The sequence below is a fragment of the Phocoena phocoena genome, chromosome 2, assembly GCF_963924675.1.
Source record: "Phocoena phocoena chromosome 2, mPhoPho1.1, whole genome shotgun sequence".
Taxonomy (NCBI): domain Eukaryota; kingdom Metazoa; phylum Chordata; class Mammalia; order Artiodactyla; family Phocoenidae; genus Phocoena; species Phocoena phocoena.
The window spans coordinates 63,618,392-63,682,358 of NC_089220.1; the positions used below are offsets into that span (position 1 = coordinate 63,618,392).

At 39.1% G+C, this 63,967-nt stretch overlaps 1 protein-coding gene across 1 annotated transcript; it reads left to right on the forward strand.

Moving 5' to 3' along the window:
- The first annotated feature begins 7,293 nt into the window (after nt 1–7,293).
- On the forward strand, nt 7,294–60,678 carry SNX6 (sorting nexin 6). The gene is made up of 14 exons (XM_065900989.1): nt 7,294–7,348; nt 7,502–7,549; nt 17,155–17,259; nt 18,107–18,217; nt 19,993–20,114; nt 22,071–22,194; nt 30,614–30,709; nt 33,104–33,209; nt 40,014–40,089; nt 41,612–41,651; nt 45,694–45,780; nt 54,773–54,932; nt 55,015–55,100; nt 59,991–60,678. Exons 1-14 carry the CDS (start codon nt 7,343–7,345, stop codon nt 60,042–60,044), a joined length of 1,221 nt encoding a protein of 406 aa, XP_065757061.1. The 5' UTR covers nt 7,294–7,342; the 3' UTR covers nt 60,045–60,678.
- The last annotated feature ends 3,289 nt before the right edge of the window (nt 60,679–63,967 follow it).

The window sequence follows — 63,967 nt, forward strand, 5'->3', positions numbered from 1 at the left end:
CAACTCCTGAATTCAGTCTTCAAAAGATGAAAACCTATAGTTTTGATGACAGTGCACTGTGAGTAGACAGAATATCCAAAAATGGTTTGAAGTTGTTAGGTTTTTGGTTTATGGATTAATCATTTTTCTGGAGACAACTTGAGTCATCAACATTCTTTGCAGACAAGGACTTTAAAAAATATTTCAGATTCCAAATATGGAGAAAAGGGGAAGTGAAAAAGTTTCTTACACACACACACACACACACACACACACAAATGACAAAGGGCGGGAAACCCTAGAGAAATAGAGTAGAATATCTTATTTGGTGAAAGCACATTTTTTATTTTGAGGGTAGAAGTTAACTAGAGGAATAATGGGTTACATGCTGCATAGAGTTCAATAATTTTGTAAAATCTCTTAAAATCCTTTTTTCTATGGTCTAAAAAACACAGCTCCATCTTAGGTTGTACAAAAGGTGTGTTCTTGAAAATCTGAGTAAAAATGTAATTTTTTGAAATTAAATTCTCTAGATGTCTGAAAGTTTTCTGACTTTAAAATAAAATCAGAATGATCTCTGGATAGAATTCTTCTGATAGGTAATAAACAGTAGGATTCTTAGCCTGCTCCACTGTACCTAGAATGCAAATTAAGTCATTACACCACATATTTTATTTCAAATAATTGTTTGAAAGATTTGCACTCTTGGGACTTCCCTTGGTTAAGGACTGGCCTTCCAATGTAGGGGACGCAGGTTCGATCCCTGGTTAGGGAACTAAGATCCCACACGTCATGGGGCAACTGAGCCCTCACGCCACAACTACTGAGCCCATGCGCTCTGGAATCCGCGCACCACAACTCGAGAGAAGCCCACGCACCGCAACTAAGACCCGACACAGCTAAATAAATAAATGAAGCATTTGCACTCTGGTGGTTGTTTTTCTGTAGGGCCTGAATCCTCAAGTGAAATAATGGAATATGACAAAAGATGAGAGAAAGTATATCTAAATAGGGCTTGGTTTCCCTTCTCCTAAAGCATTTTACATCTGGGCATAAGGAGTTGGGGAATCTTGAATTTGAGCTATTATATTATATTATGTTATATTATATTATATTATTTTCTGACCACTTATGAGTGTCATATTTCAGGTACTTTCTCATATTTCCTTCAGGTTTTATGTCTTGTACTTCCACTGCAGCTCTGGGATGGAGAAATGAGGGCATCAAGTCATAAATATCAAAATGTAACTTAGAAATAATTTAATGTAATATATGTGCTGCTATTGTTCTAGTCATGGAGCAAAATTAAACTGTTCTCCCCATCTGTCCCTTAAGCAACTCATGTTAAGTATAGGCAAAAGAAAGTGTGCTAGACTTTAGTTCAACAATCTTTGGCTTCCAAATGGAATTCTTCCAAATAGAATCAGAGGTACCAACATGAATCAATTAATCCACATATGCCCTAGGGTCTGGGTTCTATAGATATCATGTTGCTTCTTCACTTGGTCCTCAGACACCATGGTCAAGATCAGCTGGTTCGCTATTGGTGCTAATTCCCAGGTCTGAATCCCAGGGAAGTGGGAGTTGATTGTTTCTCTAAGGGTAATTTTCATATCTGGAACATTATCTTTTCCACCCTCAATCTACTGCGACATGACTTTTTTTTTTAATCTTCTAGATATGGTCTCTGTGTTGCTTGCCTGCGTATTGGTTTATTTAACCAAGGTGTGGTTTGCTTTTTTTTTTAACTCCTAAATTATAGGGGAGGATCAAGGAGATTTACTTTATTTATCTGATTTGGTCCATTAATTGAAGTCAATAACTTTCAATCTACAAACTTACTAGAAAAAAAAATTGTGGATATTTATGTAACCTTGGAAGAGGCAGGATCTTTCTTGGCATTATCACTAAAATAGAAGCCTAAAGGAGAAGATGGATGGATCTAAGTACACTAAATTTAAAAACTTGGGCATGTCAACAATATCGTAACCTAAAATTAAAAGGCAAACTTAACTTTAAAATGTACCTTTATCATCCTTAATAAAGGGCTTTTACCTTTAATATATAAAAAGGTTTCAAAAACAGTAGTAAAAATATAGGCTAAGAACAGATATAGGTAACTCACAGAAGAAGAAATACAAATAAATAAATGAACAAACAAATGTTCAAAGTCACTAGTCTTTCAAGAAACGCATGTTAAAACAATGAGATTTCATTCTTATCTTGTAAATAAATTGTTCCATGAATGTTTTCTTTCATGCCTGCTATGTGGCAGGCACTGTGCTAGATATAGAACACCCATGTATGGGTATGTGTATGGGTAGAAGGCAGTATGAGGGACTTTATACAATGGACTTTATATTTATTGGGTTGGCCAAAAGTTTCCTTCAGTTGTTTGGTTTTATTTTATTTTATTTTATTTTTGACTGCATTGGGTCTTCGTTGCTGCATGCAGGCTTTTCTCTGGTTGCGGCGAGCAGGGGCTACTCTCCTTTGCGGTGCGTGGGCTTCTCATTGTGGTGGCTTCTCTTGTTGCAGAGCACAGGCTCTAGGCGAGCAGGCTTCAGTAGTTGTGGCACACAGGCTCAGTAGTTGTAGCTCATGGGCTCTGGAGCGCAGGCTCAGTAGTTGTGGTGCACAGGGTTAGTTGCTCCATGGCATGTGGGATCTTCCCTGACCCGGGTTTGAACCCGTGTCCCCTGCATTGGGAGGCAGATTCTTAACCACTGAGCCACCATCTAGCTGACTGAATATTATACAGTTATTAAAATTCATGCTGAAGAATAGAAATATACTTAATAATATAACATAATATTACAAAAAAGTCTTGGTTATGTAAATTAAAATGCTATATGAGGCATACGCACGGGAAAACATTTAAAAGGATATTTGCCAGGACTTCCCTGGGGGCACAGTGGTTAAGAATCTGCCTGCCAATGCAGGGGACGGGTTCGAGCCCTGGTCCGGGAAGATCTCACTGCCGCGGAGCAACTAAGCCCGCTGGCCACAACTACTGAGCCTGTGCTCTAGAACCCACGAGCTACAACTACTGAGCTCGCATGCCACAACTACTGAAGCCTGCGTGCCTAGAGCCTGTGCCGCTCAACAAGAGAAGCCGCTGCAATGAGAAGCACGCACGCCGCAACAAAGAGTAGCCCCCGCTTGCTGCAACTAGAGAAAGCCTGTGCGCAGCCACAAAGACCCAACGCAGCCAAAAATAAATAAATAAATATTTATTTAAAAAACAAGGATATTTGCCAAAATATGAAGAGATTATCTCCAAGTAGTGGATTATAAGTGATTCATTTTTTTCAGAGCTACCTTTGAAACTAACAGATTTGAGCAGTGTCAGAGAACATGCCTTTGTTGATTGCTTTGTTGACTGCTATTATACAATATTTATTATTATACAGTAGCACTTATAGCTTTCTACCCCACATCTGCCTCTCTTCCTCTCCTTCCTGGAAGCTCCAATTTTATTCAGGTACCCACATTCTTCTAAGAAGCCTTTTGGTTTGGGGAGGCTAGTCCCAGTCCCAGCCCTAGAGGTAATTCCTGACTGGCCTAAGGGTAAGACTTAAGATAATCATAGTTATACCCGTCCCCTTTAAGGGTGGGCATGTGACCCTGTTCTAGACTGGGAGATATGAGAGGCCTACAAAAGGGAGGGGTCTGCCGAGCAAATTTTTTTCTGCTTGTAGATGTTGTTCTGTCGGTATGTAAAACCTAAAACTGCCCCAGTCATCTTGGACCATGAAGAGAACCAGTCTCAGAATGAGATTGTTACTGAAAATGTCAGAGTGGAGAATTAGAAGGCATCTAGGTCCTTGATGGCACCATTAAGCTACTGATTATACTATGCCCAGAAACTCCTTATGTCTTTTTTCTTTTACTTAACTAATTTATTAATTTGGGCTGTGCTGGGTCTTCGTTGCTGTGCGCGGGCTTTCTCTAGCTGTGGTGAGTGCGGGCTACTCTTCATTGCGGTGCACGGGTTTCTCATTGCGGTGGCTTTTGTTTCGGAGCACCAGCTCTAGGCTCGCAGGCTCAGTAGTTGTGGCGCACGGGCTTAGTTGCTCCACGGCATGTGGGATCTTTCCGGACCAGGGCTCGAACCCGTGTCCCCTGCATTGGCAGGCGGATCTCAACCACTGCGCCACCAGGGAAGCCCACTCCTTATGTCTTGATTTTTTGTTGTGAGATAATGTTTCCTTACTGCTCAAGTTTATTTGAATTGGCAGTTTCTGTTACCTTCAACTAAAAACATCCTAATGATATAACGTACCTTGGGAAAAAATAGCATAGTATAGTACAACAATCTTCGGTAGAGAATTTTGTTGTAGCATAAACTCCAGGGAGAAGGAGGGAAGAATTAGGACCTAAAGTTTATCCAAAACCAAAAATAATCTCCTAGAATTTGAGGAAGTGAGAAACTGGTAAAAATACATTTTGGTGAAGACTTCTTTGATCAGGACATGATAAAAGGAATTAGTTTTCTTCTCTATCTAATTAAATAATTATTGTTTCATGTTTTTGAAGTTTTTCTTCCAAAAAAAAAAAACTTGACTTTTGTTTGACAAATACGTTCAACATCAATCCAATTTTTGATTTCCAAAATTTTAAAGTAACTCATTCATTATTCTCTAAAATTTTACTCTTCTTTAAAATCTTCCAATGCATGTCTTTCGAAGTACACTATTGGGAAATTATTCACTATTACAACATTTTACTTTCCTATAGCTAAATCTATGAAGTAATCAAACTGTGATTCAACATAATTTGCTCATGAAATTTATATAAAGTAGGTAATTTCATAGAAATCTATCAAACAAGATGAAAAATGGATTATTTGGTTAAAAGTATTAGAGAAGTGGTTTAGCTTTAATATCTTCTTGATTTATTTTACAAGTAGTAGAAAAATCAGTTATGTGAGCTTATCTTAATTTCTTTTCTTTTCATATTCCTTAACTTCTATAACTGGCTTTTTGATAGTTGTTAGTATCAGTTACTGATCACTCCTTCTTATCATTCACACAATATATTTCGAGACCTTTGCTCAGGAAGGAAGGCTCAGATATTAATGAGCAACTTTATTATTTCAAGTTTGGGTTCTCTGCTCCTGTGAGTTTTCAGCTATTGATTTTAGCTACAGTAATTACTATATGTCTTTGTTTTTCAGAACTAGTGATCTTAAAGTTTTGGCATTTGAGAATTTTAATGTTTCTGTACAATGTTCCTGGACTTGGCTTAAATATTGAAATTTAAAACACTTGGTTAATGATCAGAAACATTTGACATTGTCCTATGTGGCACTCCTTGATCTTTGTGCACAAGGACACACCTGACCCTTGTACTGGTTGTGTACAAATCCCACTCATTAACTGTAGCTCTGCTCTTCTGTCTCCATCTAGGAAGTGTAACCTTATAGGCATTATCTTCAAATCAAAAACAAATTATTGGGAAATATTGGCACCTTTTATCAGCAACAAGTTACTGGAACATTCCTCCTGACACTTCATGACACTACACGGACACCACATGATGCCTCATGACTCCCAGTGAAAAACATTACTCTAGTAGTTACTACAATGCACTGGGAAATAAGAAACAAAAGACCAAAAAAAAGTCGTCCCCCTCATGTCGGAGAATAACCCTTGTTGGTGCAATAACTTAACCTCTCTATGCCTAAGTTCTCCTTACACACAAATGAAAGTTACAAGTTCTCATGAAAATGTCTGGAAGTTTAACATTATTATTTTGTGGGAATTCCCTGGCATCCCAATGGTTAGGACCCCACGCTTTCACTGCAGAGGGCGCAGGTTCAATCCCTAGTTGCAGGAACTAAGATCCTGCAAGCCGCACAGCATGGCCAAAACCCCCCCAAAAACACGAGCAAAAAACCCATTACTGTTTTGAGAGCTTCAATTCAATAAGATAGGATGGGAGGGCCTAGCAAAATAGGGAATCAACTGTGGAGGGCCTGGAATCACAGGCCGTGGAGTTGGACCTTCACGTAGGGGAGACTTGGGAAGATTACTGAACAGGGTAGTAGCATAATCATCAATACCTGTGTCTTAGGAGGAAAACTGGCAGCAGTGTATAGAATGGTGAGAGAAAGATGGAACTAAGAAAAGTTATGAGAGTATTGCAGAGGGCCAGACCAGGGTGGGGGGGAGATAAATTAAGAGTTTGGGATTAATATATATGCAATACTATATATAAAATAGATAAACAAGGACCTACTGTATAGCACAGGGAACTATATTCAGTATCTTGTAGTAACCTATAATGGAAAAGAATCTGAAAAAGAATATATATATGTATATACATGTATCTATATATAAAACTTAATCACTTTGCTGTACACCTGAAACTAATACAACATTGTAAATTAACTCTACTTCAGTTTTTTTTCATGGTTTTTAAAAAACGGGCCAGACAAGAGATGCTGAGGGTAATTGCTGTGGAAGGGGGTTGGGAGGAGGAATGAGACCAGTTTAAGAGGTAACAGCACATGATAAATTACAGATGTAATAGGATTTGGTTACTAAATGGTGTAACGAGTGAGGGAGAGGAAGGAAGGACTTGAATGGGACTTAGGTTTCTGGCCTGAACATCTGAAGATACTGATGCCATTAACTGAATGGGAGTACAGGATTGCTTGTTTGTGCGTGTGTGTAATAGAAAAAGTGGGGCAGGGGGTAAGGAATGACTTTTGTCTCAAGTGCCTGTGGACACCGTGTGGTGCTCTACAACTGGACAGTTAAGAGTATGCCTGGGGACATTTCTTGGTATAAAGAAAAGGAATACTCTTGTAATGTGAACAGCTCATTTAAATAGTGCTCAACCATTAGCGCCCCAAACCCTGAGATAGTTATTGCCTCGCTAGCAGTAAAAGCTTGATTACAGCCCCTGACTGATGACGGTGTAAAGGGCCTGGGTTCCCACAACTTCTACGGGCAAAATATTAATTATCGTGTGGCACTATACAAAGACTAGATGATTTACTGTGGCTTCTGGAGGGCGCTTGCTTGGTTTTTCGCCGCAGCCCTCAGAGAACGGGAACTGGACAGCTCCCCGGGTGGCCTTCGGCCCTTCTGCGATCAGAGCCGCCCAGCCGCGAGCAGTCTCCAGACACGTGAGCCTGGGCTTTCGGGCCCACTCGGCCAAGGGTGGTTCGACCTTGGGCGGAGGGCACTTCCTTCCTTCTTCCGCGCTCTCGGACCCCGGCCCCGTCGGGGCGGGCGGGGCGGGGCTGCTCCGAGGCCCCGCCGCCGGCCCCGCCCCGCTTGCCGGCCGCCGCCGGCTCCCTCCGGCCCGCGGTGCGGTGCGCGCCTGCGCCAGCCCTCGCCTCGGAGCAGCCATGATGGTGGGTGTCCGCCGCGCCGAGCCCCGGGCGTGCGGTGGGGGCGGCGGGCGCGGGGCGGGTGCGGGGGCCGCGCCGGCCTGACACTAATGTCTCCCCTTGTGTCCCCCCCACTCCATCCTTTCCCCGGCGCGGTGGGCCCCACCGACCTCGCAGGAAGGCCTGGACGACGGCCCCGACTTCCTCTCGGAGGAGGACCGCGGAGTAAGTTCTGCCTCCTTCTGGCTAGCGGGACCCTCCCTCCCCCGCCTTGGTCCAGGGGTGTGGTACGGGAGAGGGGTGTCTCCGGTCGCGCGGCACCCCCTCCCCGCCGGCCTCCTTTCGATTTCCTCGCCGCACCGCGCCCCGCCCTCCTGCAGCCCTTCCTCCCTTGGGGCCATTCGGTTCTGATTTCCCGGGGACCCGGGGCCGCTCTTGGCCCCCGCCGCGGCTCCGACTCTTCTGTGGACCTCCTTCCCCGCCCGGTCCGGCTGCAGGTGGAGGCCGGAGCTGGACACCCGCCGCCACCACGTTGGGGACTATGAAAACCCATTGTCAGACCTTCCTGCCGGCACCTTCAATTTCCCCTTGGGGGGACCTCTCGAACCCGCCCTTGCCCACCCTTCTTTTCCTCTAAAACATTATAGTACGGGGTTGTTCTAAATTACCCTTTTGCACGGGATTTTACAGTCGCCGAATCTAAACTCTTCTCCAGTATCCTATCAGATTTTGTAAAGTGCTGGTAGTCCACAGTACCTTTACTTTTCCTAATGTCCAAAAAAATACATCTTTTGCAGAGATCCCTTGGTGGTGATTTGAGGCAGTGCATTTCAGTTCAGAAAGGGCCTTCAGGGCTGTGATTCCTCCCTCCCACGCTCTACCCCCATTTACCTTGGCCGAAGGGTAGTAATCTGTATAGTGCCTTGTACAAGTGAGCACTTGAAAAATATTGATACATGATGATTGCAGCTCAGCAACGTTCCATGGTTCCTTCACATTTAACAGTTTGCACTTTAGTTTTCCATTTTGCTTTTACTTATTTATCTTAGACAATGTGAGAGACACGTCTGTTGGTCGATTTTGGGCAGGTGATAAAATATTCTTATAGGATGTTATTCCTGGTTTTTTTAAATAAGAGATAAGGTAGTTAGTATTAACTGATGACCTTTATAAAGTTTTAAAATGGTAAGAAAGATGCAGAAGGTGCTGCATATTTTTATAAACGATGAATTAATAAATTTCTCAGTTTACAGAAAAGCATCATTTAGAATTACTAGTTAGCATGAAAGCATCATGTAGGATTTCTGGTTATTTCTTAAAATTTTAGGTTCTAATGAATTTTAAGACAAAGTGTATGTGTATGAATGTGTATATGTATCTTCTGGGGTAGGTGAATCATAGTAATAGTCATATCTGGGCACTGTGTTAGCACTGTATAAGCAATGTTTCATTATATCCTCTTATCGTCCTTGTGAAGCTTTTAGTATCCCCCATTTACAGATGAGAAATCTGAACCTCAGAGAAACTAAGTAAGTAGTCCGAAGTCACACAGCCAGTGAGTGAGAGAGGTGGACTTTAAACCATGTTGCTGACATCAAAGCCAGCGCACATATTTCTCAAAGACGCCTTGAAACACTTGCATCAGAATCACCTGGGGTGTTTGAAAAACTAAAGTCAAAAGTTTCTGGGTCCACCCTCTAGTAAATCAATCTCTTGAGGTAGGGGGGACAGATAAGTACTTTGTTAACAAGCAAGAAGATTCCATTGTACACTGAAGTCTGATTATGGCTGCACAAAGTTATCCTGTTATTTCCTCATTTCAGGAACAGAAATTTCAGGCCTGTTTAAATTTCCTTATATTGTGTTTGTCCTGATAGAAATAGATTGCCATAAATAGATTAGAACTTTTAGGCATTGCACTTTTAGTTTAGATTGTCTTGTTCAGCCTTTTAAGAAAGTCTTGATAGAGAAAAAGCATGCAGTACATATTTGATACAAATTGTAGGGGGGACATCACAGATTCAAAAATAATAGTGCAAGCATTTCATTTAAAGCAGTAAGTAAGCAAAATTAAAGGCAGAATTTTTACATACATTTTTAAGCAGGCTTAAATTTTCATTATGATATTTGGAACAGAAGAGAGTCTTACAGCCTTAAGAATATACTGTTTTGTAAGAAACTTAAAAAGCAGACTTTAAGAATACACAATATTGAAAATTATTGGCCACTTTTTGATCTCTTCGGTTACACCTCTGCATAGTAGGGTATTTTTTTCTTTCCCAAAGGAAGGACAGTAACATATTATTTACTAAACAAATGAGCCCTTTGAACTGGACACATTTTGCTCTGATGTGCTTGTTAAATAGAGCAGTACATGCCAGCATGATGGCGTAATTCTCTTAGCATTTGATTTGAATTCTAAATAATATGTTTATTGTTTTCAGAATTACTTCAGGTGGAGGAAGTGCACCTCTCCTGGACTCCTAGCCTTGCTCCTCCCTCATTCCTTATCTTCATTAATGTCATCATTTGTAGTCCTTCATGCAAGAAGCTTCTGAATCATAACCTTCATCCCCATACCAGAACAGTCACTGAGGCCAGATAATTTCACCTCAGAAATGTTGTTAGCCCATCTTTCATTTATATGGCCGCAGTTAAGTTCCCTCTATCTCTTGCCTGGACTGTAGCAGTATCTGTCATTGGTCTGTCTCCAGGCTCTCTACTTTCCAGTCCAGACTGCACATGACTGGTAGTTACCTAACTGAAATGATTAGATCATATGGCACCAATAGTCACAAGGATTTATGGGGACCCAGTTCTTTTTGCAGTAAGGTCCAAACTCCTTATGCTAGCATTGAACACCGTTCATAACCCTTTCTGGCTGACTTCATTTCTCAAGATGCCCCTGCCCCATATACACACACACACACACACACACACACACACACACACACACACAATAGGCATATTCTCGTCTACTTGTCATTGCCCAACCACCTCTGCACTTTAATGTCTGCTTTATGCATGCTTCTCAGTGTTGTGGAGTGGTTTTTTTTTCCCTCACCTTTTTTTTCACATGAAATTTGACTTACCTTTTAAGACTTGGCCCAGATGTTTGCATTTTCTTTTGTACCTACTCAGCATTTAGCTTGAACATACTCCACATTTATTGATAGTTATTTCCGATAAAAACGTGACATAGACTTCGTTGGCAAAGGATAAGATGAATGTTGGCAGAGGAAGAAGAGAAAGTTCCTGCCCTGGGGCCATGGCAGTGTAGTGAGGAGCTTACCGGTGAAGTGCCCACCGTGGGAGTACAAAGGAGAGTGAAGACATAATGGTAACTACACACTGATGAAGCGTTTGCTGCATACTAGGGGCTTTCCACACATCAACTCAATTCTCAAATCCCTGTGAAGTAACTGCTACTATTATTCCTACTTTGGAAAGGAAAAGTGAGGTTCAGAGAGATTAAATAACTTGCCCTGGTTCATACAGCCAGTATGAGCTGTATTCAAACTCAGGGAGTCTAGCTATAGGTACTGGGCTGTTAACCACTGTGCTGTTGCCTACAGGAGCTAAGCCTTAAATGTTGATTGTGTAGGCTCCCAGGGATGGGGAAGGCTTGCCAGCAGAGAGGATAACATGTAGGTAGGTCATTAGGTTCCACCTGGAGCACTTTTTCTTACTGGAAGCAGGAGTAGATTATGGGTAATACAGATAAAGTGCATAATGTGGGAAGTCCTGAGGGATCACCAGCTAGGAAGGACATATGCCCAGATGAAAATAGCATTGTAGATGACTCCGATGTGGAAGGTGGATTGCTTCTTCCTTGCAGAAAGCAGAGAAACCTGTTACCAGGCTTTTGCGGCAGTCCAGATGAGAAATGTTAAAGGTAGAACTAAGGCAGTGGAAGAAGGGATGAAGGAGGGGACGTAGCAGAGAGATATTTAGGAGATAGAATGCACAGGGCATAGTGGCTGAATAAATACATGCGCTAGACAGAGGAGAAGGAGATGAGGAATATACGAGAGAATAGCAGAGTTAGAAGGTAGATAATAAGCTTGGTTTTCAGATATGTTGGATTTGAAGTGCCTGTGAAGTGTCTAATCCCTTCCCTGCCAAACTAGAACGTAAGATCTGAAAGGGTGAAGATTGTGTCCTTTCATTGCTCTATCGCAAGCACATCTGACAGTGGTTGGCACGTTGAAGGCACTCAGTTGTTTAATAAGTAAATACATCCAGGTGGATATGTCTAGTTAGTAACTTGAAATTATGATTGGGAACTTAGAATAAGAGGTGTGAGTTGAAGGTATAAATTTCAGAGTTATTAGTCAAGAATGGCCAAGTTTGCCAACGCTGGATAGTACCCAGCGGGAAACAGCATTCACAGGCCAAGGAGAAGAAATGGACTAACTGATGGGGCTGAGATGAGTGGGGAGAAAATGAAAAGAGTCCCCAGAAGTTGAGAGAATTTTAAGGACATGGTCAGAATGATCATTGAGGCAAAATACCAAAGAGAAATCAAGAAGGCTGCAAAGTATTGGATTTGGAAATTAGGTCCTCACTGTGTGGAGGTGTTGTGAGACCAGAGCTAACTTGATTAGAAGAGCAGTGTACAAGCAGGTTCTAGAGCAAACAGGCAGATTACCTGCTCAGGTAGCCGGAGAGCTCTGCTCTCCATGGGACACCACTCCATCTGAGAATGCAGAGGAGATGGTGAGTACAGATCTATTTATAGAAAAGCTTATTGATGGGTCTGAGGGAAAACAGCTGCTAGTGTTTATTTCGTGGGGATGTGGGAGACAGGGTCACTTGTTGAGCATAGGGTGGAAATGCAATCGAGGGTTGAGATAGTAAAGCTTTGGAGTGGTTGCTCAGGGAATCAGAAGGGGAGCTGAGCAGATTGGCCCTGGACTGTTGAATGGTTTTAAGAGTCTAATGCAGTTGGGAGAGCAATAATTTGTAGTGGACAAGCACAGACAGTTGTGACTTTAGCCACACTCAGCTCAAAAAAGCAAAGAAAGTTGATGATTGAATTGATCCTACATGTGGGAATTTGCAAGCCAAGTACAGCAAAAGAGCAATGGGAGTTGACAAGACCAGCAAGAAAGGCGTTGGAGTGACATCAAGCGACTCTAGTAATGTTTTGTTATTCCTAGTATGATGGATGAAAGGGAATCTAGTTTCCAGAAAGTATATGTATAATCAACCGTTGATTTGACTGCTGAGTATAAAGAATATCATAATGGAAATAATTTATTACAGGACTTCCAAAATCATAACTGGTTGTAAATCAACTACTACAATAAAAAATTTTTTTAAATCATAACTGGACTAGGAGTAAAATAGATTTAAATTTTGGCCTGAGTTAGTGAACTTAACAGAATTTCTGTCTGCTTCATGGGTTTTTTCACTGATTATACTGTAATTCCCTATAAATAGTTTCTTAGCCCTGTTACGGTTCGTGCCTTTCTTTCAGGGCTGCAGTGAGCCAGAATAGGGCCTGGGGGGCCACTGTAAGGATTAGGCTTTTCTCTAAGTGGGAACCCCTTAGGTTTTGAGCAGAGGAGTGATTTCTAGTTTAGTGGGATGGTTCCAGTGGCCCTATAAGGAGTATAGATTGAAGAGGGAAAGAGGCAGAAGCAAGAGACCAGTTGGGAGGCTGTTGCAATAATCAGTTATTTTCCTTCTTCCTTCCTCCTCCATCCATCCATCCATCCATCTCTGTACATGTACTTTTCTGGCAAAAGATTAACAGTTACGTTTTTAGGAGTGTCATAAGGTTGATACTTTAACATGTAAACACATCAGTGTAATAAACTAATAGTGAATGTCCTCTTTACTAAGTAATTATATGTGAAGAATTAATCTATCAGCAGTAGGGCAGTGTCTTTAGATTATTTTTCTAAGGATAGTGTGTTTTGCTTAATCATTTTCTCTGCCTGGGCTTTCTCTTGACCATGACACAAGTGTTTAACCTAGTCAGTCTTTGACAAAAGGAAGTACAAAGTTTATTGGCCCAGATAAGGATTAAACTGGTGAATATAGTCCAGTTAGAATTTCCTCAAACTGACCTCACTACTTGCACAGTTAATTAAATGTTGATGAATCACAAGTTGTTTACTTTGACTCTTCCCCTTAACGAAAACTGTCTAAAAGTACTGACTTTTCTGTAAACAAAGAAGAAAATCCACCTGGAAAATCTGTGTACATTTTATGTAGTTAACACTAAATTTACAGGAATTCCCTGCTGTCCAGTGGTTAGGACTCCGTGATTCCACTGCAGGGGGCCTGGGTTCCACCCCGGTTGGGGAACTAAGATCCTGCAAGCCGTGTGTCATGACCAAAAGAACAAAAACAAAAAAAAAACCACACATTAAATTTACAGTATGATATTTTATTAAATCTAAGGCACAACTGATTGGAAGACATATTTTCCAGTGCTTTAATATGCTTTAATAAGGCATACAAGAGAGAATTTATCAAAGAGTTAGAAAGTAAGAAGTAGAGGAATAAAAGCAAAGGAGGGAACTTCTGGGGCTGATGGAAATGTTCCATATCTTAATTATGGTGATGATTACAGGGGTGTAAGCTACATATTTGTTTAAACTCTTCAAACTATATACTTAAAATCTGCAGCTCATTATATGTAAACTATACCTAAAAAATAAAGGACAAGACCAAAAGTGGTAAATGTATAATACAGGAATATTTTTTATTGATAAGTTACAATTTTAAAAACCCAGGTGTTTTACTATCAGACAAAACAAAGCAAAAAAAGGGGAACAGTGTATTTGGTATAAAAGGATAACGAAATGGAAGACAGAAATATTTTAATAATTTAAAATAATCTTTAATTGGAAGAAAAAATAACAGCCCTTCATATGTAGAAATCCTGAAAGGTGTGTTTCCAAATTGATGGCGCAACGGTTAAAAAAAAAGAAAATAAACCTGAAAATTAAAATATACTTAGAGATATGAAATCTGGCAGAAATATTTTATATAATCATTGAAAAGAAAATATTAGCAGTTGAGATGAAGTTTTGACAGAATGTAAAGACAAAGACAACCTGGAAAATCTAGGCCGGTGTTCCCAAGTACAGTTTTTAAGGCTCATTCTGAAGATTCTGTTTTGATACGTCTGGGATAGGGCGTGGGATTCTGTATTTTTTAACAAGCATCCAGGTTGAGTCTTATGAGTTGTGTCTGAAAAATCCTAGACTAGGCAGTGAAAACAAGAAATGGAGAATTGCTAAGGTTATTATTCCAAAAACCATATGATAAATTTATGAGTTTCCTGTGGCTGCTATAACGAATTACTGCAAACCTGACGGGTTAACACAACAGAATTTATTCTCTCACAGTTCTGCAGGCCCGAAGTCTGAAATCACTATCACTGAGCTGAGATCAAGGTGTTGGCAGGGCCATGCTCCCTGAGGCTCTAGCGAAGAATTAGTTACTTATCTCTTCCAGCTTTCTCGTGGCTGCCTGCAATCCTTGGCTTGTGGCTTTACCACTCTAATCTCTGCCTCCGTAGTTAAGTTGCCTTCTCTTCTTTTGTCTGTGTCAAATTTCCCTCTGCCTCCTTCTTATATAAAGATACATGTAATTGTATTTAGGACCCACCTGGATAATCCAGGATAATCTCCCCACCTTTTTTACCATATAAGGTAACATTCACAGGGATTTGGATATGGATGTCTTTTGGGGAGCTGTAATTCATCCCACCACAATAAACATCTTAAGAGTGGCCTGAATGTGAGTAAAGAGAAATAAGGAAACATTTCTTAAATTAGAATTAAGGTAAGGGGTTAGAGAACAGGTAGGAAGGACAGTTTGAAGACATAAGACTAAATAAAAGCAAGAAAACCAAAGAACAAAGTACTCTCTAATGTTTCCAATACTTCAGAAGCAATGAAGATAGTTGGAAAATGAAAAAGAATACTCCTTTGTAATTCAAAACAACCTTTAAGTTCATTTCTTTTATCAGACAGTGGGCTACATGTAGCATTGAGTACAATAGCAATTTTTTAAACATTTTAAAATATTTTTATGTAAGTTTATAGTATTTTTAAAATATGATTACTGATTGAAATTTATTTTAATATAAACTTATTAAAGTTATCAATAAAGTTTTCATTAAAGGCCATGCAATTTAAATAGTTATTAATTTCTTCTGTGACTCTTAAGTTAGATTGTATGTAATGGTATTTATTTTTTAAAAACATGCCTAGTCAATATAGAACCAAAAGAGCAAAAATGAAATAGTATGTTACTTTCATTACTAATAAACAACCCTATTTAATGGAAAACTTCACAAAATTCATCTTTTAATAAATCGCAGGATTTCTTAAAGGCTTATTTTTTTCCTATTTATAAAAGTAATACATGCATATTGTGGAAAGTTGGGAGAATAAAAGAATATACAAAGAAGCAAATCCACTGCAACTCACATTTTGTTGTATTTCCTATAAGCCTTTTATGTATGCACTTTTTTAACATCTTTATTAGAGTATAATTGCTTTACAATGGTGTGTTAGTTTCTGCTTTACATCAAAGTGAATCAGCTATATGTATACATGTATCCCCATATCTCCTCCCTCTTCTCGTCTCCCTCGCACCCTCCCTATCCCACCCCTCTAGGTGGTCACAAAGCATGAGCTGATCTCCCTGTGCTATGCGGCTGCTTCCCACTAGCTATCTATTTTACATTTGGTAGTGCATATAAGTCCATGCCACTCTCTCACTTTGTCCCAGCTTACCCTTCCCCCTCCCCGTGTCCTCACGTCCAGTCTCTATGTCTGCGTCTTTATTCCTGTCCTGCCCCTAGGTTCTTCAGAACCATTTTTGCATTTTTTTTTAATATAATTGAGGTCATAGAATAAACAATTTTGCTTCCAGCATTTTTTCCATTTACATTGTAATTGAAATTTGAAAAACTAATGACTAGGTAAGATTCCAAAGTCAGTCCTGGCTTTTACAACTAGAGTATTTGAAGCAAGCTACTTAGTTACACTTTAAATATTTCATATCTTTGCAGCTGGCTGAGACTTTATCTTTTAAGTGTGTTTGCTTCTTTTGTAAATCTCCAAATTACCCAAAGATGTTAGAATGTTTATTTGTTTAAAGGGGAAGAAAAATGGATGAAATTTAAGAATTATAAGTAGAATTATGATTAGAATTATATGTGGAGAAGTTTTCTCATAAATGGGTAAACAGAAATGGGTGTATAGAGTAAAATTTAATTTAGAAGAATTAAAGAATACTGTAGAGTAAAATTTAATTCATATCATAAGAGTTAATTATTGAGTATTATATGTTATCTTTTTTTAGCATTTTACATATACATAATACATATATGTAATATATTTAATTATCATTAATAGTTTTATTGTATATTCCTGAATTAAAATAAGCAATAGAGTTTAAATGATTGGCTAATATTCTTTTTATTATTTTTCTTGTTCTTAAAGGTAGATATATTTTAGAACACTTGAACTTTTAAAGGACCATCTTCTTGGAAAATAGTTTACTTTTTGGGTGAAACTGTAATAATGTTTAGCACATTGACTCATACAAAGCAAAGTATAGTTGCATGGTGTAGAATGAAAATTGGTTAAGATAATAACATACCCAAAGCATCTCCCCCCAAATAGATAGATAGATAGATAGGTACAGATATAGATATATAGAGTAAATGAACTTGAGTACTTTTTAGATTTCAGATTCTTTAGTTTCGTTTTTGCATTGTCTTATTGTCTGGGAGAAGAATTAAATTGTGTAAAAGCCTACAGAATTTTCATTGAGTTATTATTTTCTTTTTCTAGCTTAAAGCAATAAATGTAGATCTTCAAAGTGATGCTGCTCTGCAGGTGGACATTTCTGATGCTCTTAGTGAGAGAGATAAAGTAAAATTCACTGTTCACACAAAGGTAAATGGGATTTTGTGCTTCTGTTATTTTAGTTATTGTGCTAATGTTACATATGTAATAATATATTGACTAGAATTTTGGTTTTGAACATAATTAGAAATTCTATTTTAGTTTATAATTCACTGCTGTTATTTTAACAAAACGTTTTAGGGAAGTGTACTTTTTAAAGATTAACATTTGAGAATCATAGAACTTAGACATAGTACAAATTTAATTTTCTCTAGACTTTAATATCTTTTACCATTCTTGTTATTTTCAATTTTGGTACATTCCTTCAGTTAAATTACTGTTGTTGTTGTTGTTTTGTTTTTTTTTTTTGTGGTACGCGGGCCTCTCACTGTTGTAGCCTGTCCCGTTGAGGAGCACAGGCTCTGGACGCACAGGCTCAGCGGCCATGGCTCACGGGCCCAGCCGCTCCATGGCACGTGGGATCTTCCCGGACCGGGGCATGAACCCGTGTCCTCTGCATCAGCAGGCGGACTCTCAACCACTGCGCCACCAGGGAAGCCCTAAATTACTGTTTTAACAGACTATTTTCTTTTTAGATTTCAGTTCTCAGGCACATTTTCAGATTGTGATGTATTTTTCTTTGTTTGAATAGTTGAGTTTGTTATATTTATAGGATAACTTTGTAATGGTAGAAATACAATATAATAAGAGGCTGTCAGCTTATTTTCTCAAAGATCCCAGGATAATTTTGTCTGGGTGTCTCAGGGTTTTCATAATAGAGTGTAAAAGCACTGAGAATCTTTCATAAAAGACTAATTTTTAAAAATAAGGTATAAAATGTTAAAAGTGTTTTTAGTGTAACTTCGATTTTTATTTGAGAGAATCTCTTTCTTTGCAGAGTTCATTGCCAAATTTTAAACAAAACGAGTTTTCAGTTGTTCGACAACATGAGGAATTTATCTGGCTTCACGATTCCTTCGTTGAAAATGAAGACTATGCAGGTTACATTGTAAGTGTTGAGGTTCCATTTTAATCCCATTTTCTAGGAGCTTTTTAGATACTTTATTATGTGTTGAAATCTTCTTTTGCACTTGTAGTGAACTGAGGCAATTTTTTTAAATTGCCAGCTACAAAATGTAATTGACTACCACTTTTATCCTGAGTTGTCTTGTTTGGGAGTGTGGGGATATGGATACGTTATTCCCCCTCATTTAAACTTAAATTCCTACTGTTTATTAGAATAGAAATGGGCTTTTCCTAGGGAGTAGCTAAGGGGGTATTACAAACCATACTGGTCTTGAACCCTTAGGTAGACAGATGCTTAGAGTTGGAGGGCTCCTTAAGAGAATATCGAATATAAATATGCACTGGGTGTTGTGCCTCAGCTGTTGACCACAGTCAGATTTCTGAAGTTTAGTTTCATTTGATTTCCTTGAAATCATCCTGACCTCACCTGATTCCACCTTTATCCTTGTGGCTCCTCCTTCTCAATCATTTGCTTTTTTTTTCTTTCTACAAGTTGAGTTTGGTGGACAACTGGCAGTACTTTTTCTTTCTCTTTTTTTCTTTTTGGTTAATTAACAGTTTATATAAAGGATACAACTCAGGAACAGCCAAATGGAAGAAGAGATGCATAGGATGAGGTATTGGAGTGGGGGGTTGACAGATAACTTTCATGACCTTTCCAGGATGTTGTACCACCTTCCATTTTCCCAGCATGTCGATGTGTTTAGCAGCCTGGAAGCTCCTCCTATTTCCTTTTTTCCCCTCATCTTCTTGTGTGATGACATTTTCTTACTACTTTTTTCTCCCATAGACTAAACACTCATCAAAGATCAAGACCATGTCTTATTTATCTTTATATGCCAGTTGTTCAGTATCATGCTTGGCACATAGTAGATGCTGTGTGCAGGCATCAATGAATGTGTGCTGATCTGTATTTGATGCTTCCTTCCCTATTGCTTTTCTTGGTGTAATCCTTTTCTTCAAGTCATTGTTATTTTAACTTTCCGCTACTTAACCTTTTCTTCCTCTTACTTGCTCTGTTTGCTTTCCATCATTTCCCCTTAACAGTTCTTACTTGTAGGCTCTTCCTCCTACAATAAGGTTTTTCTTATATCCTTCCCTTGAGTAATATATGTCTCTTCTAGATCTTATATTTTTATTTAAGGTAGTGCTTACTTACCCACTTACTATGGGTGAATAAGATGAGGTTAGTCATTAGTCTGTATCTTGTTCTCTTGTTGTTAAGTCAGTGCTTTCTGCCTCTGGTACACTCTAATCATACCTTTTACATACTTTTGAAAAATAGTATACATATTTGCTACACATTTATTTAGTGTGTACTCAAAGCTTAATGCACATAGACATTTGAGGACTCTAGGTTGCCACATCTAGAATCTGCAGACTAAAGTTCTGGTACTGTTCTAACACCAGAAAATAGTACTCTGCTCTTGTTTCTTCCTTGGTGTAAAGGATCTCAAGGATCTTAATTTCTAGACTTAATCAAATTCTCTAACTTTAATCGGGATATTCCTGGTATCCAGTTCATTCAGGATGACTTTAGCTCTCTCAGACAGTAGTTTTTTATGGTGGCAGTAGTGCAATTGCTGCAAGAAATTAAAGTCTTTAAAACTAGTGATTTGGGGGACTTCCCTGGCAGCCCAGTGGTTAAGACTCCGTGCTTCCACTGCAGGGGGCATGGGTTTGATCCCTGGTCAGGGAACTAAGATCCCGCATGCCATGCAGTGCGGTCAAAAAACTAGTGATTTGGTTCCATTACAGATCCCTCCAGCACCACCAAGACCTGATTTTGATGCCTCAAGGGAAAAACTACAGAAACTTGGAGAAGGAGAAGGGTCTATGACAAAGGAAGAATTCACAAAGATGAAACAGGAGCTGGAAGCGTATGTGATTTTTCTTGTTAATTGTGCTTATTTTAGTGCCTTTTTTGTTTTGTTTTTGTTTTTGTTTTTTTGCTCTGTGATATCCCATCCTTTCAATCATTTCACCACATTGACCCTTTCTGGAAGATACAGGTTTAAGCCATACAACCAGTGTTAACGGTCATGATCAGAGCCTACAGGAAAATTATAGAATAATTGTCTGCACTTTAAAATTCTTTAAATTACATTTTTAAATAAACTCTGAAAATTGAAAACAGGGGATCCAAAAGTTTATAAAAAATAGTAGAAAGGGAAATAATGACTTTTTTAAAACACAGTGTAAATCTTTTCATTTGTTATTTACAAGGCCTTAGTCACTACTCACCTGGTTCTCTTTTTTTGACAAGTGCATACTACCAAGACTTCTGTTTCTCATAGCAGTGTGCACTGAGCAACTCTGAATATATTCTGCTTTCTTTTTCAAAAAGTGTGTGTGTGTGTGTGTGTGTGTGTGTGTGTGTGTGTGTGTGTAATTTTCCCCCTCCTCTTTTCTCTGCCTGTGGCTTCTGGCTGAAGGGAAAAGAATAGGAGCAGAGAGAGAATAGAGAATAGTTTTTTAATGTTTTTTATTAAGTGATTACTAGTTTCATATATACTAGACATATTAAATCCTTGAAAAAAATTGAGATAATTTCTATTTCATTTTTAGCATATTTGCTGAAAATAGTTTTTCCTCTTTTATTAAACATTCAAAATAATTTTGGATTTGCTATATATTGTTTTTCTGTATTTTGAGAGTTATACAAGGAAATAACTCTCCTTGCATTATCATCACGTTCATCACTCTTTTTCTGGTCATTTCTCCCCTTTGTGCATTTCCTTTTCTCTTCTTGCACTGAATTTCAGTTTTTAAGCATATTTTCACAGTGCTACTAGACTCCTTCAGATGCTAAACTCTTGACAAGATAAATTAACAAAGTAGGTCTTCTTTGTTAAAGTGTAAGTGACAGATATTTTAAGAATTCTGTCCATACTGAGTGCAAGCAGTAGTCTGATAGCAGACAGATACATAATTCTATAGTTTATAAGGCTGAAAGCTGGAAATTAGCAGAGCACATTAATTTTGAAAAAATCAGTGGTTTTCCAGTGGCCCTGATCATGATTCTTTTGTGGTCTGGTTAGGGGTTGGATAACAGAGAACCTTGGGTTTATTCTCCTGCTACCTCCATCCTCTGCATCCTTCTTTTTTGTCTTCACTGAATGACTACCCTCACAGAGATCAAACTTCTCCCAACATTGGTCCTGCTGGTTTGCTGGTATGTAAAACTTATCCTCCTTGCACGTAGTTGAAGCAAGAATATTGGGCCTTTTCCTTGAGTGTTTTTTCGAAACTGACATGTATTACTATATGATCACTGTGATTCACTGATGATAGTAAAATATTTTAAACACAGTTCTTCAATTGTAATGGCAAAAATTAGTCTCTCCATGGTGTGTTTCTTTCTTGTGTGCTTGGGTCGTTAGATGAAAATAGTTATTAATGTTGAAAATATGATTAGTGATACTGAGGTTTGGTTTCTGATTTTTTTAATGAAGGTGTTCAAAAGCAGTAATTATCTAGAAATTGAATTATTAAAGTTGTACAGTATAATTTGTAGTATACTTTCTCTGAAGCTAAAAACAAAAACCCCTATAGTTACCTTTAACATCAACCTGCATAGGAAGAAAGGTTCATAAAACCTAAAAATATTAACATTTAAATGTAATAAATACTATTAACTAGCATGAAGTCTTTTCAGAGCTGGGTTTTATATATTGAATATTTCATTAACAGTTCAACTAAAGCTTTGTTTACATGGATTATATCTTTGTATCTCTAATTTTGCATTTAGAATAATTCAAAGAGTATTTGCTGAAAAAATTGTTGCAGATGTTTTTCTGCAGTATCTTACCTTTAATTTTGTGTATTGTTTCTAGTGAGTATTTGGCAATATTCAAGAAGACCGTTGCAATGCATGAAGTTTTCCTGTGTCGTGTGGCAGCACATCCTATTTTGAGGAAAGATTTAAATTTCCATGTCTTCCTGGAATATAATCAAGATGTGAGTATTGATCAAAGTAGTGATCAAGGTTTATTTTTAAAGCATCATTGGAAAGAGTAGGGAGTTGTTAGAAAAGGCTTAAGGCCTTATGAAAACATTTTATAAAATGTTCTTATTTTTCAAGCAGTTTAAAATAACTCTTTTTCATGGGACCTCCCTCATCAATATATTCTCCAATGACATTCATGATTCTGCCCAAGGTCTCAGGGCCAACAGGAATTTTGACTGGTGCACCAGAATCCAGGACTTCTGGCCTCTAACCAAGCCTTCTCTACCATCCATGGCAGTGGTCCTTGCTGTGCTCTCACCCAAATGCTGGGCCACCTCCAAAACCAGCCTGGTCTCCCTGCCTTGCACTTCCAGGGCGTTTAGGATGGGTGGCAGTCCCTCATCAAATTGGACATCCACCACTACACCGATGACCATGACAATGTGCCCAGTGGCGGCACCTGCCTTTGGCGAGGGAGATGTTTAAGCGGCATTGTCTCTGGCAGGCTGGAGCGGCTCCCAGTATGAGCTGGGCTTGGGGTAGCAGCGCTGAAGGGCTGAGTCCCTGAAAGGCCCCAGAGGCGAGGGCAACGGCCACATGACCCACAAGACCCAACATGGCGGAGCCCGGGGCGGGGCTGGAATTAAGAGCATTTGACTTTGACACCTCACCTCCCAGTCAAGTGAGAAAAATCCCTGCTGGGTTCCTCATCTCAGAAAAGAGTCTTTTAGATTCAACACAAAATGTGATGCTATTATCATCTGGAGCAGAATGCCATCCCTAAGTCCCTCACATCTCTAGGTGGAGCTGAGATGCTGGGCAAATTCAGACTCTCACTGATGTGTTCAAAGGGCTTAGATCTTGATCAGTCATCTTAAGTTATTAGTTGTAGAACAGTGTTTTTATGCTGTTGCATTATATAAATCTGATTTCTTTATTCTGGTGTGTAAATATTATTTGTTGGTATAAATAATTGGTTATATCAATTTGCTGGTTTTACTCATCTGTAAATCCTGAGTCTCTAGAAAAATATATATATACATAAAACTTATTTGATGCAAAAAAAATGATTCTTTTTCAGTGATAATGCACTGTTTCAGTAGAACTTGAGTGGATTAATTTTTTAGATGATGGTATATTATGTTATTACTGGAATATTGATTTTCATCCTGAATTGTGAACTTCTTAAGAAATAGGGTTATTGGGCTACCCTGGTTGCACAGTGATTAAGAATCTGCCTGCCAACGCAGGGGACATGGGTTCGAGCCCTGGTCTGGGAAGATCCCACATGCCGCGGAGCAACTAAGCCCGTGAGCCACAACTACTGAGCCTGCGCTCCAAAGCCCACAAGCCACAACTCCTGAAGCCAGCGTGCCACAACTGTTGAAGCCCACATGCCACAACGACTGAAGCCCATGCACCTAGAGCCCGTGTTCCTCAACAAGACAAGCCACCATAATGAGAAGCCCGCACACTGAAACAAAGAGTAGCCCCCGCTCACTGCAACTAGAGGAAGCCCGCACAGAGCCAAAAATAAATAAATAAATATTTTTTAAAAAAAGAAAAGAAATAGGGCTTCCCTGGTTGCTCAGTGGTTGAGAATCCTCCTGCCAATGCAGGGAACATGGGTTCGAGCCCTGGTCCGGGAAGATCACACATGCTGTGGGGCAACTAGGCCCATGTGCCACAACTACTGAGCCTGTGCTCTAGAGCCCACACTCTAGAGCCCGCAAGCCACAACTGCTGAGCCCGCACACCACAACTACTGAAGCCCGCGCACCTACAGCCCATGTTCCACAAGAGAGGCCACCACCATGAGAAGCCCTCACACCACAACGAAGAGTAGCCCCCACTCGCTACAACTAGAGAAAGCCTGCGTACAGCAATGAAGACCCAACGCAGTCAAAAATAAATAAATGGGGCTTCCCTGGTGGCGCAGTGGTTGAGAGTCCACCTGCCAATGCAGGGGACACGGGTTCGTGCCCCGGTCCAGGAAGATCCCATATGCCACAGAGCGGCTGGGCCCGTGAGCCGTGGCCACTGAGCCTGCGCGTCTGGAGCCTGTGCTCCGCAACGGGAGAGGCCCCAACAGTAAGAGGCCCGTGTACCGCAAAAAAAAAAAAAAGAAAAAAAAAAGAAATAAATGAAAAAAATTTTTTAATTATTTTAAAAAAACAAAATAGAGGTTACTAAATTTATTAATGTTCTTAAATTTGAGTTTGGAGGCTTCTGAAGCCTTATGGAGAATTCCAGAGAAGTACTTGAGGTAAAGAATTCAATACTACTTTTGGGTTAATCATTGACTCTTGATCTGTTTAACCTGCCTTCTTCAGTGCTGATTGCTCCTACTCTTCCTCCCTCCCTCCCGGCCTGAAAACTCTGTTATAATGCAAAAAGAGATTTGAGGTGGTTGAACTTTGAAAGTTTCTTCATTTGTGGTGCTGGAAAAACTTTTCAGTGGACGGGTGATATAGATCTTGGGATCTATATTTGGATGACAAGATTAACTCATAATTTTAGTAGAAAACAAATGTAAACATAGTGGTTTGTTTGCTTACAAGTCAACATCAAGATCAAAGAATTTTGTGTATACAAATTTTCCCTCTTGGTTTGGTTTTAGTAGCTGTGACAATAAAACGTCCTAAGTCTAGCAGTAGAGAAAACTTTTAAGAGGGAATGAAAGTATAACTCAAAATGTAGCACTTTAGCATGAGTACTCTCACAAGCATAAGTGTGGTATGTGGTACTGGCCTGTGGTCGCTTAATAACTAGGAATTGTAAAGAATGCTGGCTATATTGTGAATTATAAGAGTCTAAAAATGATTCATGAATAGGGTTGCTAACAAACACATGATAGAATGCTGTCGTCACTTTTTTACCTTTATGAATTTATGCTGGCCTTTATTATGGCCTGGGCTAAAACCTTAACAATAATTTTGTAGAGCAACATAGGTGTAAAGTGAGGCATGGTGGTACCAGCACAAGGCCACCTTAGTACTCAGGCTCCAAGTACTCTATTCTATTGCCACAGCCCTTGGTACTATCTGAAATTATATATCTGTATTTATTTACGTATTTAATTTTTTTTTTGGCTGCATTGGGTCTTCATTGCAGCGTGCATGCTTTTCTTTAGTTGTGGAGAGCAGGAGCTACTCTTCATTGCGGCGCGTCGGCCTCTCATTGCAGTGGCTTCTCTTGTTGCGGAGCACGGGCTCTAGGCTTGTGGGCTTCAGTAGTTGTGGCTCACAGACTCTAGAGTGCAGGCTCAGTAGTTGTGGCTTGCGGGCTCTAGAGCACACACTCAGTAGTTGAGGTGCACGGGCTTAGTTGCTCCGTGGCATGTGGGATCTTCCTAGACCAAGGCTCAAACCCATGTCACCTGCATCGGCAGGCGAGTCTTAACCACTGCACCACCAGGGAAGTCCCTATATCTGTATTTTAAAAATTTGTTTTATATATCCATTATCTATCTCCCCCTACTAAAAAGTAAGCTCTCTGGGAGTAAGACTTGAAATTTTCACCATTGTATCCTCACTATTTTAGAATTGTGCCTGACCATTAAGATGTAAAATTAATATTTGTTAAAATAATAAGTGAAAGATTATTAAGTGTTTAGTTCACCTTTATAAATAGCTTTCATAAATCCTAGGATTTCATAATTTTTTTCCCACCAAGGTAGATTTATTTTTTTCCTTACAGTTTTTTTAATATATTTGTTGTTGTTTTTGTTTGTTTGTTTGTTTATGGTTGCATCAGGTCTTAGTTGTGGCACATGGGATCTTTTTAGTTGCGGCATGCGAACTCTAGTTGTGACATGCATGCGGGATCTAGTTCCCTGACCGGGGTCGAACCTGGGAGCCCTGCATTGGGAGCACAGAGTCTTAACCTCTAGACCACCAGGGAAGTCCCTTTTCCTTACAAATTAATATGTGCTTAATAAAGATGATGATGATGATGCATTTTAGTAACCCTTTTAATATCAGCAAATGGTTGTTTTGGAGAAAGCCTAGAAAGATGGACTGGAAAGTGTTTTGCAAATATTTTTTAATTGATTAATAACAAGTATGTTAACAGGTTGTAGAAGATCATAGGCCCAAAATTAAAAGGTTTTTCTCAACCTTGTCTCTAATGCTGTTTCTCAGATCTTTACTCTGTTCAGTGGTGCTGGAAAAGAAATCTGTCTGTGCTGTTCTACTATCTGAGCTTCAGAGGGTCATGGGACTGATGAGCTGTTGAAATAGAGTGAAAGTGTCTTGAAGTCTGAAAAGGCTGTGGGGCATTTGGAAGGCCTAGAAAATCTTGTTCCAGCATTTAGTCTTATGAGAAATGGTCACTGCTATAAGGAAGGATTGCCTGTAGTATTGCTTTCCTTATGTAGCTCTGCCCCTTCTGTTTCCAGTACCTATAGCTTTAGTCTCCTTAGCAGTAGATTGAATATCTTACCTATTCAACACCCTAATCTTCATTCGTTTCTTCCTGCCACATCAGTGACCACACCCAGGACCTTGTCTCACCTCTGAGTTCTTTTTTTCTTTTTCTTTTTTTTAAATAAATTTATTTGTTTATTTTGAGCTGAATTGGGTCTTCCTTGCTGCACGCAAGCTTTCTCTAGTTGCGGCGAGCTGGGGCTACTTCGTTGCAGTGCGTGGGCTTCTCATTGTGGTGGCTTCTCTTGTAGTGGAGCACGGGCTCTAGGCACATGGGCTTAGCAGTTGTGGCTCGCGGACTCTAGAGCACAGGCTCAGTAGTTGTGGCGCTCGGGCTTATTTGCTCCGCGGCATGTGGGATCTTCCCAGACCAGGGCTCGAACCTGTGTCCCCTGCATTGGCAGGTGAATTCTTAACCACTGCGCCACCAGGGAAGCCCCACCTCTGAGTTCTTAAACCCTAATATTATAGACTCCAAACATAGCCTTCTGTCCTCACAGCTCCCTTTTTCCCTGTTCCCCTTATAGTAGTTCTTTGACTCACTGCTGCATCTAGACCCTTGACCTCTCCTACACTTGGACCCTGTCAGTAGCCCTTTTGTCTTTCTCATCTCACCTAGAGTGCCTGCTCTGTTCCTTATAACAAGGTTATGACTTTAGACAGGTCTCTCCCATTTTCCATTAAAGCTGATTTCAGTAATTCTTCTTGATCAGATAGTGGCCTTGTTCACAGAGTGGGGGACACCAGTCAGAAATCAAATCCTTGAGCCGCCCGCATCCCTGCAGCCTTCAACCACCTTGGTGTCCACACTCATTTAATAGCTTCTTTTCTTTTTTACTTTCTCCTTTCCAATCTCGATTCCTTTTTTTCCTTTGCTTGCCTAACTGCCCTGACTAGAACCTCCAGTACAGTATTAAATGGAAGTGACAAGAGCAGACATCCTTGATTTGTCCCTGATCTTAGGGAGAAAGCATTCACTGTTTCACTGTCAGTTATGATGTTAACGATGGGTTTTTTCATAGATGCCATTCGTCAGCTTAAAGAAGTTCTTTTCTATTCCTACTTTTTTGAGTGGTTTTATAATGAAAAAGTACATCTATTGAGGTGATCATGCAGTTTTTGTCCTTTATTCTATTAATGTGGTGAAATACATCATGCTTTTCCATGTTGACTAAGATATCTTTCCAGCTATGCTGGCTCCCATGTACTTGTGGATCTATGGGAATGTCTCTTGATGTGTTTTCATCTTAACTCTAAAGCTACTTCACAGTCTCTTTCATGGGCTTTATCCTCCATCTATCCATTCATTTAAATCTGATTCTTCCACGGTTCCTCACTGAGTTCTCTAGAAGTCTAAAAGTTCCTCTAGACTTCTAATTCTGTAAATTCTAAGTCACATCATCTACTCCTGTGGCTCCATCTACTCTAATATGCTCTTAAGTTAGAAATCGATGGGAACTCCCTGGAGGTCCAGTGGTTAGGACTCTACGCTTCCACTGCAGGGGGCACGGGTTCAATACCTGGTTGGGGAACTAAGATCCCGCAAGCTGTGTGGCACAGCAAAAGGGAGGGAGGGAGAGAGGAAGGAATCTGTATCCCCCCGAGTCCCCTTGGCATTTTACCCTCAGCTGCACTCTTCTTTACATTCCTGCCTCCTTTTGTATTCTCTATATGTCTCAAAGAAGGTGTCACTACCTCCCAGTCCCTTACACTGTGACAATTACTCAGGATTCCTACTGCCTATTCAGGAGTCACCAAGTTCTCTCTGTTTTATTTTACTATATTAGGAATGTGTCTGCATCCTTCCGTCACTAGACCTAAAGATTAGTCCTGACTTGCATAATCTTTGCCTGGGTTTTCGAAGCAGTCCCTGACTGGTCATTCAACCTCCAGTCTTATCTTTCTCAACCCCTCAGTCTGTATTAAGTTCCTTGGGTGCTCCCCTAATGCCCCATGGATATCTTTAACACTATACTCCTCACACTATATGTAATTATATGTTTACTTCTCTCTGTCCTCCTCTGCACCATAAGTTACTTTAAGAATAGGGACCACCTCACATCTTAATCGTCTTAATATTCCTAACACCCAGCAACAGTGCATGGTTATAGTATACATGCATTATGGTTTGTTAAATGAGTGAATTAGTGAAATAATTAATATCAAAAATTCAGCAAAAAAAAAAAAAAAAAAAAAGAAAAAAACCTAGAGTGCTTTGGGAGGCCTAAGACAGAGCAGTGAATTCTAACTGGGAATTTGAAAGGGTTACATGAAGAGATGCCTTTTAATTTGAATGTTAAAGTCTGAATAGAATTTTTGGTGGGGGAATTCCCTGGTGGTCCAGTGATGAGGACTCCGAGCTTCCAATGCCAGGGGCCCAGGTTCGATCCTGGTCAGGGAACTAAGATCCCACAAGCTGTTCAGCATGGCCAAAAATTTTTTTGAAAAAAATTTTTGGTGAAAGAGTTATCATTTCAGATGCAGAGGAACCTAAAAGCTCAGAGCTTCTTTTGAGAACAGTTTGGAACATAAGGCTCTCTAGGGGTAGAGTGGTAGGTGGAAAGGTAAGTTGAACCAGATTTTTCAAAGTATTGAGTACCGTGCTAAGGAGATTGGCCTTCATTCTCTGAACATTATGAAACTTTGTAAACTTATTAAGTTTCCAAAGTGTGTTGTTGGAAAGTTATCACAAGCAGCAGAATGGATTGGATGGAGGAGATGAGGGATGTTAACTAGTAGTCCAATGTAGTAGTCTAGGCAAGAGATAATGAGGACTTTTACAGGACAGTGGGAGTGGAAAGGGACACATTTCAGAAATTTGCTGGTAGAATTTGAGCTGTGAGAGAAAAATTGTAGATTACTTCAAGATTTTTAATGAAAGGTACTGGGCTTTAGGGAACATACGAGAATCTGAGAGACTCAGATGGGGCGGGGGGCGGTGCATGAATAGGGAACCAGGAAGAGGGAAAACTTGGAGATTAGACTATAATGAGTACTCTTTTAAGATTTTTCTAGGGCTTCCCTGGTGGCTCAGTGGTTGAGAGTCCGCCTGCCGATGCAGGGGACACGGGTTTGTGCCCCGGTCTGGGAAGATCCCACATGCCGCGGAGCAGCTAGGCCCATGAGCCATGGCCGCTGAGCCTGCGTGTCCGGAGCCTGTGCTCCGCAATGGGAGAGGCCACAACAGTGAGAGGCCTACATACCGCAAAAAAAAAAAAGATTTTTCTAATGTGGGGTTAGCAGAATCTCTGTGTAAGGATATGATGTAGGCAATTGGAATTAGGATCTAAGTTTCAGGAAAGAGCTTAGGGGTAGTGAGAGAGATTTGTGAGTCACTTACGTAAAGGTGGGCATTGAAGGCATGGCAGTAGATAAGGAAATTAGATGGGATGTTCCTTCATGGGGTCCCTGGTGCAGCAAGTAGTAAAGTCAAAGAGCTAGCTGCTTCTCACCTTTGCCTTTACATATACCATTCATGCCAGGCAGAGTCATCTTTTGTGTCCTTTGTGTCATGAGTTGCTGACCCCAAAACAGGTGAGGAGATAATATTTGGATGGGTTTGGAGTGAAGAATTTTCAAAATGTATTTTCAGAGCTTTTACAGAATCATATGATGGTATATTGTACTCCAGTAAATTTTGCATGTTCAAAGGAACTCCTTCCTGAGTTAATATTTAGTTGACTTTGTATGATATAGTAGTGTTTGACAAAGTATGATGAGAGGGTTACTTACAACAAAATTATCAAATATACTTATAAAATTTGGGAAAGCTAGGCCTTATTGTAGATCAGCTGAACCTGAATCTTTGGGAGTGAGGCCAGATTCCTCTTTAATGTCCCTAAATTTGAAAATCACTGATATACGTGATGAAATTGCCACTTTATTAAGTTTAAAAACGGGGTCCTTTTGAGATTGCCATTTTGATATCAGAGAATAAAGGAGGCATTAACTTCTCATTTGTAATCTTAAAAGAAATGCTAACTTAAATTAACCTTTCTTTCAGTTGAGTGTGCGAGGGAAAAATAAAAAGGAGAAACTTGAAGATTTCTTTAAAAACATGGTTAAATCAGCAGATGGAGTAATTGTTTCTGGAGTAAAGGTAAGACTATTTAATAAACAGAGGTGTTGGTTTGAGAATTTACTTCTTCTAAGAGGGAGATAGATTGAGATTTCAGATGTGCGGACGATTATATTAGAGTAAAAGAGAAGTTTGGATAGTAGACTTCTTAGGCCTGGGAAACTGGGCCCCTCACCCTGGGTTCCTCAAGAGCTCCCTTCTCTAAGGGGTAGTAGGTCTGCAGGTCCAAGTGGATTTGCCCACCCAGAGCCCATGCCCCTTTCCTCCAAACCAGACCATTCTCCAGGTATCTAGAATCCCGTATTTCCTTGCCCAAATCCCAAGCCTTCTTTCAGGTCCTGCACAGGCTTTTTCCTTGAGTTCATCTGCCAGTGGGTAGACTGGGCTGCTGGTGGCTGTCCTCCACAGGTGGTCAAGGAGTAGAGGGAAGGCACAGGGCAGAAGGTCAGTGTGCAGGGTGGAATGAACACCCAGCCACGTGCACGTGAGGTCCCTCTGGGTGCCTTACAGAGTCACAGGGTGGGGCACAGAGGGTCTGCCTCCATTTGTACACTTATCCAGTTGGCCTTACAAATGTTAGGGGCAGACCTGGATTCAGATTTGGAGTTAGAAGAGCTCAGTTGAGGTTTTGGTTTCGTCTCATAGTAGCAACATGACCTTGGAAAAAGTCACTTTCTTTCTCTGAACCTCAGTTTTCCCGTTTTCAAAATTTGGTCAGTAATGCCACCTAGCTCACAGGATTGTTAGAAAGATTGAATGAGATGATATGTGTGAATATACTTACAAAGTTAATTATTTACCAAGGTAACACCTAAATTTTTAATGATTTCTGAAAATGGTACAAAAATGGATTTTTCTGAAAACTCTAACCATTAAAATATAAGAGAAAAATGTTTATATTACATTATTAAGTAAATACTAATAAGAGATAAATAATGCTTTGTCATCATTGCCTGTTTTTATAAATACATCTATAGTAAAACTTGGGTGTAAAGTACTGTTTGATTTATACTTTAATTTTGCAGAGACAGATCATTTGATATTAATTATAATTAATGTTGAACTTTTTTCTTTTTTTTTTTCTAATTTATTTATTTAGGCTGTGCTGGGTCTTAGTTGCAGCACACAGGATCTTCATTGTGGCATGTGGGATCTTTAGTTGCAGCATGCAGACTTCTTAGTTGCGGCATGCATGCAGGATCTAGATCCCTGACCAGGGGTCAAACCCCGGCCCCAAGTCTTACCCACTGTACCACTGGGGAAGTCCCTGAATTGTTTTTCTTTGTTTTGTTTTTTTTGGGTTTTTTTTGCGGTACACGGGCCTCTCACTGTTGTGGCCTCTCCCGTTGCGGAGCACAGGCTCCGGACGCGCAGGCTCAGCGGCCACGGTTCACAGGCTCAGCCGCTCCGCGGCATGTGGGATCTTCCCGGACCGGGGCACGAACCCGTGTCCCCTGCATCGGCAGGCGGACTCTCAACCACTGAGCCACCAGGGAAGCCCACCGAATTGTTTTCTTAACATTAAGTATAAACCACTATATTGATTATGATTTTGATAATTTTATTGAAGTAATAGCTGACATTTTTTGAACATTTACAGTGTGGTGTTTGGTAGCCCACATTTCATTAATCTTCACTACAGCTCTGCAAGTTAGTTTAGCTCCATTTTTACATTTAAGAAAACTGGTACACATGAATTAGCAGATTTTAAATGACATTTTATCAGTACTAACTTCTGCTTCTGTGTACTGTTGATGTCAGTCTCAAATTACATCATTTCAGCTGGTGCTTTTTCAATAAACAATTGCTGTTTTAGAAGGAAGGAAAGTACTGTTAATAGTTTTCACTTCTAAAGTATTTCTAGTTTTGTTCCAGAAAAGATTGAGAACAGTGTTTAATATGAAAATTGCTCCCAGATAGCTAGTTTGGCCAGATTCCCTAAAGCAGTCAGAGAGGGCCCTAATGACTAAGGGATTCAGGAACAGCATTCAGGGACGGCCCATAGAATGCATAACAGACCAAGAGAAACAGATTTTCACTTGTCTGCCAGGCTTTTTTCCCTTTTTTCTCAAAAGCAAATGATCACTCCCACTGGCAGAAGTATATCTGTTGGAGAATAGGATTGTAGAGGCGGAGCACAAGTAGGAACACATTTGAGTACAACACGTGAGTCTCAACCATAATGGGGAGCTCTAAGCCTTCAGCTGCAAAACTGTAGAAGATTTCTTACTTGATAGATAGAAACACATGTTTATAAGTCTGAACTTGTTGATGAAATCAATATAATGTCTGATTATTAGAGGATAGCTATGCTGTTTTACTGATCTTTTATGATTATAAGGATAAAAAAGTGATTTATGTGTTAGACTAAAGCAAGTAAGTGAAAAAAACTCATATTTTCTTTTGATCCCATAGGATGTAGATGATTTCTTTGAGCATGAACGAACATTCCTTTTAGAATATCATAACCGAGTTAAGGATGCATCTGCTAAATCTGATAGAATGACAAGATCCCACAAAAGTAAGGTTTTTCTCTGTGGCTAAAGTTTACATTGTTTAATGGAATATTTATAAAGTTATCATGTTATTTACAGTTTGTAAAAGTCTTGATAATAGGGCAGTGGTTCTCAAACTGTGGTCTCTGAAGCTTTGATCCTAAGGCCCTTTTAAGCAAGTCTGTGAGGTCAAAACTACTTTCGTAATAAAACTATGATGCTTTTTGTCTTTTTCACCATGTTGACATTTACACCGATGTTGCAAACGCTGTGGTGGATAAACTGCTGATGCTTTAGCACAAATCACGGCAGTGGCACCAAACTAATAGTCTTTGTATTCTTTCCCACAGCGCATTTGCAATTTAAAATTTCGTTTAAGAATGTCCTTGATGGTATAGCACAGGGGAACTATTATATTCAGTATTCTGTAATAACCTACAGGGGAAAAGAATCTGAAAAAGAATGGATACATGTATATGTGTAACTAATCACTTTGCTGTATACTTGCAACTAACACAATATTGTAAATCAACTATACTCCAGTATAAAAAAAAATTAAATTTAAATTAAAAAAAAAGAATGTCCTTGATGAAGCAGTGAAACTTATTACTTCTGGAAAGTCTCCTCCCTTGAGTATACTTTTTTTAATATTCTGAGTGATGAAATGGGAGGTATGCATAAAGCACTTTGCATATGGATGTATGATGGTTCTCTCTAGAAAAGCATTTTAGTGAATGAGTTGCAACTGAACTAGCTGCTTTTTTTCATAAAATACCATTTTTACTTGAAAGAACAACTGACAAACTGTGATTATTGAAACTTGAGTATTTGGTAGACATTTTATTAAAAATTAATTAAATGGGCCTGACACTTCATGGAAAACAGCTGACAGTGTTTGTTGACAATGATAAAGGTCAGGCTTTCCAGCAATAATTAGAATTTTGGAAAACTTGTATCAGTCACCATGAGCTTGCTTTTCAATAATTAAAGACTTAATCTGAGGAAATTGATGATAATATTAATGTGATATTTTTGATATTATATACTGAAGTGTGTCAACATTTGGAAGATCTGTGTGATTCATTGAACTAGTATTTTCTTAATGATCAAAATTATGTATGTAAAAGATCTATTTAAAGTACAAGATAGATTAAAATGGGTTTTTTAAACAGCTTTATATTGAGATATAATTGATATCAATAAGCTGCAATGTTCAAAGTGTACAGTTGGATAAGTTTTGACATACGTATGATATCATCACCACAGTCAACATAATGAACATATCCATCACCACCAAAAGTTTCCTTGTGGCCCTTTGTAATCGCTCCCTCCTGCGCCTGTCCCCAGGCCACCGCTGATCTGCTTTCTGTCTGTAGATTAGCTTGCATTTTCTAGAGTTGTATATAAATGGAATCATAGAGTATGTACTCTTTATGGTCTGGCTTTGAAATTCAACAAAATTATTTTGAGATTCATCCATGTTGTATGTATCAATAGTTCATTCTTTTTATTGCTGAGTAGTATTCCATTGTATGGATATACCACAGTTGTTTATCCATTCAGCTGTTGGTGGACATTTGGGTTGTTGCTGGCTTTTGGCCATTTGAAATAAAGCTGACATAAACCATCTGTATGTAAGTCTTTGTATGGACATATGCTTTCATTTCTCTTGGGTAATACCTAGAAGTAGAATGGCTGGGTCAAGTGTAAGTGTATAATTAATTTTTTTTTTAAACTGCCAAACTTTTTTCCAAAATGATTGTATCATTTTACATTCCTACCAGCTGTGAACGAGAGTTCCAGTTGCTTCACACCCTTGCCAATAAAGATAATCAGTCTTTTAAATTTTATCCATTCTGCTAGGCCAGTGTGGTTTTAATTTGCATTTCCCAATGATTGATGATATTGAACATCTTTTCTTGTATAAGTCCTCCAACTTTATTCTTCTTTATCAAAGTCATTTTGGCCCTTCTGGTTTCTTTACATTTTCATATGGATCTTAGAATCAGTTTGTCACTTTCTACAAAAATGCCTGCTGGGATTTTGATTGGGATTGTATAGAATCTGTAGATTAATTTGGGGAGGATTGACATCTTAACACTATTGGTTCTTCTGATACATGAACATGGTATATATCTCCATTTAATTAGGTCTTCTCTCAGCAATGTTTTATAGTTTCCTTTGTACAGATCTTATACATCTTTAGTTAGATCCCTAATTATTTTTTGATGATATTGTAAATGTTGTGTTTTTTACATTTCAGTCTCCAGTTGTTTTTTGCCAATATATAGAGATACATGGTATTTTCAGTGTTGAGCTAATAGCTTGCAACCTTACTAGATCAACTCAATTTTTAGCTTTATTAACTATTTTGTAGATTCCTTAGGATTTTCTACATAGACGATCATCTGCTAATAAAAACAGTTACACTTCTTCCTTTGCAATTTGAACGCTGTTTATTTCTTTACCTTGCCCCATTATACTATAGCTATACCCTCCAGTACAGTGTTGATGGAAGTGGTGAAGGCAAGCAACTTGGCCTTGTTTCTTATGGGGAAGGCATCAGTCTTAAGCCGTTAATTATGATAATAGGTGTAGATTTTTCCTAGATGCCTTTTAAGTCAGGAATGAATGTTGGATTTTGTCAAATGCTCTTTTTGCAACAATTGAGATAACCATATGGTTTTTCTTTTTTAGTCTATTAATATGGTTAATGATGTTGATTGATTTTCAGATATTAAACCAACCTTATATTCTTGGGATAAATATCACTTATATCATTAGATTTTTTTTTATCATTAGATTTAATGTAATAGAGTACACAAAGTTCATTGATAGGATTTTAGATTCCCCACAGGAACTACCCCTTAAACTTAAACTGCTTGTTGAGTAGAGTATCCACAATTTTCTGAAAATATTAGTAAAATGCCTCCTCCTTTTCCAACGACACATCTGTTTGAGGCTAGATTTTCTCCCAATACTTGAACAAAAACAACGTATCACAGTAGAGTGAATGCAGAGCAGATAAGAGAATGGAGCTATTCTATTACTATTATTCTATTAATCCAGACGCAAAAGAGATTTGCAAAACTCTAACAGTGTCACTGTGCTCACTAATTTTAAAATATATAAATAGTTATTTTCATTTAAAATGTTATGTTAACTTATAATGCTTTATGGGACTTCCCTAGCAGTCCAGTGGTTAGGACTCCGTGCTTCCAATGCAGGGGGCATGGGTTCTATCCCTGGTCGGCGAACTAAGATCCCACATGCCCCACGGCCAAAAAAGAAAACCAAAATGTGTTAATGGTTTTAATACTGTTATTTTAAAATAGTAAATATTTAAAATTTTTGTTTTACTTTTTTAAAAATACAGTACATATTGATAGATGTAACCCGTATAAACAAAGGCTCTTTAGGGTCCTCAGTAATTTCTAAGAGTGTAAAGGAGTCCTAAAACCAAAAAGGTTCAGAGCCTCTGATATACAGACAGGTCAGTAGGTACCTAGAAGTACGAACCTCCGTTTTGGGGTATTGTTACATACTCTTAATAGAAAGGAGGAAGTAAAGAAGTCTCAGGCCTGGTAACTTCTATTCTTGTGTCATTCTTTTGAGAGAGTTAAGAGTTCTTTTTGTATTTTATTTTCCTATATCTTTGTGATTTGCAGATTCATTCTAATGAAGTAGTAGTTCTTAGTTGCCTGTTCAGTAGTTAAGAACTATATAGTCAAAGTGTGGGAAACTTGAATTCCTTCCTAAATTTATTACTGATTTGCTTTAGAGCCTTGGGCAATTCACATAATTAGTCTTGTGTTGGTTTACTTGTTTATAAAATGGCATTAAGGATAAAATATCTCATACTTTCACTCCTCTGTTAAGAAAAACTTTGTCCCAACCCATCCTCTCCTGGCCCCTCCATCAGGACCCACACTACTCCCTACTCCCCGCACACACCCAGAGTCACACAGTGCACCGTGAGGGCTCCAGCGGCACCCTGTGTGCCTTCCTAGGAAACCCCACACTCCACCCACCCCCACTAGGCCCTGGCCCCAGCCTGTAGGCACACCCCCTTCCCCAAAAAAAGAAAAACTTTGTAAATACGAAATGGTACATACTAGTGTTGATTGTAATAATTAGGAATACCTTTAAGTTTAGATTTGATGATTTAAAAATGGAAGCCTACTATATATACTTTTTAAATTTCTTAAAAAGTTATTTAATTCATAAACATTGGCATATCTATTATGTGCCAACCATCACGTCAGACATTGATGATTTCAAGATGAAGAAAATAACAGTCTTTGCCATTAAGGAATTAATAATTTTGCAGGTGAGATAAACACTAAAAGCAAAAAATTACAATATATTGTAATTAATCCTATCATAGAGGTGTATATTAGTGCCATGGAAGTATAAAGAACTATAGGAATCATCTGTTAAGAAAACAATATTAGTGATTCTTACTGATTCTGTTTATTTGACCAAGTGGAATGGTGTTTTAGGGGAGATGATAGTGATCCTGTTTTACAAAAATACGACTGTTGGGCTTCCCTGGTGGCGCAGTGGTTGAGAGTCCACCTGCCGATGCAGGGGACATGGGTTCGTGCCCCAGTCTGGGAAGATCCCACATGCTGTGGAGTGACTGGGCCCGTGAGCCATGGCCGCTGAGCCTGCGCGTCCGGAGTCTGTGCTCCGCAACGGGAGAGGCCACAACAGTGAGAGGCCTGCGTACCGCAAAAAAAAAAAAAAAAAAAAATACGACTGTTACATATAATTAATTACCTTACATATATAGTGGACCCTTGAACAACACAGGTTTGAGCTATGTGAGTCCATTTATATGCGGATTTTTCTTCAGTAAATATGTAGTATTGTAAAAGTACTACACAGTCCGAGGTTGGTTGAATCTGCAGATGCAGAACCGTGGATACAGGGGCAACTATAAAGTTAAACAGGGATTTTTCACTGCGGGGAGGGTTGGCACCCGTAACCCCTGCATTGTTCAAGGGTCAACTGTAATAAAATTTTACAAAATTATAAAGTAAAAACTATTTTTTCATAATTAATGAACTTAGCCTGGATTATGAAAAACTAAGCTTTTCAACTTAATAATTTTATAAGTCACTGTGATTTATAAAATCAGGACAGTTTGTATATTTTTCGTGATCACATAATGCTGTAATAACTAAAGAGGGTAGTGTTCTCAAAGCCTAATGTTAGTTAGAATACAGGAATTTCTTGCTCCAAAAAATAATTTCAGGGTCAGCCTAAGCATAAACTATTAATGTATTCAATATTAAACACAGAAACCATTTTTGATTCCTACCTGTCAATAAACCAACCTTTAAGTGATTTTTGAGTAGTAGTATTATTTTTTTAACTTAACCTGTTAGGGTGTAGTGAAGAGTCTTATATATAAGTTACTGTTCATAGTCTGAAGTTTGTACTTGAAGTTTCTTCATAAAAGATATCAGGATAGAAGATTTGAGTAACAATAAGTAAGTAGTCACCAAATTTCAGCCATATCAGTTGAATGTAATTTTGTGCAAAATAAGAAAGTATAATGTAAGCATTACTGTTTTGTTAGGGGATAAACACATAAAAGCCTGGTAAAAATACTACTAGTATACGTGGGAATACAAAGTAGGCATGTCTAGGATTTCATTAATGATAGCAAACATTTGTATAGTGCTGTATACACTATGTGCCAAGTTTATAGTAATGTTTACTAACTCATTTAGTTCTCTAAATAATTATGTGAATTGGGTACCATTATTATCCCTATTTCCAGATGAGGAAACTGAGGCACAGGCAGGTTAAGTGATATGCCCAAGGTCATACAGCTGGTAAATTGGGAAACTGGGATTGGACAGTTTGGTTACAGGTCCATGCTCTTAACCATTGCACTATGCTATTCCTTTTCTGAAATTATAATCTTTTCTCAACAAGGGCATTGTCCTGTGGGGCAAGCCCTAGGAGGAGTACTGTGCTGACGTTGAGTACTTTGCTTCCTAGCACCCAAGGGTAGTGGTACTACCATTCATCTAGCTTCCCAAGCTCCTGCCTCAGGTCTACTGTTTGTAAATCCTACCTGTTACATTTCCTAAATATCTTCCAGCTTTGTTAGTTCCTCTCTGCTCTTAGTGTTTCCACTACCTTGATCCTGACCCTCAGCATCTGACACAGCAGTTTCCTGGTTGGTCACTGTGCCTTCTGTGTCTCTCCACTATTAGTCTTTATTCAAGGCAGCAGAATTTTTTAATCTAAAATCCTTATCAGGTTGATTGCACCACTACTAGGATTTTAAAATGTTTAATAACAGCCATTCCCACAAGATCAGGTCCAAACTTCATCATGGCTTACAAAACCTTTCCTTCCCTCAAGATGCTTGGAAGAAAAATAAATTGATTTTTCCATCTTCAACCCTCTCCACTCCCCTCTGTACCCTGCAGTGCCATAGTCCCAGAAGGCTCTCTGAATATACTTTGCTCTTTTATGTCTCCCTGGCCTTTTTCCATGCTCTTCCCTTTATCCAGAATGCACTCTCCTCCTCTTTGCCTAGTAAAGATTTGCTCATCCTGCGAGCTCCAACTCCTATAGTGTCTGTAAATCCTTCCCTGACCTCCTCAGGTGAAATCATCTGTTTCCCCTGCTCGCGATGTAGTTTATACCTACTTCTAATATAAAATTCATCATTTTGTATTACAGTTTTTGTCATTTCTTTCACTAGACTTTGGGCATCTCATATTACATACACACTTTTTTGACATTCAGTAACTATTTTTGAATCAATGAATAAATATATTAAATTCTTAAAACTTTTTCCATAGGTGCTGCAGATGATTACAATAGAATTGGTTCTTCATTATATGCTTTAGGAACTCAGGATTCTACAGATATATGCAAGTAAGCATTCTGATTTAAAACATTAAATATAAGTAAAAGAAAATTTTTGTTGGCAGCTCAGGCACACACAATACTTCTGACCCAGCAGGCATTTTGGAATATTTTTGTCAAAACACGTTGATAATATGGAGCTTCTTTATAAACTTAGGTCAGTGTCATTTTTCTCTTCCCTTTCCCTACTTTTTTTTAAATCTGAGAAATAAAAATCGACCTTAGTATATATAATTTTAACATTTACAGTGTTTCATTTGATGAAAATTTGCTAATTTGTATGTGTGAAAGAGACAGAATTTATGTTTAAATGTTCTTAGATTTTTATAATGTTTATTATAAATAAGAAATGCTGTTTTAGAATTAGAATATATATACACACACACGTATATATATATATATACACATATACATATATATACACACACATACACACATACATATATATATATTTCGTTGGAGGCCAGATTTCAATGTACCATAAATAATCTTAGTTGCTCCTATAATGTTTAAACCCGGCTCTCTATTGGAAAATAATTCAAACACATTTTAAAAATTTTAAGTGGAAAAACTATTTTCATAGTCCATGCCTTTCTCCAAACCACATCCTTGAACTTTTCTGTAGTATATCCTGTCTCAGTAGACATGTCAGATCCAGTTTTTCAGCAAATCCAGTTTTTCAGCAAAACAGTAATTAACATGCTACCTTCCCAAAGAGTTAGTTCTTAAGTATTTGATAAGAAGGAAAAACGTCAACATTGCCGTGTGTTATCTTTCATAAACCTCTCAAAGCAAGTTCTTTTTAGTAATGTGAAGTTCATAAAATTCATTTTAGCTTTCAATAGTATTTGCCCTAATCCAAATATAATGTCATCGATAATTACATATTTTACAGGATACCATTTAATAGTTTGTCATGGGGATATTTTTTTAGTTGGTGTCAGCGTTTGAGAGATGGGCTTTTTAATTAATAGTGAAAGTGGGGGCTTCACTGATGGCCTAGTGGTGAGGACCCTGGGCTCTCACTGCAGTGGCCGGGCTCAATCCCTGGTTGCAGAAGATCCTGCAAGCTGCCTGGTGCGGCCAAAAAACAAAGTGAAAGTGAGCTATGAAGTAGAGATTGACTGTTCATTTGTGTTGTTTTCCAAAACAAAGCAGCTCCATTTGAAAGTATTTAAGACATAACTCTTTGGATGTCATTGCCCTGTACTTCTGTAATAATTTAAAGGTATGGTTTTATTTAATATTATGTGGCATATTACCAAAGGATATCGAGACAGATTTTTTAAGTTTTTAACATATGGCTTAGACCGCCACCTTGAAATGGGAAGATTTTCTGTAATCGTATGTCAAAAGGAATCTGTTACATGGGTGGACGTACAGAGATTTTTGTTGAACTAAATGAAGTCTTCAGTGAACAAGACAAATATTGTAATGAGGTAAGAATGTTCATTATTAATCTGGTTTGGGGTATATTCTCTGAACATTTGAAATAGAAAATTATTTATGATGAAATATTTTTCCCTTCCAGGTTTTTTCTTAAAGTTTCAGAACTTTTTGATAAAACAAGAGTAAGTACTAATAATTAACCTTTGGGAGTCTAAATCTCTGCAAACAGTAGTGTTTAACTTGTTGGGCTGTGTTTAACTTTATTGAGGAAGATGAGTTATACTTCAAAAGGTTGAAGAGGCAGATTTAAATTTGGAAATAATGAGAGTTTTTCAGGAAATTTAGTTTTTGTTATGGTCTTTTGGTATATGTGTAAAAGTTCATACTCTTGATCAGAAAACGTGTTCATTAGGAGGCTGGGTTTATTTTTATGAAAGATCATTTTTTTCCTGGGGCTTTGTAAGCTAGAAGAAAATCTTAGATTCACTATAACTTTACCAAGATTATTGCTTTTGATCCCCCATGACACACTGCTTTAAAAAAGAGTTGTATCAACATAAGACAAAAATATAACTGCAGAAAGTTTTCATTCATAGTAGTAATAATTTAATACTGATGTAGTCTTGGTTTTCAGGGGTCATGTTAATTTATGATCATTCTATCTATCAGTTGATAGTGAAAATGTTTACTAGATTTGTAATGGTACTTAGCTGAGAGTCGTGGTGGCTAGTCCGTTGTAGAAATCAGATTTCATCATGACCTTGGCAGTTGAGTAGTGGAGACAAGTTGAAGAAAAGGAGATACTCCTATCACAAAGGAAAAAGTTCTTAAATATGTAAGTAAATGTTATACTGGGGTCCATATAGCTCATTATTCTGCTTTGATATTTGTACCAGTGAGCATTTTCTGGGAAGATAGAGTTGTTTTTGTGTGCGTGTTCATTTATATCAAAAGTATAGGAATCTATCACAAACAGCCTTATGTGTCAATTCTTTTGGAAGCAGATGTCAAGGTGGGATTAAATGTACAAGAGATTTATTGTGAAAAACAAAGAGGAACGAGCAGGAGTAGACAGGAGGGGAGCGTTCCGATAATAGTGCAGGTCTACACCTGCAAAAGGAGAGGGAGAGGAAGGAGGACTGTGTAGGAGGAGTTTCAGACTATAGCGCAGTCCTAAGAAAGCTTTGTCCACATCAGAGGGGAGTGCCTGAGCCAGAGCTGCCCATTAGAGGAGTTCTACATCAGGCAAGAATGGGCTGGGTGGGGAGGATGGAACATAACTTTCGTATGAACATGGTTCCAGATCCAGAGATACTGCAGTTGGGGCTATCAGTCAACTGTGCTCCTTGCAGCAGGCATTTCTCTTGGAGATCTGGGTGGCACATTTCCATAGCCCCAAAATTCTTTATTTCCTTTAGCATTTGCAGGTTGTTCTGGTTATTATTGCTGTGTAACAAACCATCCTAAAATCAGTAGCTTTAAACAGCAACCATTTTAGTATGCCAGTGAACTCTTTGGTTCAGGAATTCAGAAAGGGCACAGCAGGGATGGCTTGCCTCTGCTCCATGATGTCTGGGGCCTCAACAGGGAAGATATGAAGGCCAGGGCCTGGAATCATCTGAAGGCTCTTTCACTCATATGTCTGGGGGTTGATACTGCTATCAGCAGGAACTTCTGATAGGGCTGTTGGCTGTGACACCTACATGTGGCTGCTTCCCATGGAGCTGCTTAGGCTTCTTCACAGCATGGTAAAGAGGTTCCAAAAGCGAGTATCCCAAATTATGGGAAGTAGAAGCTGCTGCTAGTTTCGTTAGGCCTGGGCTTGGAAACTGGTACAGCATCATTCCTGTATTGGGCAAGCAGTCTGAGAGCCCAGATTGAAGGGGAGAAGACACATACCCTACTTCTTAATGGAAGGAGAGAAGCCCTATTTAAAAGCACTGAACATCATCTAGCATGTCAAGAAGTTCTGTAAGTTTGTTTCTCCATAAAGAAACTTCAAGATTTTTCCAAAACTTTTTATTAAAGTGCATTATACATGTAGAAAAAAACACATAACAGAAGTGTACAGCTCAGTGAAATGTCACAGTTTAACACACTCATGTAATGAACACCCAGATCAAGAAATGGAACATTACCAGCAACTCAGATTCCCTGTTCCCCTTCAGCTGCCTTCTGAGTCACCACCTTGGCTGCAAGGCTAACCACTGTCCTAGCTTCTAACAGCAAAAATTAATTTTATTTTCATATTTTATGTAAATGGATTATGCAGTATATATTCTTATGTCTGGTTTCTTTTACTCAATATTACATACATAAGATTCATTGGTGTTGCATGTCGGTATAGCTCCTTCATTCTTATTGCTGTATAGTTTTCCATTGCAAAAACATACCTAATTTTATTATCTTTTCTACTGGTAGGCATTTGGATAGTTGCTAGTTTGGGGCTCTTTACAAAGAGTACTGCTAAGACCATTCTTATTTATCTTCAGCTGAACATAAGTATTCATTTCTGTTGAATGTATGTAACTAGGAGAGGAAGTGATGGTTCATAGGATATCCATGTGAAAAGCTTTTGTAGGTACTGCCAAACTGTTTCCCAAAGTGATTGTAACAACTTACATTCCCACCAGAATGAATGTGAGCATCTCACTGCTGCACAAGGTTGTAATATTTGGTATTTTAGCTGTTCTGGTGGATGTGTAGGGTTTTTTTATTTTAACAACAATTTCAGAGTCGCAGAAAAGTTGCAAGAATAGTACAAAGAATTCCTCTACATGTGTCACCCAGATTTTCTTAATGTTAACATTTTCTACATTACTTAAAGTTCTTTTATTCCCAGAAGTCCATGTTTATTGTTTTTTGCCCTTTGTGCACATTTCTCTCTCTCTTTTTTAAAGATAAGAATCAATTTTAACGTACCAGGACTTCCCTGGTGGTCCAATGGGTAAGACTCCACGCTCCCAATTCAAGGGGCTGGGGTTCAATCCCTGGTCTGGGAACTAGATCCCACATGCCTTAACTAAGAGTTTGCATGCCTCAAGTAAAAATCCTGCACTTGGCAAAAAAGATCCTGCATAATGCAACTAAGACCTGGCACAGCCAAATAAATAAATATTTTTTAAAAAATTTTTAATGTACCAATATGATTATCAGTGATTCTCCATACTGTCATCAATACCTAGTATAGAAATGTTCCCAGTTGTCTCATAAATGGCTTTTTACGGTGGACTTTGTTTGAATCGGGATCCAAACAAGGTTCCCACATTGTATTTGGTTGACATAATACATTCTTCTTTATTCTCTGTCTCTCCAGACTGAATGAAGAGTTCTCATCTTTTTATTTTATTTTATTTTTTTAAATCATCCTTGTTTTTATTTATTTACTTGATTTATTTTTGGCTGTGTTGGGTCTTGTTTGCGGCACACAGGATCTTTTGTTGCAGTATGTGGGCTCTTCGTAGCGCAGGCCGGCTTCTCTCTAGTTGTAGCGCATGGGCTTCTTGCTCGTTGTGGTGCTTCGGGCTCCAGGGCATGTGGGCTCTTCGTCGCGGTGCACAGGCTTCTCTCTAGTTGTGGCATGTGGGCTTCTTTCTAGTTGTGATGCACAGACTTCTCTCTAGTTGTGGCGCACGGGCTCCAGAGTGTGTGGGCTCTGTAGTTGTGGCACGCGGGCTTAGTTGCCCCGTGGCATGTGGGATCTTAGTTCCCCGCCCAGGGATTGAAGCCTTGTCCCCTGCATTGGAAGGCAGATTCTTAACTACTGGACCACCAGGGAAGTCCCGAGTTCTCATCTTTTTAGGCAGACTTAATGTTTTAAAATTGTTTTCTGGTTGTCCACAGTAGAAGGATTGGTTTGAATTACCTAGTCTACTGCTGTTGCCAGCCTCTATTACTTTATAATCATGTGTACATATCAATTGTCATTGAAATGAATAGAGAGAAAAATACAGGTGAACCTGAAAAATGATACTGAAACTCATTACAGCCAAGAACTTTAGTCAAATATAGAATCCTTCCGTAAATTCACTAATCTGTTCATTTTTTGCCAGTTACAAAAAAAAAAAAAACTAACAGACTAACAAAAGAGAAGGAAAGGAAACTTAGTTTAAATAGGAATTGATACTGTAGTTATTTATAACTAATATTTTTACAATAATAAAGAAAACACTGAGTATAGAATGTAAGTACTGATTAAATACCCAATGTTTTTCCCTTTTTCAGAAAATAGAAGCCCGAGTGTCAGCTGATGAGGACCTCAAACTTTCTGACCTTTTAAAATATTACTTAAGAGAATCTCAAGCTGCTAAGGTAACTATTCTTCTTTTTAAAATGGACTGCTTTACAAAAGCCATCATCTCCTTAGAGGTTGTTAGACTTAAGATTGTTAAAGATGACTTGTCTCTTGATTTTAAATTATATTTTTAAGTATGATTTTTTTTCTCCTTTTATAAATTGTAGGTCAGGGAACCCCACATAAATGTTTCCTCTATAAACTCCTGATAGAATTTGTCTAGAAATTTTTTTTAATTGAATTTGGTATATTTAGTCAGGTGAAATACCTGCAAAGACAAAAGTAAAACCCCCAAATAACAGTTGTACAGCTAAAGGATTCCTAATTTTGTCTATCTAAGTCCTCTGTTGAGGGTGAGAGAGCCATAAAACAGAGAAGTATGTTTTATTTTAAGGCATCTCAAGTTTCCTTTTGGAAATCTATGTGCAAAACTAAAACTCTTACTAATCAAAAAAAAGTTTAATAAAAACATCTAAAAAGCACTGAAAACTTAGTGGCTCAGATACTCCAAATTCCTTGTTAATTTATGAATTGAGATGTACAGAAAATTCCCATCTAATCATGGGATTGCTGGGTCATATGGTAGTTCTATTTTTAGTTTTTTAAGGAACCTACATACTGCTCTCCATAGTGGCTGTATCAATTACATTCCCACCAATAGTGCAAGAGGGTTCCCTTTTCCCCACACCCTCTCCAGCATTTATTGTTTGTAGATTTTTTGATGATGGCCATTCTGACCAGTATGAGGCGATACCTCATTGTGGTTTTGATTTGCTCTTCTCTAGTGATTAGTGATGTTGAGCATCCTTTCATGTGTTTGTTGGCAATCTGTATATCTTCTTTGGAGAAGTGTCTGTTTAGGTCTTCTGTCCATTTTTGGATTGGGTTTTTTGGGGTTTTTTTGATATTGAGCTGCATGAGCTGCTTGTATATTTTGGAGATTAATCCTTTGTCACTTGCTTCGTTTGCAAATATTTTCTCGCATTCCAGGTGTTGCCTTTTCATCTTGTTGATGGTTTCCTTTGCTGTGCAAAAGCTTTTAAGTTTCATTAGATCCCATTTTTGGTTTTATTTCCATTTCTCTAAGAGGTGGGTCAAAAAGGATCTTGCCGTGATTTATGTCATAGAGTGTTCTGCCTATGTTTTCCTCTAAGAGTTTTATAGTGTCTGGCCTTACATTTAGGTCTTTAATCCATTTTGAGTTTATTTTTGTGTATGGTGTTAGGAAGTGTTCTAATTTCATTGTTTTACCTGTAGCTGTCCAGTTTTCCCAGCACCATTTATTGAAGAGGCTGTCTTTTCACCATTGTATATGTTCTTGCCTTTTTTGTCGAAGATAAAGTGACCATATGTGAGTGGGTTTATCTCTGGGCTTTCTATCCTGTTCCATTGATCTGTATTTCTGTTTTTGTGCCAGTACCATACTGCCTTGATTACTGTAGCTTTGTGGTATAGTCTGAAGTCAGGGAGCCTGATTCCTCCAGCTCCGTTTTTCTTTCTCAGGATTGCCTTGGCTATTCAGGGTCTTCTGTGTTTCCATACAAATTGTAAAATTTTTTGTTCTACTTCTGTGAAAAATGCCATTGGTAGGTTGATAGGGATTGCATTGAATCTGTAGATTGCTTTGGGTAATATAGTCATTTTCATGATGTTGATTCTTCCACTCCCAAGAACGTGGTATATCTCTCCATCTGTTTGTATCGTCCTTGATTTCTTTCATCAGTGTCCTATAGTTTTCTGAGTACAAGTCTTTCACCTCCTTAGGTAGGTTTATTCCTAGGTATTTTATTCTTTTTGTTGCAGTGGTAAATGGGAGTGTTTCCTTAATTTCTCTTCCAGATTTTTCATCATTAGTGTATAGGAATGCAAGAGATTTCTGTGCATTAATTTTGTATCCTGCTACTTTACCAAATTCATTGATTAGTTCTAGTGGTTTTCTGGTAGCATCTTTAGGATTCTCTGTGTATAGTATCATGTCATCTGCAAGCAGTAACAGTTTTACTACTTCTCTTCCGATTTGGATTCCTTTTATTTCTTTTTCTTCTCTGATTGCCGTGCCTAAAACTTCCAAAACTATGTTGAATAATAGAGGTGAGAGTGGGCTCCCTTGTCTTTTTTTTTTTTTTAAGTGAAATGTGATTTATTTCAATGTTTTTTGTTCTTTTTTTATCTTTGACTGTGTTGGGTCTTCGTTTCTGTGCAAGGGCTTTCTCTAGTTGCGGCAAGCGGGGGGCCACTCTTCATCGCAGTGCACGGGCCTCTCACTATCATGGCCTCTATTGTTGCGGAGCACAGGCTCCAGACGTGCAGGCTCAGTAGTTGTGGCTCATGGGCCTAGTTGCTCCGCGGCATGTGGGATCTTCCCAAACCAGAGCTCGAACCCATGTCCCCTGCATTGGCAGGCAGACTCTGAACCACTGCGCCACCAGGGAAGCCCCAGCTCCCTTGTCTTGTTCCTGATCTTAGAGGAAATGGTTTCAGTTTTTCACCATTGAGAATGATGTTGGCTGTGGGTTTGTCACATATGGCCTTTATTATGTTGAGGTAGGTTCCCTCTATGCCCACTTTCTAGAGAGTTTTTATCGTAAATGAGTGTTGAATTTTGTCGAAAGCTTTTTCTGCATCTGTTAAGATCATATGGTCTTTATCCTTTAATTTGTTACTATGGTGTATCACATTGGTTTGCATATATTGAAGAATCCTTGCATTGCTGGGATAAACCCCACTTGATCATGGTGTATGAACCTTTTAATGTGCTGTTGGATTCTGTTTGCTAGTATTTTGTTGAGGATTTTTGCATCTATGTTCATCAGTAACATTGGCCTGTAGGTTTTTTGGTGACATCTTTGGTTTTGGTATCAGGGTGTTTGTGACCTCGTAGAATGAGTTTGGGAGTGTTCCTTTTTCTGCTGTATTTTGGAAGAGTTTGAGAAGGATAGGTGTTAGCTCTTCTCTAAATATTTGATAGAATTCACCTGTGAAGCCATCTGGTCCTGGGCTTTTGTTTGGTGGAAGATTTTTTTTTTGGGTGGAAGATTTTTAATCAGTTTCAGTTTCAGTGCTTGTGATTGTTCTGTTCATATTTTCTATTTCTTCCTGGTTCAGTCTTGGAAGCTTGTACTTTTCTAAGAATTTGTCCATTTCTTCCAGGTTGTCTGTTTTATTGGCATACAGTTGCTTGTAGTAGTCTCTCATGATCCTTTGTATTTCTGCAGTGTCTCCTTTTTCATTTCTAACTCTGTTGACTTGAGTCTTCCTTTTTTTCTTGATGAGTCTGGCTAATGGTTTATCAATTTTGTTTATCTTCTCAAAGAACCAGCTTTTAGGTTTATTGATCTTTGCTATTGTTTCCATTTCTTTTTCATTTATTTCTTATCTAATCTTTATGAATTCTTTCCTTCTGCTAACTTTGAGGTTTTTTTGTTCTTTTCTCTAATTGCTTTAAGTGTAAGTTTAGGTTGTTTATTTGAGATTTTTCTTGTTTCTTGAGGTAGGATTGTATTGCTATAAATTTCCCTCTTAGAACTGCTTTTGCTGCATCCCATAGGTTTGGGGCCATCATGTTTTCATTGTCATTTGTTTCTAGGCGTTTTTGATTTCTTCAGTGATTTCTTGGTTATTTAGTAGCGTATTGTTTAGCCTCCATGTGTTTGTATTTTTTACAGTTTTTTTCCTGTAATTGAAATCTAGTCTGATAGTGTTGTGGTCAGAAAAGATACTTGATACAATTTCAATTTTCTTTTAGCTGTTTTTCTTTTTCAATTTTCTTAAATTTACCGAGGCTTACCAAAGCTTGATTTTACAGAGTAATTTTACTGCCCCAGAAATCCTGTGTTCCATCTGTTCACTCGCCTTCCTCCTAACCCCTGTTGATTTTTTAATTGCCTTCATAGTTTTGCCTTTTCCAAAATGTCATATAGTTGGATCTTTTCATTTTGGCTTCTTCACTTAGTAATGTGCATTTAAGTTTCCTCTATGTCTTTTCATGGCTTGATAGCTCATTTCTCTTTAGCACTTAATAACATTCTGTTGCCTTGATACATCAAGTTTATTTATCCACTGACCTACTGAAGGACATCTTGGTTGCTTCTAAGTTTTGGCAATTATCAGTACAGCTGCTGTAAACATCAGTGTGCAGGTTTTTGTGTGAACATAAGTTTTCAACTCCTTTGAGTAATAAATAGCAAGGAGCACAATCACTAGATCGTATGATAAGAGTATGTTTAGTTCTGTCTTCCAAAGTGCCTATATCATTGCATTCTCACCAGCAATGAATGAGAGTTCCTGTTGCTTAACATCCTCACCAGCATTTGGTATTGTCAGAATTGTAGATTTTGGCCATTCTAACAAGGTGTGTAGAGGTATGTTGTTTTAATTTGCATTTCGGTGATGACATTTGATGTGAAGCATCTTTTCACAAGCTTCTTATATGCCACCTCTGTGTCTTCTTTGGTGAGGTGTCTGTCTTGAAAAAAAAGGTCTTTGGCCGATTCTTTACTTTGGTGGTTAAGTTTTAAGAGTTCTTTGTGTATTTTGGACAGCAGTCCTTTTTATCAAATACCTTGTAAAAAATTTTTCTTGGTCTGGTGGCTTGTCTTCTTGACACTGTCTTTTGCTGAGCAGACATATTTTATTTTATTTTCTTCTTTTAATTTTATTTATTTATTTATTTTTGGCTGCGTTGGGTCTTTGTTGCTACGCGTAGGCTTTCTCTAGTTGTGGCAAGTGGGGGCTACTCTTTTTTCTTTTTTTTTTTGTGGTACGCAGGCCTCTCACTGCCGTGGCCTCTCCCGTTGCAGAGCACAGACCCCAGATGCGCAGGCCCAGTGGCCATGGCTCATGGGCCCAGCTGCTCCGCAGCATGTGGGATCCTCCCAGACCGGGGCACGAACCCGCATCCCCTGCATCGGCAGGTGGACTCTCAACCACTGCGCCACCAGGGAAGCCCCAGGGGGCTACTCTTTGTTGCAGTGCGCAGGCTTCTCATTGCGGTGGCCTCACTTGTTGCAGAACATGAGCTCTAAGTGAGCGGGCTTCAGTAGTTGCAGCACGCAGACTCAGTAGTTGCAGCATGCGGGCCCTAGAGGGCACAGGCTTCAGTATTTGTGGCACATGGGCTCAGTAGTTGTGACACACGGGCTCTAGGGCACGTGGGCTCAGTAGTTGTGGCTCACGGGCTGTAGAGCGCAGGCTCAGCAGTTGTGGCGCACAGGCTTAGTTGCTCTGTGGCATGTGGGATCTTCCCGGACCAGGGCTCGAATCTGTGTCGCCTGCCTTGGCAGGCGGATTCTTAACCACTGTGCCACCAGGGAAGTCCCAGCAATTTTTCATTTTAAAGAAGTGCAACTTACCAATTATTTCTTTCTTGGATCATCCCTTTGGTGTTGTATCTAAAAAGTCATCACCACGTGCAAGGTCATGTGGATTTTCTCCTGTGTTTTGCATTTTACATTTAGGTCTATGATCCATTGAGTTAATTTTCATGAAGGGTGTAAGGGCTGTGTATAAATTCGTTTCTTGGCATGTGGATATCCAGGTTTCCCAGCACCATTTGTTGAAAAGATTATCTTTTCTCCATTGTATTGCTTTTGCTCCTCTGTCAAAAGATCAGTTGGCTGTATTTGTGTGAGTCTAGTGCTGGGCTCTCTATTCTGTTGTCTTGATCTATTTGTCTGTTCTTTGACCAGTACCACACTGTCTAGATTACTGTAGCTTTATAGAAAGGTTTAAAGTAGGTAGTGTCAGTCCTCTGACTTTGTTCTTCTCCTTCACTGTTGTGTTACTCTGTGTCTTTTGCATTTCCACACAAACTTTAGAATCAATTGGTTGATGTCTACAAAATAACTTGCCAGGATTTTGATTGGGATTATGTTGAATCCGTAGATCAATTTGGAAAGAACTGATTTTGACAATATTGAGTCTCCCTATCCATGAACATGGAATATCTCTCCATTTATTTAGTTCTTTGATTTCTTTTATCCGAGTTTTATAGTTTTCCTCAAAAGTTGTACATGCTTTATTAGATTAATACCTAAGTATTTCATTCTCTGGAGTGCTAATTAATGTAAATGGTATTGTGTTTTTAATTTCAAATTTCACTTGTTCATTGCTGGTATACAAGAAAGCAATCTACTTTTGTATACTGATGTTCTCTTGTAAAACTTTATTATACTCATTTATTAATTCCAGGAGTTTTTCTATATAAACAGTCTTGTTATCTGGCATCTGTAAACAAAAGACGGTTTTGTTTCTTCCTTTCCAATCTGTATACTTTTTATTTCTTTTTCTTATTGCATTAGCTAGGACCTACAGTACAATATTGAGAAAGAGTGGTGAGATGGGACATCCGTGTGTTGTTCCTGATATTAGTGGGAAAGCTTCTAGTTTTTCACTATTAAGTATGTTGTTAGCTGTAGGTTTTTTGTAGATGTTCTTTATCAAGTTGAGAGTGTTACTTCTATTCCTATTTTGCTGACGAAACAGTTAGTTGATTTTTGACAGAGTGCTAGGACAATATAGTAAGGGAAATAATAGACTTTCAATGAAAGGTACTGGGACAACTGAATGGTCACATGAAAAAGAATAAAGTTGGACCTTCCTCACACCATGGATAGAAAATTTACTCAAAATGGATCAAAGATCTAAATGTAAGAGCTAAAACTATAACATTTTTAGAAGAAAACATAAACATAAATTTTCTTGATTGCCTTAATTAGGCATTGATTTCTTAGCCATAACCAGAAGCATACCAACCAAATAAAAATAATAAATTAGACTTTATTAAAATTTTAAAAACTTTTGTTTAAAGTTTTTTGTATCAAAAACACTATCGAGGGCTTCCCTGGTGACGCAGTGGTTGACAGTCCGCCTGCCGATGCAGGGGACACGGGTTCGTGCCCCAGTCTGGGATGATCCCACATGCCGCAGAGCAGCTAGGCCCGTGAGCCATAGCTGCTGAGCCTGCGCGTCCAGAGCCTGTGCTCCACAATGGGAGAGGCCACAACAGTGAGAGGCCCACATACCGCAAAAAAATAAAAAACACTATCGAGAAAAATATAAAAACCCACAGACCAGGAGAAAATATCGGGTTGACCAGAAAGTTCATTCTGGCTTTTGCATAAGATGTTACAAACAAACTTTCTGACCAACCCAATATTTGGAAATTATGTAAGTCCCTAATAAGCGACTGGTATTCAGAATATATAAAGAACTCTTATAACAGTAAAAAGACAGAGAGTCCAATTTAAAAAGTGGGCAAAAGACAAAAAAGATATACAAATGGCCAATAAATACATAAAAAGATGCTCAACATCTTTAGCCCTCAGGGAAATGCACATTAAAACCACAGTGCTATATCACTTCACACCTACCAGGTGGCTGTAATCAAAAAGACATAACAGTATTGACAAGGATGTGGAGAAATTGGACCCCTCATATAGTTTTGGTGGGAAAATGTAAAATGGTGCGGTCACTTTGGAAATAGTCTGGCAGTTTCTCAAAAGATTCAACATAGAGCTACAAGGTGACCCAGTAATTCCACTCCTAAGTAATGAGATACGAAAGAGAAATGAAATGTGAAAACATGTCCACACAAAAACTTGTACATACATGTTCATAACAGCATTATTATGAAATAGCCAAAAAGTGGAAACAAAGCAAATGTCTGTCAGCTAACGAATGGATAAATCAACGTGCTATGTCCATACAATGAAATATGAGTTAGCAATAAAAGGAGTGAAGTACTGATTCCTGCTATAAAACGGATGAACTTGAAACTTTATGCTAAGTGAAAAAGCCAGACACGGGAATTCCCTGGCGATCCGGTGTTTAGGACTGTATACTTTCACTGCTGAGAGCCCAGGTTCAATCCCTGGTCAGGGAACTAAGATTCCGCAAGCCGCAGCACAGCCAAAAAGGGAAAAAAAAAAAAAAAAAGGCCAGATACAAAAGGCCACATATTATATGATTCCTTTTTAAAATATTTTATTTATTCATTTGGCTGCGAAGGGTCTTAGTTGTGTCAGGCAGGCTCCTTAGTTGCGGCAGGCGGGAGCCTTAGTTGTGGCATGCACGTGGGATCTAGTTCCCTGACCAGGGATCGAACCCGGGCCTCCAGCATTGGGAGCGTGGAGTCTTATCCACTGCGCCACCAGGGAAGTCCCTGATTCCTTTTTTTTTTTTTTTTTCGTGGTACACGGGCCTCTCACTGTTGTGGCCTCTCCCGTTGCGGAGCACAGGCTCCGGACACGCAGGCTCAGCGGCCATGGCTCACGGGCCCAGCCGCTCCGCGGCACGTGGGATCTTCCCAGACCGGGGCACGAACCAGTGTCCCCTGCATCAGCAGGCGGACTCTCAACCACTGCACCACCAGGGAAACCCCCTGACTCCTTTTTTAATGAAATGTCCAAAATAGACAAATCTGTAGAGACAGAAAGCAGATTAATGGTTGTCCATGGCTGAAGGTGGGGGTTGTGGAAGGAAATGGAGAGTGACTGCTAAAGGACCTGGTTTCTTTTTGGGTGGCGAAAATGTTCTAAAATTGAGGCTAGTGATGGTTACACAACTCTCTGAGCATACTACAAACCATTGAATCGTGCACTTATATGAGTGAGTTAGGAACTCCCCTGGTGGCACAGTTATTAAGACTCTGAGCTCCCAATGCAGGGGGCCCAGGTTTGATCCCTGGTCAGGGAACTAGATCCCATATGCATGCCACAACTAAGAGTTCACATGCCACAACTAAGGAGCTGGCGAGCCGCAACTAAGGAGCCCACCTGCTGCAACTAAGATCTGGCACAACCAAATAAATATATAAATTTTAAAAATAAATAAGTGAGTGAGTTATGTGGTGATATGAATTATATCTCAATAAAGCTGTTACTAAAAAAATTTAGAAGAATGACATGTGGCATTCACTGTGTGTTAGCTCTGGTGATGGGGGTGGCAGTGGCTGAGGGCAGCTACTAGAAACATGCAGCATATATTATCGTGAAGCATTCTGTTTTATAGGATCTCCTGTATCGAAGATCTAGGTCACTAGTGGATTATGAAAATGCTAATAAAGCACTGGATAAAGCAAGAGCAAAAAATAAAGATGTTCTGCAGGCTGAAACATCCCAACAGTTATGTTGTCAGAAATTTGAAAAAATATCTGAATCTGCAAAACAAGGTACTCTTATATTAACCTTTAATCATAAGGTATGGTTTGGACTATTATATAAATAGTTAATCCTAATTTATTTTGTTCACAGAGCTTATAGATTTTAAGACAAGAAGAGTTGCTGCATTCAGAAAAAATTTAGTGGAACTGGCAGAGTTAGAACTGAAGCATGCAAAGGTAGTATCATATTAAAGATTTAACAATTTAAGTGACATAATTTACAAATGAGTCAGTTATGAAACTTTATACTAATTTAAAAAATAGAGAATCTTAGAATTGAGAGGGAGTTTAAAGGTTATCTAACTTAAACTAGAAAAATATCTATAATGTCTCTAATGGTCAGCTTTGCAAGACTCTAGTACCTAATATGGAAAAACAGTATCATTTTTTGACTAGTTGTTAAAAAAAAATCTTACTTAATAAAAACATCACTTAAAATTTTATTTAACATTTGCCATCTTCAAAGGGACTGAAAATTTTAAATGTATTCAAAATTCCCCAAACTATAAATATTAAAGGAATTTTTAAAAACTTTTATGTTATTTCGTGATAAATTTATACCATTTATAAGTATAAAGTTATTAAAGCTTAAAACTACACTGAGATTTTTGGTATACTCTATAATGAGCACGAATTTACTTCTGTGTAACTTTGACATAAGTTTAATTCCTCTTTCACAGTTTACCCTTCAGATATTTAAATCCTTCATATTCTCTATATATCTTCTCTTCTCCATGCCAGACATCCTTTGGCTAAATATTTTTCATCCCATACACCTCAACAAGATTTTTATTGTATTATTGCCCTACTGTCATTACTCTTTTAAAATATTATACCTGAAAATGGAAACACATTTACATACATAGAATGATTATTCACATTTCTTCCTACAGCATGTTTTATTCTATTTTTTTTAACTAATTTATTTTTTATTGAAGTATAGTTGATTTACAATGTGTTGGTTTCGGGTGTACAGCAGAGTGATTCAGTTATACATATATATGTATATATTCTTTTTCAGATTCTTTTCCCATAGAGGTTATTACAGAATATTGAGTATAGTTCCCTGTGCTATACAGTAGGTCCTTGTTGTTTATCTGTTTTATATATAGTAGTGTGTATGTTACTCCCAAATTCCTAATTTATCCCTCCCCTCCAAGCATGTTTTATATGTATAAGATACGGTTTTTTTTAACTGCCATATTGCACCAGCTTGATTTGGCTATAATCACACTTTTTTTCTCTCTTTCTAAGTCGCTTCTTGAACCTCCGCCCTGTGGTTATGTGTTTAATTTTTTTAGTAATTATTTTCATTTTTGTGGTAAAAAACACATAACATAAAATTTACCATCTTAACGATTTTTAAGTGTACAGTTAAGTAGTATTAAGTATATTCATGTTGTTGTACAATGGCTCTCTAGAACTTTTTCATTTATTGAGCACTTATTTTAAAAATGTAATTGCAGGCCACGTGTATGTCTGTTAGATTTAAGCTTGCTCGTCTTAGCCCAGCGCATTGAGATATTTTGGAAACTTGGGTTTGATCATATAGTATTTGACTATTATACTAGTTTATCCTGTCAAGTGATGGACATTTGTAATTTGTATGAACTCCCTTTTATGTCTTCATCTAAGTTTTGATTTAAAAGGTTGATCAGGATTAAAGGAATCACTATTTGTTTACCTACCTTTTGAAAGTAAGTGGCACCAAAAAAAATTTAGTTCCTTTCTTTCTATACTAATTGATATTAACTTATTAATTAATATTCTTTGGTTATAGTTATTTGGATAGTTAGGAATTCATTTATACTATTATCAACAATTATTTTTCCCATTTTATCTGTGAAGGACATGAGTATCAAGTTACTTATTAAAATCAAGATATACGTTGTCTGATTTTCTGAGCTAATAACCCTGTCAGAAGAAAATGTATGGACCTCCCTGGTGGTCCAGTGGTTAAGACTCTGCATTTCGCCTGCAGGAGGCGTGGGTTCGATCCCTGGTCGGGGAACTAAGATCCTGCGTGCCATGCATTGTGGCCCAAAAAAAAAGAAAATGTTCTGATAAGCCTGGCATAATTTATTCTTATTGAGCCTGTGTTGTTTTCCAGTGTTCACTGTTTTTGTTCTTTTTAAAGAGTTTATAAACTATCAAGGATTTTGTTACAGATTAAGGAGGGGTTGACAAACTACAGCCTATTCTGTACAGCCTGTGAGCCAGGAATGGCATTCATATTTTTAAATGATTATAAAAAGATCAAAAGAATAATATTTCATGACGTGATAATTGTATGAAACTCAAATTTAACCTGTTAAGGTTTATTGGAATACAGCCAAGCATATTCGCTTAAGCTTATTCACTTACGCTTTGTCTATGATTGCTTTCATGCTACTACAGCAAAGTTGAGTAGTTGAAACAGAGACCAAATGTCTCTCAAAGTCTAAAATGTTTACTGTTTAATAGCCCTTTACAAAAAAACTTTGCTGACCCTGCTTTAGATTGATGTCAGCCTCTGGTTTCCAGATTCTGTACTTTTTCAAATTCTTCCCGAAATGTGTTCTCTGTGTTCAAATTTCTGATAGCGCTTCTAGTCCAGTGGTTCTTAACTGGTGGTGATTTTGCCCCCCAGGAGACATTTAGCAATTTCTGGAGACATTTGTGGTTGTCGCATCTGGGGGTGGGGGGGTCACTGCTGGTGTGTAGTGGAGGCCAGGAGTGCTGCTCAGCATCCCACGATACACGGACAGCCCCCACGAGGAGGGATCACACAGCCCAAATGTCGGGAGTGCTGAGGTTGGGCAACTCTACGCTGTTGTCTGAGATTTCTTAATGACTTTGTAAATCTGAACAAAGTCTCATTTTGGTCCCAGGATCCACATAAATTATTCCAAAAAGAGTAGATAATAGTTAAATGTACAACAAGATGGTTTGAAACTACTTTGGATTTTATTTATTGTAACTGGTATATATGTCTTTGCCACATAATTAAAATCTAGTTAACTAGGTAGTTAGGTCACTTTTGTGTCCTTGAAAATAGGCTCAGATTCTTTATTAAAGAAGTAAAAAATGTGTGATATGGGCAGTTAAAAAAAAAAAGTGATGAGCCAACTGTGAGGGTGTGATGTGAGTCCCTGTGTACCCCATTGTAGTTGCAGAGTTAGGTCCACCTTTGGCAGGTGTCAGCCTGCAGAATGTGCATCCTGTGACTCAGCGGTCCCACTTGAGGAATATACCTGTAGGAAGTATATCTAAGAAGGTAATTTCAGAACTATAGACAGGCTCAAAGTCATTTGTCACAGTTCTGTTCTTATACTGGCCAAAAATTGACAGTAACTTGAACACCTAAAAATGTTTAATGTTTATTTTTCACTTAATTTTAGATTTTCAGGAACATTGCAAGGAAAGTACAAAGAATTCCTGGATACTCTTCACCCAGATTCCCCAAATGTGCATATTATCGCATCTGCTTTGTCCTTTTCCCTCCCTTCCTCCCCGTTTCTCTTTACACACACACACACACACACTCTCACACACACCCCTATACACACCTGTTTTTGTCTTAAACCATATGAGTAAGCTGCAGATATGATGCTTCTCTCTTTTATACATTTAAGTGTGAATTTCCTAAAATCAAGTAATTAAGTACTCAGTACAGTTATAAAGTTGAGGAAATTAATATCAACATAATTCTGTTATCTAATCCGGAGGCCTTTATTCACATTTCCCCAGCTGTCCCAATAATGTCCTTAATGGCAAAAGGAAATTCAAAAGAATGTGTTGCATTCAGTGCACGTGTCTTCTTAGACTTCTGTAATTTGGAAAAGTTGCTGAATCTTTGTATTTCATAACATTGGACACTGTTAAAGCACAGGCCTATAGAATGCCCCTCACTTTGGGTTTGTCTAATTAGTGGGTTTAGGTTGTGCACTTTGGACAGGAATTCCACCCAGAAGTGATGTCAGATCTTCTTGGTGCATCACACAGGAGGAGGCACATGCTGTTGATCAGTTGCCTTACTGGCAATGTACAACTTTGATCATTTGCTTAAAGTGATGTCTGCAGGCTTCACAGTGGCAAAGTTGATATTTTATACTTTGGATTAAGAAGTATTCTGTGGGGAGGTACCCGAGACTGTTAAATACCCCATCACTTAACCAGCACCGACCAATAAAACTTTGTGCCATGGCGGGAATATTCTGTAATCAGCACAGCTTTGTGCCATGGTGGGAATATTCTGTAATGAGGAAGTCTGGGTTCTGTCCAGTGTGGTTGGCACTAGTCATGTGTGGCTATTGAAGACTTGAAATGTGGGTAATGCAACTGAGGAACTGAGTTTTTATTTAATTTTAATTAACAGATTTCCATTATGCAGCTGCACATAGCTGATGGCTACAGTACTGGCATTTTAGTCCCGTACTGCTTTTGGCATCCGTTCATGATTTTTGCTTGAGTCAGTTTATGATGATGATGATCGCCAAATGGTCATTTTCTAATTCCATCATTCTTTATACATTTTAGTTGACTTTCTACTCTAAGGAGGAGGTTTTCCTTCATTCCTGTTTATATATTAATGTAATCTAAATATACTTAAATTTGCCTTTATATGTCTCTAAATGTGGGTGCCAGTTCACATGTTTTACAAATGGACATTTAGGTATGAATTTTATAGAATACTTCTGTATGTAATCTTACTGTTTTTATAAAAAGTGCTATAAATCTAATGCTATATTTTAATGGCTAAAGGAATGTGATGAGAACCTGTCTTACAATCAGAACATAGTGGTTTAATCTGCATACAAAGGGCATATTTTATAACCCTCACTAGAGCATGCCAAATATTAATATTGGTCTAAACGGAAATTTACTGAACAATCTGGTATGTGGAAAATACTGTGCATGGAACAAATTCTGTAATTTTATGTCTTTAAACCTTTATTTGTATATAATAAATGACTTTTCAAAATTCTGGTATCTTAAATGTAAAGTTACGTGATTTCTAATACTGTATATTTTCAGTAAGAGTCTTTCACACTGTTTGAACTTCATTTATTTTCCCTCCCTTTTTAGGGTAACCTACAGTTGCTGCAGAACTGCCTGGCAGTGTTAAATGGAGACACATAAGCCACACTCTGCCTTCCAGTTAAAAAGGGCTGCCTTCCGTCAGATTTTATTTTTTTTCTTAATGATGCTAGACATTTACTGCTCACTGGAAACAAAAGAAACAGCTGACAAAGTGCATCTACTCTCCCTTTTTCTGAGAAACAGTGGCGCGGTGCCGCCCTCGGGTGCTGTGGGCTGCATGATGGGACCTGCGCGCCTGCGCCTGCGCCGCGGACAGTTGATGATCATCGCGCCCTCCTCTTCAGAAGCCCAAAGTACTGCCTTTTTTAAAGTAGCCTCTAGAACTGTGCTTATTTTATGAATAGTATTCCTATGGCTGCTAATCTTATTTACTTTTAAGTAATTTCTGAAGTTTAACCCTTTCAGAATACATTGTGTAAACAAGATAAGGATTGCCGTTACCTTTTTTTGAATTTTGTTTTAAAAAAACATTGTACACCACCTTAGTTCTTGTATCCTGGTAAAGCATCTTAATGAGACTTATTTTTAATTAATGAACGTTTCTTAGAAGTTTTGAGACAGACTTTACGTAATCTTTATAAGTATGATTTCTGAAGAAAAGCAAATGCATTAGTATGTTTGCCTTAAACTTGTAGACTAAACGAACTATTGTCAAATAAACAGTGATAACAGTAATAGTTTTTAACTCTGGTCACTCTAAAATTTGGAGTAGCTATAATCTACTCCTATATTATGCTTTTACAATGCAGGTCTTAGTTTTTCTTTTTTCTTATTTCTTTTAAAATGGCATATCGAACCAAGTTCACCACTTTACAAAAGAATGAACTGCTTCTCTGTGTGCTTTTAGCACTTCATATAAGATGGAATTGGGCAGAGACAGGTTAGAGACAGCTGTTTCTGAAACAGGAACAGAGAGTATGGTCTGTTGTGCTTTCCAGGATTCCACCCCTAGTTCAGCTAATTAACCGTGCAACATACACCAGTGTATATACTGGTATGTAGAGAGAAAGAGGAGTGCTATAGGGAGCAGCACTTGTCAGTGGGGGAAAAGTTGGAATATTTGGAATAAAAGTTGCAGTACAAAAAGGATACTGTCAGTAGCTACATTACAGATATTTGGCCTTTCTAATGTGAACGAACATTATTTCTAGTATAAAATTAGATTGCGTGGTTGGATTTTTCCACACTCTCTAAGTTGTTTCCCATGTGGAAACCACAGGCATCTGAGTTGGTCACCCTTCCACCGCGTTCCTAGTTTGTTTTCCCAAACCGTTTTTAAGAACACCTACCTGGTTCTCAGGACTAGTCGCTATGATTCCAGCCTTTTCTGCTGCATGGCTCTTGCCTCACTGGTGTGCTGGGTCAATGTTTCTCTCTTATTGACGTTCCTCAGTGTGTTTGAACTGTTGATGTTTGTGTTGCCTGAGAGATTGTTTTGTCCTCCATGTCCCCTTCACTGGTGAGAATATGCCCCTGCGATGCCCACCAGTGGGTGAACGTGGGGTGGAGGGCCGTAGCTTCTGGATTCGGGAACAGTCCCTTCAGTGGCTGCCCTTGTGGCCTCAGACCACAAGGGTCACTCGACCTGTCTGCCTGTTTCTCTACCATAAAAGACAATTATTGACCTACCTCACAGGGGTGTTGTGAGGATTAATAAATGTTGGTACAGTGCTTTGGAAATGTGAAGATGCTGCGTAAATGCTAAAAAAATAGCAAGTTCAGAGCAAAAAGCTACACAAGTTTTCACACATGTCCGTCAGCTAACGTGTTTCTACCGAGGTGGCCTTTTTCTGGGAAAGAAGTACAGTGGAAAGTACATCCCTTGGCCCTTTGGTTTACTGACGGGGTGGGCGTAGACAGGAAGCACTTGTGGGCTGCACATGAGTGTGGGGAGGTGAGGGTGCTTACTAAACACATGTATTAATGAGTTGATGACTGTCCGAGGGTCTTCTCACTAACAAAACGTACAGAGAAGGGAAAGAATGTATGTTACTCCGTCGAGGTCATACGGGAGAGGTTTACTTTGTAGGTCCAGAACAATTGAAAGGTTTATTCCATAGCTCACTGCTAGTCCCTGATAAAAGCAGCCGGCGCTGGTGGGTTGTGGCATTCATAAAACGTCTTAACCATCTCCTGCCTGAGGGCCGCAAAAGGTGCGACGGGAAGACGCCTAGTGGCAGAGACAAGGCAGCAAGGGGCAGTCTGGGGTTTCCCTCGGATGATGCTTTATGCTCTGCAACCCCGGCTGTGGGAATAGCCTGGGGAGTCAACGTTGGTTGCAACGTTGGTTGGCGGTGGGAAGCAAGGGACTGAGGGATTCGGAGTTTATGCGGTGAGAGTGGAGGATGGCAGGGGAGGAAATTTGTGAGAAAAAAGAAAGTGTGTCAAGCCTAGCTGTATGTCAGTGAGGCACCAACCGGGTGAAAAAAGTGTATACAATATTATTAATGTTCCGTAGTAAAACGATGTTGAGGTCAAAATGATGTTTCTCTTCCGCTGGGGAGGCGGGGGTGGGGTTCAAAAGGAAAACTGCTGAGAAGCGCATAGCTATTCAATACTGTCAAAATGAGAAGTGAGGGGGCTTCCCCGGTGGCGCGGTGGTTGAGAGTCCGCCTGCCGATGCAGGGGACGCGGGTTCGTGCCCCGGTCCGGGAAGATCCCACATGCCGCGGAGCGGCTGGGCCCGTGAGCCATGGCTGCTGAGCCTGCGCGTCCGGAGCCTGTTGCTCCGCAACGGGAGAGGCCACAGCAGTGAGAGGCCCGCGTACCGCAAAAAAAAAAAAAAGAGAAGTGAGGGTCTTCCCTGCTGGCGCAGTGGTTAGGAATCCGCCAACCAATGCGGGGGACACGGGTTCGAGGCCTGGACCGGGAAGCTCGCACCTGCTGCGGAGCAACTAAGCCCGAGCACCACAACTACGGAGCCCGCGCGCCTAGAGCCGGTGCTGCCCAACAAGAGAAGCCACCGCAGAGCGAAGCCCCCCCTCGCCGCAACTAGAGAAAGCCCGGGTGCAGCAACGAAGACCCGACGCAGCCAAAAATAAATGAATTTATGAAATATAAAATAGTAAGTGAAATTCTGTGTTTCGCTGCTGCTGGATAGCAGAGTATCAGTTTCAGTTTCAGCTCACCAACCCTCGGCTAGCACATATCCGGTGACATTATAGAACGAGCGGAGCCTGGGTTCGAGCCCTGGTCGGGGAAGATCCCACGTGCCACGGAGCAACTAAGCCCGTGCGCCGTAACGACTGAGCCTGCGCTCTGGAGCCCATGGGCCTAGAGCCCATGCTCCGCACCACGAGACACCACTGCAATGAGGAGCCCCCGCTCCTCACAACTAGAGAAGGCTTGCGCGCAACAACGAAGACCCAACGCAGCGAAAAAAGAATAACAAATATCTATAAACTAAGTTTTATAGATTAGATACGTACAGGAAGCTGGTGGTTGCCAAGGGTGGAGACGGTGGGAGGTTGCTAAAATTTGGGGTAGGGCATGTGAAAAGGTACAAATCTCACTCATAAGTCACGAGGACATACTACACAGCATGAGAACTAAGATTAAAAAATAAATTAAAAAAATAAACCTACAGAACACAGAGGGGAGCACAAACGCAATCCCCCCCCTGCCATAAATCATGCAGTTCCGTTTCTCACACTTGGGGAAATCACAACGGTCAACATCCGCAGAACGATGAATAAGCTTCGCTCTGGGTGTCACCACTGTGTACCTCGAGTCAAAGCGAAAACTTGCTGGGAAAGTCTGGGTTCTGTTTTTAAGCCTGAGATCAGTAACCTTTACACGTACGTGTGTATGCGTATATATATTTGTATGTATGGGTCTTATGACCATGCCCGTGGGCTAGCGCAACCCTAGTTTCCCGACCGGAAGCTGACAACAGGCCTACGGCAGCGATAACCCGTGCGTCGTCTGCGAACACCGTGTTTCTTTCCTTTTATCCCTTAACA

Bases quoted from the DNA above. Each gene is read 5' to 3' on its own strand.
- SNX6 (XM_065900989.1), top strand. The intron at 18,218-19,992 runs GTAAGTGTTGAG...GTTCCATTACAG, and splicing joins AAGACTATGCAGGTTACATT to ATCCCTCCAGCACCACCAAG. The intron at 40,090-41,611 runs GTAAGCATTCTG...TTTCCCTTCCAG, and splicing joins GATTCTACAGATATATGCAA to GTTTTTTCTTAAAGTTTCAG.